General features: G+C 39.1%; 1 protein-coding gene across 2 annotated transcripts; it reads right to left on the bottom strand.

Moving 5' to 3' along the window:
• Window positions 1-22,935: 22,935 nt before the first annotated feature.
• On the bottom strand, window positions 22,936-52,952 carry ANKRD10 (ankyrin repeat domain 10). 2 transcript variants are annotated; one of them, XM_070943142.1, is made up of 7 exons: window positions 52,636-52,952; window positions 47,263-47,415; window positions 43,625-43,716; window positions 28,970-29,193; window positions 27,802-27,897; window positions 25,334-25,403; window positions 24,294-24,374 (listed from the first exon to the last, which is right to left on the bottom strand). In XM_070943142.1, the coding sequence occupies exons 1-6, from the start codon at window positions 52,834-52,836 to the stop codon at window positions 25,348-25,350; spliced, it is 822 nt and encodes a 273-aa protein (XP_070799243.1). In that variant the 5' UTR covers window positions 52,837-52,952; the 3' UTR covers window positions 24,294-24,374; window positions 25,334-25,347. The 2 variants fall into 2 exon arrangements, with proteins under 2 accessions (XP_070799242.1, XP_070799243.1); XM_070943141.1 differs by lacking the exon at window positions 25,334-25,403 and having other exon boundaries at window positions 22,936-24,374.
• Between the last annotated feature and the right edge of the window lie 19,137 nt (window positions 52,953-72,089).

A 72,089-nucleotide genomic window follows, 5' to 3' on the forward strand; every position in this document is an offset into this window, starting at 1 on the left:
TAGTGGCAGGGTATAAGATACAGGCAGGAACAACATACATTGAATGACAACCAAATAGCTGCCATTATATACAGGAACATCTGTATAGTTTATGGGTTATATCCTGCCAAATCCATATGGAAGATTCCACAGAAGGTCATGGAGAATAAGAAGGCTAAAATCCTTTGGGACTTCCAGATCTAGATGAACAGGTAGGTTCTGGCCAATCAACCGGACTTTGTGATAGTAGACAAGGACAGAAGACAGCTGTGGTGACAGATGAAACAGTGACAAATGACAACAACATCCAGAAGGAAGAGTATAAGAAGATAGAGAACTATCAAGGGCTGAAGGAGGAAGTGGAGAGGATGTAGAATGTGAAGATCAAAGTGGTCCCAGTGATGGTTAGAGCACTTGGAGCAGTGATTTTTAAGTAGGGGAATTGCTCCGAAAGATCCCAGGAACAATATCAGAACTCTCTGTCCAAATGAGTGTAGTGCTAGAAACAGTTAAGATATTGCACAGAACCTTCAAACTTCCAGGCCTCTAGTAGAGGACCTGAAATTGAGGAAGACACACATAATTCACAGGGGTAAAAAAGGAATTTTAAAATATTTTTACATCTAACTATCTAGCTATTCTCAAGGCAGTGACTCTTACTCCTGCCTCTTATTTTCCCAACAACAATTCTGTGAAATGTATTCGCTTGAGAATCTGACTGGCCCAAAACCCAGCTAACGTTCACACCTAAGGAAGGCCTAGTTTCCTAGTTTCTAGGCAAGACCTAAACCACCAGACCAAACTGGCTTTTTCATTATTGTATTGTATTATTATTTAAATTCACATGCTGCCTGACTCCCAGTAACTCTGGCAGAAAGTTTGTATCATTCTAGCTTTTAAGATTTTTTTGTGGATTTTATAGGAAAGTGTTTAAAAATAGTTATGTTATGTTTATATTATCAGGCAACAATATAAATTCAATGTGTATTGATTTAAACTTGCACGTTTACTTACAACTGACTCTTAAACAATTTAAAAATGATTAACTACTGTGTTTCCCCGAAAATTAGACATGTCCGGATAATAAGCCCAATTGGGCTTTTCAGCGCATATGATAATATAAGCCACCCCTGCAAAATAAGCCCCCTCCCCCAACTACTTGGGGAGAAGAGATTGCAAGAGGAGCCACGTCTTGTTCCATGCGTCGTGTTGGGCTGCTCAGAGAACAGAGAGGGGCAGCGACGGGGCATCCAGTCCCACGCTCGCTGCCTCCTGCACCCCCAAAATAATAAGACCCCCCAATAATAAGGCCAAGCCCTTATTTGGTGGGGGGAAAGAAAATAAGACCCTGTCTTATTTTGGGGGAAACACGGTATTACATTACAATGTAAATAACATCTCTATCTTAGTAGTTTCCTAGCCATTTGTCTAATAGTTTTAGAAACTTAGTCAATTAGTTGCCTTTTTAGATTTCTTCTAATAACTCATTATTTTATTGATACAATTTTAGTTGTTTTTATTTGAATTGCCTTTCAAATAAATTGATGGTATTATACCATTCTTGTTACTGACCTTAGAAATAAAAGGATTTGACCTCTACAGATATCACCATTAGTCCTATAATCACTGCACTGCAGGTCAAGAGCAATAAACTTAGTGGGTGTTCTCAGCAAACTTTGAGAAAGCCACAGAAACACACAATTGATCATCACAGAAAAAGGCTCTATGGCAAGCATACAGTAGGTTTCACCAGGTTACTATTCTGTGGAGTATGGATTTATTAGAGAGTTTCTAAGAAATGAGTAAACAAGGACACAAGAACATTATCCATACACAAAGAGTAAAAGCCCTATATTAGTAGAGGAGGTGGGGAAGCACACACAGTATTGTATATACTATGCTGACCTGAATCCTGATAACATTTGATCTATGACCAATATGTTTTCTGTATTTTTTTCTGCAACCTCTTCGGCCGAAGAGGTTGTAGGGGAAAAAAGTGGCTTTAAAAGCCTCTGGTGATCCCAGCTGTTTCCTGATCATCAGAGGCTTCTAAAAGCATTTTTTTCTGCAACCTCTTAAGGTTGTAGAAAAAATACTTTTAGAAGTAAAAAAAAAAAAAGTTGGCCACGCCCACCCAGTCACATTACCCTCCACACTCACCACAGAACCGGTAATAATTTTATGGTTGGGGGTCACCAAAACATGAGGAACTGTATTAAAGGGTTGCGGCATTAGGAAGGTTGAGAACCACTGATCTAAGTATTTTGTCTTTTTGTCAAGTGTTTCCACTGTAGCTGTTTTAGCAAAATGCATGCAAGTATAGAAAAGTGCTTTGTAGCATATTTGTACCATCCTCTTATCCATTATTATGCATAGTTTATTTATGAGTGCTAAGGCTTAGCATGTTACTGAAATCTGGACTGACCAATGTATTTTGTATGATGAAATCAAAATATGACACCACCGCTTGATATATAACAGCAACACAACAATGCTCTTGTGAAGCTCTGGGGCCCAGTCTTCCTTTGGTATGTAACCTTCTTCACACTTGGGAGACTTCATGGCTGAATGCAGGGCTCAATAAACAATATCAGATCATCTGACTTGCAATCTGACTTTCATTGGGTGGATTACAAATTCAGCTTCAAGTTAATTTTAAAAATGCTATGTTTCTTTGAGAATGTGAGGTACAGGCACTTAACAATTTATCAAGTGCTGACATGCATAATGCTCTATTTCTCTTTATTAGGGACACATGTAATTGCCCGTTGAAATTTCATGGCAGCAAAAATATGAATTATAGAAGGCAACTTAAAACTGCATCAAACTTTGAGAGGTGTAAATATCAGCTGTATTCAAAACTTACTAGTATGCGTTTAGAACTTTTAACTCAGTACCCTCTTGTAGAAGAAACTCTACAAGCATCTTTACTGAAGTTGTTAGGACATGTTAAGAGGGAAACCAAATAACATGGATCAAAGAAGACACAAAAGCAGACAAGTCCAATCCTTTAATAAATATGACAACTTACTTATGACCTCTGCACTGACCCCTTCCCAGTGGTGGGATTCTAGGCAGTTCGGCCAAACTGCTTGTTAAATTGGTGGCTCGCCCCGCCCCTTGCCAATAAATAGTGGGGGTAGGGCAGGGCGAGGGGTGGGCGAGCCAGTAATTTAACAAACGGTTCGGTGTTTTGTTGTAATTTATTGGCCTCACAGCACACTGAACCGTTTGTTAAATTGCTGGCTCGCCCGCCCCTCGCTCTGCTCCGCCTCCCACCTGGGCGGCGTCAGCCTACCCTAGCCTAGCCCATTCTGGGGAATTCTGGGAGTTGAAGTCCACAAGTCTTAAAGCTGCCAAGTTTGAAGACCTCTGTTTTATATATAATAAGCAGCCCCTCTTCTGATTTACTCTCTTACAGGCACAGCTCTATCATAAACTCATTTCAGCGATCAGGCTTTTAGCTGACATTCTTAAAAGTTTCAACTTAAGTCCAAGAACTTTCACTGGCTATTTCCTGAGAAATGTCTCCCTCCCTTCCTTCCTTCCTATTCCAGAAACCGAGAGGGAATTAATTTCCCGCTGGCTCTGACCAATTTAAAGCGGCCGCTTCCGAGTTGGCCCCTTTTGCGTCGGCGGAGAGTTGTTTTTTTTCCCCTTTCCACACCGTCTTCCCCTTTAAGGCAGGAACGCGTTACTAAGGCGGTCGGAGGAGCGGGCAAACTGAATCCCTCTGGCGGCAACAATCGGGGCGGCCCTTGGGTTTCGCTGCGGCTCTCTCAGGGCGCGATGGCATTCCCTTGCTGACACGGTTGTTAAGAATGCCGCAATGGGCATAAATGTGAGGATGGTCATAAGTGTGAGGACCGGTCAAAAGTGTGAGGATCAGTCATAAATGACTTTTTTCAGGCCTCTGAGTAGTCCCTATGCACATAGCCACGCCTACCCAGTCACATGACCTGCTAGCCACACCCACCTAGTCACATGACCACCAAGCCACACCCCCCGACTAAGCCACGCCCACAGAACCGGTTGTTAAAAAAATTGAATCTCACCACTGCCCCTTCCCCTTTTTTTAGTTCATTGGCAATGTAGCAATTTCTGTTTTTTTCCATAATGGAAAAGGTATGTAATTAAAGTTCATAAGCTCACAGCTAATGTTTTTCTAACCTTGTCTGTATTCCTGAGAACTGCCTCCATTAATCCAGAATCAGCCATCTCATGACACAGAATTGAGGAGCTGTGAGTCTCCTGCTGAAGAACAACTTCCAGCACTTAGCCAGTCTTTGTACTGCCATAAATTACATACCCTGTCCTAAAAGTAGTAGTTCTGGTCCATCAAAAATTTCTTCCTGCAAATGTATGTACTGCAGTAGGGTAGTAGGGAGGGAATGGGGATTTTGCAGTATCCTTCCCCTGGAATAGGATGGGAATGGAGATTTGCAGTATCCTTCCCCTGCCATGCCCACCAAGCCACACTACACCCACAGAACCGATAGTAAAAAAAAATGGGATTTCACCACTGATGTACTGCATCCTATCTGTGGACTTTTCAAAGAAAATGATCTATCGATCGATTGATTATGTGTTACTATGGCAGTGTCAACTTTTAGCAACCACATAAATTTTCTCTGTGACCATCTATCTACCCATGCTCTTTCTGGTTTTTCCAATGGTGCACTTGTTGCCTCTGTAACTAAGTCCATCTATTTTACTGCTGGTCACCCTCTTCTTATCTTTCCTTCTACCTTACTGAGCAATAGAGCCTTAACAGAAAGCTACGTCTTTGCATAATGTCTATGAAGTAGGATAATTTGAGTCTAATCACTTAAGCCTCTAGTGAGAACTGATCTAACTTTATATTCTAGCACTAGAGATTTTTATTAGTAGGGAATATCCTCTAAGGTATCTTGGATATTTACTGTACAGTGTTTCAGTATACTTCTTCCATCTTTGCTTGATCTCCTTTGAATCAGTGACTATTTGTCTGTTGGCCTCCTTTAGCATACCAATTCAAGGTTGGAACCTCTTCAGAGTTCAGAGAACTTTTGAAAGACGTTCCTTGTTCTTCTATGTCTATTTTTAACTTCAACGTTTTTACAGATGTTGTTGTAATATTGCTTCTTGTCTTTTCTAAAAGCTCTCTGAAACTCTTTGTTCAGTTCCTTCCTGAGATTTTTGTTTTTCTTGGCCATGGCTTCTTTTTTTCTTCTTGGCAATTTCCATGGTTTGTTCTGACATTCATTTTCCTTTCTTCTGGATTTATTTATTTATTTATTTATTTTGGTAGTCTCTTTTTACATTCATCCTTCACAATATATTTAAGTCTGCTCTATAATTCCTCTAAATCTGTGTCAATGAGTGTCAGGATTTCAAACCAATTCCCAACGAAAATGGTGTGTATATGCTCAAGACTGTGGGAAATAGCTTTCTTTTTCTTTAACCTAGCTTGGTGTTTCCATATGAACAGTTCCATAGCCAGCAGCTGGTCATATATTTGATGCTATAATTGAACTCCTCCTTTTAGAAATAATATAGTTAATTTGATTTATACTCCATCTGGAGATGTCCACAAACAGAAGCATTGTTTTGGTTGTTTGAAGCCAATGTTAGCTTGAAAAAATAATGGGAATAGCAGCAATTGTTTAGCTGGTCTTCTGTTTCATACAATCCAATTACATTTTCCTCTTTAGTATTTCCAGTTTTGGCATGCCAGTCTCCAAGCACAAGCAGACCATTTTGAGAGCAGTTTTATGAACTTGATCATAATGCTCATAAAACTCCTCTTCTACATTAGTGTTTATAGTTGGAGCATAAACTTGAGTGATTGTTATTTTAAAGGGTTGTCTGTTAAATCTAATTGACAATATTCAGTTATTGAATGCCTTGTAGCCAAGGATTGTTCTTATTATACCTTTTCTAACTATCTCTGAAAGCAATATCATTACTTCTTTGTTTTTCATATCCAGAGTAATGCTAATACTTCCATGTCAGAAGCACTAAAGTGCTTTCATGGTGAAAGGATTTGTGAGTGACAGGACTGATGCTTGGGGGATGCCTAATTAGGGACTCCTTTCACATCCCTGTGAAGTTGGCCATTGAAGTGGTACTCATTTATCTACTCACAGTTCCCTGTTTTCGAACTGCTGGGTTGGCAGGAGCTGGAGCGTGTGATGGGAGTGCTCCCTGCCCCATGGCAGCAATAGCTCCCAAACATGATTAGCAAACATGCTAATTGTCAGTCCAGCGTTCTAACCTCATAAGCCACTGTGCTCCTATATTCTGAGTAATAAACAGTGTGATTTTCTGAATTAAATATACAATCCTAATCATTTCATTTTATATTACACTGTGTTGAGTTTTCCTATGTTCATGCTTATTAGGTTCTGTGTTACCACTGTAGCTCTGTACATTCAGCTTCAGATTTTCCTTTCCTTTTTGGCAACATCAGCAACTACATCATAAACACCCTTAGTGCTCTGAAACATTCTCTGTTCTCCCTTACCAGCATGTTGAACAGCCTGAGGGGCCCATCATTTGGCAATTATTTTATATTTTCCATCCATGTAGGTTTCTTGGTAAAAATATAGGAGTCCTGCTCGATATGAAACCCACTTCTGCAGTGCCATTGTAACTCCAAAGAGTCATTGAATGAGTTGTTATTCAACAGGGACTAACTGTTCCACTTCAACCAGGGATGGGCTTCAAAAACTGTAGTATGGGGTTCTCTGTCCAGTTGCTGAGTGGGCGTGGCCATGGTGGGCAAAGCCTAGTCAGCCTCCTGCACCATAGGGAGGCGTTTTTGCCCTTCCCGGGCTCCAGAGGCTTTCCTCGAGTCTCTGGGAGGGTGAAAATGGCCTCCCCAGGATCTGGAGGCCCGCTGGAGGCCCTCCAAGCTTTAGTAGGCCTGTTTTTTTGCCCTCCCCAAGCGTCTGTGCGCGCCCTGCACTTACCTGCATCCAAAACGGGGGGATGTTGCGTGGGGACTCCTGGGAGGGGTGGGGTAGGCGAGGCCAGCCAGGAGTGGGATTTGGGGGTTCTCTGAACTGCACAGAATCTTAGCTAGAGGTTCTTCCAAACCCCTGCGAACCCTCAGCAGCCCAGCCCTGATTTCAGCATAGTTTAGATTGCTCTCAGACTGTACCGTTTAGAACATGAGCCCCAAATGTAGTAACAGTCCAAGTATTCAAGCAGAGTCTATGAGTGTGGTCATTTGTTGTGACCATTCCTACAAGCTCAGAACTGTGGTGTTTAGAAAGAAACTAGACATTTTGAACACCCTGCAGTGTAATTTTAATACATTTTAGACCACTGAAATATTTGGACTTTCCTGGATCCATCTATTCTCTTTAAAAAATTACTTTGGGACTTGAACAACCTATGAACAAGGTAAGTGAGTAGGCAGGGAGTGTGGATGGGTTTTTCTATGGGCAGAATTCCTATTCCTAAGAGGTCTGTAAGGGGCATGCACAGGGGTTCTAAATTTTTTTACTACCAGTTCTGTGGGCGTGGCTTATTTTGTGGGTGTGGCTTGGAGGTCATGTGACTAGGTGGGCGTGGCTAGCTGGTCAGAGTCATTTCTGGAAGGTCCTCGCACTTACGACCAGTCCTTGCACTTACAACCCGACTCATTTGTTTGCTTTTAACACTGATCAGCTGTAGGACGGCCCTTTGAAGCCCCACAGCAAGAGTTTAAACAGTTTTTTTCCCTCTAGTCATCAGCTGGGACTCAATAGATGAGGCAGCAATAGATTGGGGGTGGGACCAAATAAAAGGTAAGAATAACGTGGGAGGGCGGGGGGGAGAACCGGTTCGGTGACGTCATATCGTCACCGCTACTGGCTCGGCCGAACCAGACCGAACCGGGAGGAACCCACCACTGGCGTGCATAAGAGCACCAGCATGCCTACCGTCCCTGTCCTAATGTTTCCTCTACTTGTATCTATTTTATGTATTCAACTCATGCTTATAATTATATAAATTACCTAATACGTTCTTGACAAATAAATAAATAAAATAAATAAAATAAAAAATAAATATAGATAAAGAAACAGTTCACATTATATGCATCAAGAATGATTACAGCAGGGGTGAAATGCTCCCGGTTCGGACCAGATCACCCGATCCAGTAGCGATGGTGGCGGGTGGTTAGGAGAACCGGTAGCAAAAATCCCTGCACACACAAACACCCATGCCCAGCTGAGTCACGCGATTATCAGAGGCTTTTTTTTCTTTTAAAAGCATTTTTTCTATAACCTCTTCCACCCAAGAGGTTGTAAATAAATGCTTTTAAAAGGCTCTGACGATCCCAGCTGAGCTGTGCAATTGTCAGAGGTTCTTTTTTTTACTTTTAAAAGCAATGCTTTTAAAAGTAAAAAAAAAGATTGCATGCCACAGCTGATCACCCCCCCCTTGCGCACTGTTCTACTTACCGCATGCCTCCTTTTGGCATGTACTGCGTGCGTGCACCTCACATTTGGTGCGTGGTGTGCACTGTACATGTGCAGCCAGCGAACCGGAAGTAAACCAGTTCAGATTTCACCACTAGATTACAGCCCTTTTTAATACTTTAAACTGATCTTGTCAATAACATGCCAAATATGTATAATATTGTTTCTCATCTCTTCAGGACAAATGAAGACTAATCAGGATGCACCATTCCAGTTTTTAAAACCATTTATTCTCTTAGCAACTACTGCTATGAACAGTTTCCTGTGTTCAAAGGAAGAAATAGGTCTATGTGAGTCAGAGCAAGTTGAATTTTTTTTTCTTTAAAAAGCAAATCAAAGAAACAAAACTGCTTTTCCCTGACAAAGGTGTTTCTTCATATTCCTGAATCTCATTCATTACTTGAGTTAAAAGTTTAGCCAGGATTTCCTGGACAGTTTTATAAAGTAGTATATTACATGTGTTAGAGTTAGTGCTTCACTCAGTTTCAGTTTTTTATATTGAATCTTTTTTATCTTGAATCTTCAATTTCCTGGCTTGATAAAGTATTTCTTTTGTCATCCTGTAAATTTTGTGAATAAGATTTTACTCAAACATTTTTCAGTCTTTTTTGTATTCTGTTCTCTATGTAGTTTGGAATGATAACTGACAAATAGTTATGCTACTTTCATTGTGGAAAGATGTTTGGTTCCATCTCATATAGAAGTAATTGTTCTTTGATCTTTTTCCTTGCACAATTGGATAAGCCAGCAATTCTTCTGACATTGCCTTTTTCAAGGAATTTTTGTTTGGTAAAGTTCAAATTCTTATAGATTTTATTCCAGTAAATATATTTGATTCCATATTGGTTTTACCATGAGTATTGTCTAAACCAGTGTTTTTCTTTTTACATGTGGCAATTTTAAGATGTGTGCACTTCAATTCTTAGAATTGCTAACTGGGGAATTCTGGAAGTTGAAGTCTACACAACTTGCATTTGTCAAGTTTGAAAAACACTTGTCTAAACACAATGTTGTGTTCTCATTTCTTTATGTTCATATGAAATCATTGTGTCTTTGTTATCACAACTGTCAACTTTCTAAAGGTTTTGAAGCAAAGGCTAGGCTTTTTATTATATTTTTCCTGACAACCATAATTTAAATGATGATCAAATGTAGTCATTATTATGGGACTTTCATCTTCATTGGTAGTGTGGAAATAAAATCTAAGCTGGTCATTAGATACGAAGTATTATTACTTGTGCTAAATGAGGTATCAAATATGTTTCAATATCAGTATTTTTCTTAGTCTAACAAGCAAGTAAAGGGATGTGGTGGCTCAGTGGCTAAGATGCTGAGCTTGTCGATTGAAAGGTGCTGCGTAATGGGTGAGCTCCTGTTATGTGTCCCAGCTTCTGCCAACCTAGCAGCGCGAAAGCACGTAAAAAATGCAAATAGAAAATAGGTACCACCTTTGGTGGGGAGGTAACAACGTTCCTGGCGTCTTTGGCGTTTAGTCTTGCCGGCCACATGACCATGGAGACGTCTTCGGACAGCACTGGCTCTTCGGCTTTGAAACGGAGATGAGCACGGCCCCCTAGAGTTGGAAATTTATTTATTTATTTATTTATTTATTTATTTATTTATTTATTTATTTATTTATTTATTTATTTGATTTTTATACCGCCCTTCTCCAGCAGGACTTAGGGCAGTGAACAGCCAAGGTAAAACATAACATACAAAATTTAAAAACAGTTTAAAAGATTTTAAATGATTTTGGCCCACAATTTAAAACAGTCCAATTAAAATCAATTACAAATTAAAACCAAAAGGATGCGATCAAGCCAGCCCGGCTAGATGAAATAAATGAGTTTTAAGGGCCCGACAAAAAGTCCGGAGGTCTAGTATCATGCGTATCTCTGGGGGTAGGTTGTTCCAAAGGGCAGGTGCCGCCACAGAGAAGGCTCTCCCCCTGGGGGTCACCAGCTGACATTGTCTGGCCGACGGCACCCTGAAGAGGCTCGCTCTGTACGAGCATACTGGCCGGTGGGAGGCTATTGGCGGCAGAAGGTGGTCTCATAGATATCCCAGCCCTAAACCATGGAGTGCTTTAAAGGTGGTCACCAACACCTTGAAGTGCACCCGGAAGAGCCAGTGCAGCTCGCGCAGGAGAGGTGTCACATGGGAGCGCCCCGTCGCTCCCATAATCCTTTGTGCGTCCGCATTCTGGACCAGTTGGAGCCTCCGGGCGCACCCCAAGGGGAGCCCCATGTAGAGAGCATTGCAGTAGTCCAGGCAGGAAGTGATGAATGCCTGAGTGATTGTGCGTAGGGAGTCCCGATCCAGAAAGGGATGCAACTGGCGGATCAGGCGAACCTGATAAAAAGCCCCTCTGGCCACGGCCGTCATATGCTCTTCTAAAGACAGCCGTGCATCCAGGAGGATGCCCAAGTTGCGAGCCCTCTCCGTGGGGGCCAATGACTCGCCCCCAATAACCAGCGATGCCGCCAGCTGGCTATATTGGGATGCCAGAAGCCATAGCCACTCGGTCTTGGAAGGGTTGAGTTGGAGCCTGTTTCTCCCCATCCAGGCCCGCACGGCCTCTAGGCACCAGGACATCACTTCAAGGGCATCGTTGGGATGGCCTGGGGTGGAGATGTACAGCTGGGTGTCATCAGCATACTGATGGAACTCCACCCCAAAGCCACGGATGATCTCACCCAGCGGCTTTACATAAATGTTGAACAGAAGGGGTGAGAGGACCGACCCTTGCAGCACCCCACAAACAAGGCACCTCGGGGTTGACCGCTGCCCCCCTGCCAACACAGATTGCGACCGGTCAAAGAGATAGGAGGAGAACCACTGCAAAACGGTGCCCCCCACCCCCAACCCCTCCAACCAGCACAATATTATACCATGGTCGATGGTATCAAAAGCCATTGAGAGATCTAACACGACCAGAATAGAGGAGCAACCCCTATCCCAAGCCCTCCAGAGATCGTCCACCAATGCGACCAATGCCGTTTCCATGCTGTGCCCAGACCTGAAGCCAGACTGGAGCGGATCTAGATAGACAGCTTCATCCAGGTACTGTGGAAGCTGCCACGCCACCACACTCTCAATAACCTTCACAATAAAACGAAGGTTGGAGAATGGACGATAATTAGCCAAAACAGCCGGATCCAGAGAGGGCTTCTTGAGGAGGGGCCTCACCACCGCTTCTTTCAAAGCGGCCGGCAGGACACCCTCACTCAAAGAAGCGTTAATAATCCTCTGGAGCCAGCCTCGTGTAACCCCCCAGGAAACCAGCACCAACCAGGAGGGACACGGATCCAATAAACATGTGGTCGCGTTCAGCCGTCCCAGAATCCTGTCCACGTCCTCGGGAGCCACAGGATCAAACTCCTCCCAGATAACACTCTCAAGACCTGCCTCAGTCATCCCGCCCGGACTTACCCAGTCAGAGGCCAGGCCTTCCCGAATCTGAGCGATTTTATCATACAGATACTGCACAAAATCCTCAGCTTGACCCTGCAAGGGATCATCCCGCGCTCTCAGATGGAGGGAGCAGGTCACCCTAAACAGGGCGGCTGGGCGGTTATCTGATGACACAATAAGAGCGGAAAAATAGCTTGATTTTGCCACTTTTATCGCCACTAGGTAGGTCTTAATATGAGACCTCACCAGTGTTCAGTCAGATTCGGAACGGCTGGTCCTCCAACCACTCTCCAGGCGTCTTTTACGGGGCTTCATCTCCCTCAGCTCCTCGGAGAACCAAGGAGCTAGGTGATTTCAGTGCCAGGTCAGAGGCCGCAAAGGCACGACACGGTCCAAAGCCCCAGTGGCCGCACTATCCCAGGCGGCCACCAAGTCTTCAGCCAAGCCATGAGCCAGAGTCTCAGGAAATGGCCCAAGCTCCATCTGGAACCTATCAGGATCCATCAGGCGCCTGAGGCGGAACCACCTAGTTGGTTCTGCCTCCCTGTGGCGGGGTGTAGTGGTTAGAAAGTCGACCACTGACCAGAGATAAAAACTAAGTCCAGAGTGTGCCCGCCCGTGTGAGTAGGGCCATGAATTAACTGAGTCAGCTCCATGGCCGTCATGGAAGCCATGAACTCCCGGGCCACCTCAGACATTTCACCAATGGGTGGCAGGTTGAAATCCCCCATAACCAAAAGTCTGGGGGTATCGACCGCCACCCCAGCTATGACGTTGAGCAGCTCAGGCAGGGCCGTTGCCACATGGCAGGGAGCCAGGTACGTGATCAACAGGCCCATTGCACTCCACGACCCCACTTCACAAGAAGGGACTCACATCCAGCTATCTGTGGAACAATGTTCTCCCTTGGATCAAGACCTTCCTTTATAATAACTGCCACCCCCCCCGCCCCTGCCCTGACCTCTCAGCTGATGGAATGGGCAGAAGCCCGGTGGGCACATATCCATGAGGGGAACTCCCCACTCCTGACCCAACCAGGTCTCCGTAATACCTGCCAGGTCCGCTCCCCCCTCCTGAATAAGATTGCAAATGAGGGGGCTTTATTTACCACGGACCTGGCATTGCACAACAGCAGCCGAAGGCTCGGGCCCTGAGAGTCTGTGCAACCTGGGGAACGAGAAGGGCTATGGGGACCGGGGCGCGCCCCCACCACATGATATGGTCCCCTGCTCCCACCATATCTGCCCCTCCCACTCAGCATATCAATAGAAAAGCCCTCAGCAGAGTGAACTCCAATGCCCCCCTTACTCCCGGAATCCGTACCCCCCATAACCCAACTGGCAGCCGGGCCAGGCCCCTCCCCTGTGGGTTATTCCCCAAACCCACACAACCCTCCCGCCCCCCAGAACCCCTTAAAAATCTGTTGAAAAATTTCCCCAAAAAACCCCTCAATCCCCTTTTTGCGACATGCCAATGACTAGCACATATGTATGGAAATGACTAGCACATATGTGTGGGGGAACCTTTACCTTTTTAACAAGCAAGTTGATGGTTAAATTTGTTGCAGCACACCTAAATAAAAAAAGTATTGTAATAATGAATGGGCCATTGGCTTTAATAAAACTATCTTCACATGCATTCATGCAATATAATCTATCCAACTAGAAATAAGATTAATTGTTGAAACAAAATAATTTATTGAAAACAAAACAAATATTTTTACTGAGCTATTATCTACTCTTTTTCCAATCTCATTATTTGGAAAAGGCACATATGCAGCAGTTACCTGTTCGTTTTCAGAATTATGCAGGATTTCTTGTGTATGTTACCCACTCTCATGTGCAAAAAAAATCTAATAAATCAGTATTAAATAAGATTTCAGGAGATTTAGGATTAAATCTCCAAGCATTGACATACTCAAAAAGTCTTCAGGGTATTTTTAAGAAATATCCATAAAAGTATATTTATTTCTACTATTTCCTGAGATTAAGACAGTCACTTTGTCATAGGCTTGCCTATTTCAGTGCTCACCAACGTGATATATTTCGGCTCCTTCTTTGGCATCTGCAATATTCATTGTTCTGCTTGTTTTCTTTTTTAAAATTATTATTGCCATTAGATTTTAAAGTAGAAGGCCATATTCCGCAAGGATAAACTTAACCCCATCATTTTCTGTTGTGACAGATGAACAATTATGTTTGTCCTCAAATGGAATAACGGAAGCCATTTTATGAGTATGTTCAAGACAAGGCTTTTCAAAACGCCATGTTATACTTAAGATATTCAACAAAGCAGGCAAAAATATTCAATCGGTCACAAAGTTCACTGGGTGATTTAGGGACCAAACACATTCCTAGCCTCTCCTGTATCACAGAATTCTTGTAACAGTTGTTGAAAATGAAAAATAAAATCGGTATGTACACTGCAGTGATGGGATTCAAAATTTTTTACTACCGGTTCTCTGGGCATGGCTTGGTGGGCATGGCTTGGTAGGTGTGGCAGAAGAAGGATAATGTAAAATCTCCATTCCCTCCCCACTCCAGGGGAAAGTTACTGCAAAATCCCCATTTCTTCCCAATCAGCTGGGACTCGGGAGGCAGAGAATAGATGGGGGTGAGGCCCATCAGAGGTGGTATCTGCCGGTTCTCTGAACTACTCAAAATTTCCGCTACTGATTCTCCAGAACTGGTCAGAACCTGCTGAAACCCACCTCTGGTACACTGCCTGCACTATCAGGAGAAAAACAGATATAAACCAATACACTCCCCGTGAAAATAGCAGAGAACCCATGACTTAAAATGTTAGTAAATGTTAAGGTTTAGTAAATCTTAGTAAATTGGAAGATCACAATATTTCAAGCTTACTAAAACTAAGCATTTATGTGGAATCTAGTTACTGTAGATAATTTTCTATGTCCTAAATTCTTCATAGTGAAAGACAGCAAACTATCGCTTGTATTCAGCTGTTAAACTGTTATTTCCTGCCAAATCTGCTATGAATGTGAAATCGCCATAAACTTCATCTCTTTTTTTTCTCCAAGGCAAGTTCTTGCCCTGCATAGCAATAACTCAGACTTGCTTAAATTTAAAAAAATGTTTGGAATGTGGCATTCATTCAGTGCCAGTCTTTATGCTTTTCTATTAGTCAGTTTAAGAATGCTAATTGACTCCAGCATGCTTTTAAGTTTCTCACAATTTTGACAGTATTTTGTCAAATATTGACTTTGACAGTAATAAATACAATGGTGGGCTGGTTTTAAAATGCTTTTCACAAATTTTGATAGTGTCCTCAGTATCTGGACTGAAAATCGTCTTTTTTCCCGTATTAAATTCTATCTATTCTGCTGTATAGAACCCACTGATCCAAGTGGCACACATGGCTCTAATCCATGTTTTTTTAATCATGATTTTAAATAAAATATAATTGGCTTTTTCCAAGACATAAATTATATTACATAGATTAAAATGTCTGATTTGTAGAAATAGTTAAACCCATGAATTGTAGAAATAGTTAAACCATCACTTTATCGTTTACTAGAATGTCTGATAAACCCAGCAAATAATATGTAGTGCTTACCTGCACTGAATCCCATTTGTTTTAACCTCGTTAAAAGGCAAAGGAACATGGGTAGTATGTGAAGTAATGTCATGATCAAAACATGGTTGACTGAATTATTCCAACTTCCTGAAGCATAAATTAATCACATTGGCTGTGTTCATATGGACAGTATTTTATGCAAATTCAGAAGTAACAGAGTTGGAAGGAACCTTGGAGGTCATCTAGTCCAACCCCCTGCTCACGCAGGAGACTTATACTAGGGCAGTGGTTCTCAACCTTCCTAATGCCGCGACCCTTTAATACAGTTCCTCATGTTGTGGTGACCCCCAACCAGGGGTGGCTTGGAGGTCATGTGACCGAGTGGGCGTGGCTAGCTGGTCATGTGACCGGGTGGCCATGGCTATGTGTATAGGGACTACTCAGAAGGCTGAAAAAAAGTCATTTCTGACAGGTCCTCGCACTTTTGACTGGTCCTCACACTTATGACCATCCTCACATTTATGCCTGTGCAGCATTCTTAACAACCATGTCACTCATTTCACAACTGCTTCTCTTCAACATGGTATAAGATAGGGCAAAAAACGTAAAATGTGAGGACAGTCGTAAATTCGAGGACTGGTCAAAAGTGCCAGGACCAGTCAAAAATAACTTTTTCAGCCCTCTGGGTAGTCCCTGTGCACAAAAGGACTACCCAGAGGGCTGAAAAATGTGATTTCTGACAGGTCCTCGCACTTTTGACCGGTCTTCGCACTTATGACTGGTCATCATTTATGCCCATTGTAGCATTCTTAACAACCATGTCACTCATTTCACAACTGCTTCTCTTCACCATGGTGACAAGATAGGGCAAAAACGTAAAATGTGAGGACAGTCGTAAGTTCGAGGACTGGTCAAAAGTGCGAGGACCAGTCAAAAATAACTTTTTCAGCCCTCTGAGTAGTCCATATGCATAAAAGGATACAGCAATAGAGAGGGATGAAGGAAGGGAAGGGAAATTAGAATAGGAGTGAAGGTAAGAGAGGGAGGAAGAGAGGAGGAGAAGGAGAAAGAGGAAGTAGGGAGAAGAAGAAGAGGGGGGGAAGAGAAAGTAAGTAAGAAAGAAAAGACAAAGGTGGTAGGTTTGAGGAGAAAGATTGCTGTACAATAAAAAAGATGAAAGGGAAGAAAGCCAACCCCAAACAAATATAAAGATATTAAGATAAAGAATGAATTGTTAAACTTTAAAGAATAAAAGAGAACAAATAGGAATAAATAGCAATAATTAGAAACACACATACAAACATACAACATATTTTCTTTGAACAGAGTATTTGGCCGGTCCACAAATTTAAACAGTTGTAGGAGGTTAGCAGCCACCCCTTTCCTAGAAGAATGAAATATTTTGGGAAATATTAAAAAGGCAGAATATTATATTTCCCTGGATGAGAAATGGAGAAGCATATTTTACAGACAAAGCAGCTCCCACCTTCCTGCCCCCCACCCTTTGTTAATGGGCCAGAGGCAGAAAGTCAATCCTTTGTCAAAGGACATTTGCAACACAATAGCAACAGAAACTAACACAATGGGCCCCATCAAGCCATGTGATCCTGTCCACTATTAAAACATCTTTCCAAACAGTCTCCATGTTTCCAGTGTCTTTTTCCCCACTTGGAGCAGAACCCAGAAGGATATTTCTTCCAACACAGTATTTAGTCATTTCAATTAAATTTACAATTTCTATATTTCCTTTTTACCATATTTATTCCTCAACTATTTTTTAAAAAAAACAATATTACCCTTCATCCTCATCTCTAATCTTAATCAAATTCAATTTTTCCCTTCTATTCTATATTATACCCCTTTGCATTGTCATCTATTTTTATATCCATCCTCACATTGGTTAATTATGTAATACAGTTGTTTAATACAAATTCAACATTTTAATATAAATCAATTAGTTATATAACTATCTTTTTTGTATATTTATCAATATGAACATGAATATTCCAATTATTTCCATGCAATCCAATTTCTTACAAATCAATTAATTATATTTACCAATAATAATAAACCAAATAATTTCCCCCATATATTCCTCCAAACCACAACGTAACCATTTCTGCTTTCAACACAATATACAATTAATAGTATCTCAATTATTACAATTCCCTAGTTAAATAGAGCTTTTTTTCTTTTGTGTTTTAAAATCTTGAACCTCCTCTTGCCCTAAATTCCCCATTGTCTGCAGTTTTGTACCTACCTTTTTTGGTGAGGAAAAAGAAAAAAAACCTCTCTGCCTCATTTTGTCACGTTGCAGCTAAGACCCTGCTTTCGCTTTCTCTTTCCAGTATAGCTAGGGGGAAAAAAACTTGCTCCAGGAATTTACCTCTTTGCAGCTAGCTCTTTGAAGCCCCGCGGCAAGAATTTAAAGTTTTTTTCCCTCTAGCCATCAGCTGGGACTCCGGAGCAGCAATAGATTGGGAGTGGGCGGGGTAAGCGAACGGCGACCGGGCGATCCAGCAGAGGCAGAGGGTGAGTGAAGGCGGGGGGGGGGAGAGGGCTTTGGCGACCCCTGGGAAATGGCCGTTTGACCCCCAAAGGGGTCGCGACCCCCAGGTTGAGAACCGCTGTACTAGGGATTTGAATTGCCAACGTTTCTGATTGACAAGCTCAGTGTCTTTGCCACTGAGCCACCTAGCCAGGCAACAACATATTAGCCTACTGTAATGTACAGTATGTGAACTGGATCTTTGGAGGAAGTTGAACAAGGTTGACAAAAGTGTATTCCATTTAGTTGTATCCCCATAAAGTCAGGCTTCCTAGAGCAGAATGCACAACTAGCCAGTTAATTGAGGTTGCAATTTCTTAAAGTTCAATTTTGCAAATCAGCTATGGGTCATATTCTATCAATCATCTTCTCCACTTCTTATTCCCAAAGTCCATTTCAAGTGATCTACTCATGAATTTTTCTTTTTTTCCCCCCAAATACCAATAATGTAGTTTTTTTTTTTTAAATTACTTCTAACTTTTGCTCTGAAAAACATACAATTTGGCTAATAAGGGTTATGGATCTTCTGTCTGGAAAGACTCGAGGTTTTGTATCTTATTGCTTTGATCTAAGTTAAGATTTTGTTTAGCCTTTCCTAAAATGCAATATGCATTTCATGAAACTTAAAAAAAAAAAAGAGAGAGAAGCAGTCTTCATGTGTAACACAGATTAGTCACAACCCAAATAGCATCACTATCTTTCATTTACACTGTATATTTCAGTGGCTGTTGTATTAGTAGTTTCTATTTTTTAGAAACGTAGACATTATCTTTTGTAACCTATTTGTGCAAATGAAAATTATTCTTCACAACTGATTCTATTACTAAATGCCTGAAGTCTGCAAAACATTAGTAGGACAGGAGTCACCCATATCTTGGGGAGGGGGAGACCTTGTTCCATAGAAATGCAACAGAGAAACTCTGCAAACAGAGAAGGCATGCTCCTGATAGACTTTCAGAACCTACAGTGTGACAACTCTGCTGGTAGACAGGCACATACTAGGGGGACACAAGGAGTCCCTCAACTAACAAGACCCTATGCCACATAGGGCTTTATAGGTAATGGCCAGCAACTTGAATCACACATGGAAGCACCCAGGCAACCACTGCAGCTCTCAGAGGCATTGCCCATCACTGCCCACATCACTGATTCTGGACCAGTTGTGATCTTCAAAGGCAGCCCAAATAGAGTGCATTGCAATAGTCAAGCCACTAGTTAGGCCTGTGCTTTTAAAGTTAATTTTAAGTGATCTGGAGTTAGGCATGAACAGTGAGTGCCTAGATTTGCTGATGATAACAATTAGTACAGAGTGTTAAATTGAAAAGGATTGTGTAAAACTTCAGAAGATTTTCCACTTGACTGAAAAGTGACAAACGCAGTTCAGCATAAACAAGTTAAAAACGAAGCATGTTAATTCAAAAACCATAAACTCCGTATCTACATTAACAGTGTTTATACTGGTATTGACAGATCACAAAATGTATCCTAGAATCATGGTGAATAATTCATTGAAAATACCAATGCTGTAAGCAACTGTGGAAGGAAGGAAGGAAGGAAGGAAGGAAGGAAGGAAGGAAGGAAGGAAGGAAGCAAGCAAGCAAGCAGGCAGGCAGGCAGGCAGGCAGGCAGGCAGGCAGGCAGGCAGGCAGGCAGGCAGGCAAGCAAGCAAGCAAGCAAGCAAGCAAACAAGCAAAGTCCTGGTAGAAATTATTAGAAAAGGAACTGAAGATAAAATTTATTTATTTATTTATTTATTTATTTATTTATTTATTTATTTATTTATTTATTTATTATTTATTTATTGGTTCGATTTATATGCCACCCTTCTCCAGAGATTCAGGGCAGCTTACAATGCGTTAAGCAATAGCCTTCATACTTTTGCATATACCTGCTTTCGGGCCCCCCTAAGTGGTGTTCTTTTTTATACAAAGTCAGCTTATTGCCCCCACAATCCGAATCCTCATTTTACATACCTCGAAAGGATGGAAGGCTGAGTCAACCTTGAGCCTGGTGAGATTTGAACTTGCAGTAATTGCAGGCAGCTGGTGTTACTTTTAACAGCACTTAGTCAGCTGCACCACCAAGGCTCTTAATAAATAGTAAGGCTCCCATACAAGTCAACATCATAGCTACCATGTTCTGCCCCAACAAATAGCTTCTAGTTAATCTTCAAAGCTCATGCAGAGTAGATTGCAATAGTCCACATGTGGCATAGTTAGGACCTCTTGCACCAGGTAGGGCCACAATTTGCTCATCAGTCAACTGGGCAGAAGCTTCACTGGTGTTGCTTCCAGCTGCTCCTCTTGTAGCAGTTGAGAATCCAGGAAAATCTCAAAGTCTTGGAATTGCTCTCTTCCAGGCGGTGCCATTCCAAAGACAGACAATAACAGAGCTGCCTGAGTATTTCAATGAACAAAATGGTTCATCTAGTTTGGGTTCAGCATGTTTTATCTCTTCCAAGCCCCAATAGCCTTCATACACTGTCACAATCATGTTTTTTTCACTTAGTAATAGTAACCACTTTTATTATCAACCAAATTGCTAGAAACAATTTAGTTACTAAACAAGGGTTACTTGTAGTTTGCATAACATTATTTAAGGTGTTTTAATAAACTTGACCATGTGGAAAATCTTTGTGCTAGATCAAGAAAAGAATGAACTCTCCAGATACTGTTGAACTTCATTTCCCATCAGTTAGCAAGAATGATGGTTTGTAACCCAATATCCTGAGACCGTCCTCATTATATGTTTATATGTACATAGAAGAAAACTAGCTTACATTTTTCTCTTCATTTCCACTAGAGGGGAGTGTAGAGTAAGGAAGTTGCTTTCCTTTTATGAAATATATTAGAACGTTTCTCATAACTACTATAATTGTTATAATTTTATTACGCTCTTCCTTTCACTGTGTTTTAGGGTCATTCCAGGTCACGTGGTCTGAGGCTCCCAGGTCAACAATCACAGATTTTGATGACATTTGGTGTGAACATGCACACAGGTCCCCAATGAACATTGATAAAGTGTTATGTTTGCCAATGCAATACTTGCAGAGATATAGTCATTTGTATGACCCCATACCGCAGCCTTCGACAGTATGACTCTGGGATTTCAGCAATTTTGAGACATAATATCTCCGGCAATATTTTGTTGAGAGAAACAAAACCTGGCCATCTTGTACAACTTGTTATGCTCTATTAAACAAAATAATAAAAACATTCTCTCTCTCTTTTTTTTTCCTAATTTCAGTTTTTTAAATTTTAAAAAAAAAAATTAAAAAAATAAAAAAAACATTCTCATGAGCGATCTCTATCTAGATAATTGGGAGCAAAATTGGCTGAAAATTACCTCGGCGCAAAAAAAGGGTAAAGTTTGGCTTCTTAGATCTCTGGAAGGAAAGGTATGAGAAATGGGAAATAACTTAACACAAAGTTCTTGAATATAAAATTTCATTCTCCTACTGCTTTCCAATAGTTCACAAATTGAGTGTAAAGTTGACGGTTTTTGTAAAAATGCCAAAAATAAGGTATTTTCAGCTCTCTTACAAAAAGACCTTCTGGAAACTCTGTTAAATCATTCTCATTAGAATGAGCATGCTTCAAAACCCCTAAAAAAGTAGAGTTCATGTTTCATTGCTGACATATAAAGCTCTAAAAATAAGGACAAAGTGGAGGACGATGTATGGCAACGTCACATACATTCTATTATTGTTTCATCTTGTTTTATATAGACATTACTACTATTATATTGCCTTGGTCCATGGTGACATTGTCACTACCAGATCAGGCACTTGACCCAGCAACCCCATCGCCATAGGGGGTACACCTGATAGCCATGCAATACCAGCCACGGGTGGACTTCTTGGTTCAGGATCCCAAGCCTGTAGTTTGGTTTCTTCCTCGAGGTTCCAAAGCCTTGTGTGGTTATCTGTCTGGTTCCCAAGCCAAGGTTCCCAAGCCTAAAGTGGATATCTTATATGGTTCCCAAACCAAAGTCCATACTTGTTTGTATGAACTACCAAATTGCAATGATCGCTTATTTATTATTGAAGTTACACGCCATGTTCTTTAGCGTCGCTTCTGGAAATTGATAGTCGACCTGATGATGTAACTGAAGGCGCTGGAAGCACGCAAATAAGATATGGTTCTGGAACCCAACAAACATCTTGTCTTTCAGGCCAATAAAATGAATGAGCAGGGCTTCGCGGATGCATGAATGTTACCAACACATCATTTTGTTTGATCAAAATTTACATGACGTTGCCTACCCACCATTTTTTGTCATAAATGCAGGCAACGTAACGTTCCTATCACCATCTCCTCCCACTTATGACTGTTACTGATGTCCTTAAGGTTTATATTGACTGTTTCCCTATGACTATCATTAAGTGTACCTTATGATTCTTGATGGATGTATCTCTATTCTATTCTATTCTATTCTATTCTATTCTATTCTATTCTATTCATATCCCAGGAATAGAATGGTTACTTTAATGGAAGCTGTGGACACTGTTAGTCTTGTATCTATTGCTTTTGCTGAGAACATTAGGGTTTTTTTTTTAGTCATGATAATGTGCCTACCATTGATTAGCTGAGCAACCCTAATTATTAGATAGCATGCACAAAAGGTTATGACATTGCTTTAGTGATTCAGCTTTGAGTAGCAGTCGTTAATCCAAAAGGCTTGAATAATTGATTTAGAAGAGGGGAGAGAAGACTGCAATCCAATGCACAATATATCTTTCATCACAGCAGTCTCCAACTTATTTCTGTCTAGATTAGGTGAGCTTCAGCTCAGTGTCACAACCAAGGATAAGGTAGAGCTTTATTTTATATTAATAGATGGCGATTTTTCCTTTTGAAAGGAAATTATAAGGTGCACTTCAAAATATAATTAGGTAGCAGACAAAAAACAAATACTGCTACTGTACAAAAATATAGTGCAATGTGTTTATTTTCTAATTCAATTTGTAAAGGTCCCTTTAGAAACAGAAAAACACAGACATATCAGTTTGTTTTTAAACACTTCATTCATCTTAATTTTATGCAAATCACAATTGTTACAAAGCTTTTGAAGTATACATGTAGATAGAATTTATACAATTAACTTTTTCAAATTCAATCAATATATGATACTGAATTTGCTGAAAAATGAAATAAATGGCCACTACTTTTAATTGGAAATGCAATATTTTAAAGTTACAAAGCAATGTTGTTTTAAAAAGTAAATCCATGCATTTAATAAAATAAAGCTGAAAGCTACTGACTCGACATTTTAACTATTTTTATATTTTATAGTGTCAAAATGCTATTCTGTGAACTATGGTAAGATGTTTACTTGCAGTGAGCAAAAAGTATTTCAAATTTATTCTGTTAATTGTAGAATATGACCCTATTTCCCCCCTCTTATAATACAAAAGGTTAACATTTAACAAAAAGTAGGGCAAGCTGATGTCAGCTTTGACATTATGAATTAAAACATGTAAAGCCTCATCTTTGCTTCAGTTTAAGCAGTTATTAACCTGATCCAAGAAAATTCACTTCCTTTTGAAAACTGAGCAAATACACAAAATCATTTTTGCTGCCACCACCAACTCCTTGCATAGTCGAAACTGGCACCAATATTGCTTACCATAGTCTCAACAGAAAATGTTAAATCAAAACACCGTAGTTTGCTAATATCAAAATGAACTAATCTACAGTTTAGTTTTTAGAAAGGTTTGATGAAAGTGAAAACATTCTAAAAGTTCTTATAGCAAATAAAAAAATATAAAACTAGACCTTGTCATAAAAAACAAACATTCTATTGTAAAATTAGCTATTAATATAACTAATGAACCTGACACATGCAAAATTAGAAGCATAAGGCTGTTGTGTCAAATGCTTTTAGTAATATGTAACAAAAAAAAAAAATCCTGCATTTTCAGGTGTTACCATCCCAAACCCATTACTATTTCAAAGTATATTAACATCCAGAAAATGTGTCTTTAATCATTCAGGAACCATGATAAAGATACATTGTACCTAAAACAGTATTATCGTACTTTTCTGCAACTTTAATCAAACTGGAATGCTCAATAACACTGTTAAGTTCAGGAATACTTTCAGCTGTATCCCCAAAACCATGGTAGTGTCCATAGTGCAATGTATCTCCAAGGTCATCCAACCATGGGGGCCTATTTGAAACAAGGCTACTTGGGCTCCCATTCAGATGTAAAGAACCACACATATCAGAAGCATTTAGAACTTTTGCTGGTTCCTCAACACAATGGTCATCACTGATTATACGGTTATGATCAGAGATTAGTGCATTAGGTACTATCAATGTTAGGCATTCTTCACGCCTGGAACTCAATCCATTGAGCTGAGGTGGGGAAGTGAAGTCCAATTGTCCATTGATGATATTTCCATTTGCCAATGCTTTCAATATGGAGTTACTGCAATTCATATCTGTATTAAGAAATAGACCCGTCAAGCACAAATTGACTCAAAATAAAAACCACCTTCTCTATACTCTTTTAAAAAATCTATAAATTGGACATCTCTTAGGTGTCCAAACTTATATTTTAGATCTTAACCAGTTTCTTTATATATTGGGACACGTGTATCTGAGGAATCTTTGAAAACTATATAGCTACTTAGTTTTTCTGATAAAAGAAAATAATCTAATCCAGGCATAATGCAATACATACTTGCTTAAGAGTAGGCTCCATCAAACACAATGGGTTTATCCCAAAGGTGCTTTTCCAAAAGGCAACTGGACCTTCTTGGTTTTTTTTTTTTTTTTTTTGAAATGTTTCACTTCTCATCGAAGTAGCTTCTTCAGTTCTTCAGAAGAAATGAAGAGCCTTCTTAGATGAGAAGTGAAATGTTTTCAAAGAAAAAAAAGAAGTCCAATTGCCTTTTGGAAAAAGCACCTTTGGGACAAGCATGACACAGATGATTAAGAATCTCCATAGACACAGTGAGTTTATGTTAAGTAACTGTGCCTAGGGTAAACTGTATGCATATTTCCAACAGTTATTGTTAGTATGTACTACATCATACAAAGCTGCAAGATGTATTTGGGGATAAAGGACATAGATACAGGTAGCCCTGGATTTAGGACTAGTTTAATGAATGTTTGAAGTTATGATGAACTGAAAAAGGGAACCTACGATTCAGATTTGAAGTTCTGACTTGGGTCCCCTCTGTGGTTGTGACCAAACTCCACAAGCTTGGCAAGATGGAACCATTTACTGTTGTTTGCACCATCTCGAGGTTATGTGACCATGTTTTAACAGTTTTTACAAAACCCAGAACTTTCTTTTTGGAAAGGGGGGGGGGGAACTGCACTCATAGTGAACCACAGGTTTACTTAATGACTGCTGCAAAAAAGGTCATAAAATCAGGTTGGTCATGTGACTGACCTGTTTTACAATCATCACGACACAGGACTGTAATGGACAGACTCCATTACTGTTGTATGTCGAGGACTACCTGTAATGTTAAGTGCAATTTTAAATGCTATAAAATCTTTGTTTTATAAGGTTTAAGAGATACTAAACTTGTAAATAGTATGGTTATTTTAAGTTCAGGCTACAATATGCATATAGTAAACAATAGTTATGAAAATTCTTGGATTCCTACAATTGTGAAAAGTGTTGTAAAAATTCAAGAATGGTTATGCAGTGTGTTATCAGCAATTTTATTTAAAATAAAAAGCAAAATGAAACCATCTTTAGAATACAATCTGTACAATATTCCAATGTGTCATTTATATACTACGCCAATAAATCAATCATGAATGCAATAATTGTATCACAGACATAATGTACTTTAAATTGGACATTTGATGTGACTAATTAATAAACAGGGTATGAAAATATTAATGTAGTCCTAGAAAACCTCCTTGCAAGAAATAATAAAATGTACAGAAAAAGTAGTGCTGTTTGTTAAGTCACTATTTTAAAAAAATTGTCTTGTTCTATTTATGAAGGATATTTTTTGTTTAGCAGAATTTGGATTTATTTTTTGCAAAGTGCTTAACTTTTATTAATACTCTCAGCTTCAGTACTGCAAGTGCACAAGTAATTTGTGATATCAACATTTCACCTGAATGGGACCATTTAATGTCACTGGCCACAATTTATTCAGCTGTCTACTGCTTTGGTTTCTCCTGTTAGATAACCTTGTTATGCCATTAAAGGTAGCTTTTATGACTCATGATTGCCAATTCTGTTTTGAGTTACAAATCAGTTTTTAATGGATCGGTAAGCTGGTTCACTCACTTATCTACTAATAGGCAGATAAGTAGCATTTAATATATTGGATATTTAAGTTGTAAGAAATTTTAAATGCTGTAGGAAAGGTATTCAACAGGCAAAATATGCTAGTAGTTTTTCCTCAACATTTATATAAAATTCTTGCTTAACATAAAGGCATTTCAAGTGAGAACAATTATTATACTGAAATTACTTTAAAACAGTAGAAATCTTAATTTCTATTTTAAAAAATCTGTAATATAGTTCTCTCTGCCTGAATGGTTTAGCTGAGCCCGGATTACTTCTAAGTAATCGCATATGAGTTTCTAACTCAGCTATCATTCAAATAATCTCTTCAATTATATACCAAAATGACTTAATTATCCAAGTTGCATAATGGTCTTATACTATAAAAATTGGGAAAATGGTTATCAGTAAATACAAATATTAAAATTTACAGATAAAAATCATACACCACCATGAGTCCTGTTAAAATGTTAACTACCACCATTTTAATAGTTATTCAGAATCCTGTGTTTAATATAGATTCAGAATCTTATGTTTAGCATAGCAGCTATACTTCATTAACTCCATCAAGGTGTGCAATATTCTCCATGGATCCCAAAGAGGAAAAAAGTTTATAAACAGTTTTCACACATATTAAATTGTTTTTTTCCCAATGGTGTGGTTGAAAAACAAGATACTGCGCAATTTGCAGCCATATCAGAATACTTTTTGATGAATTTAATCGTGGATACTTTCCCCTCCCCTCCCAATTTCCATTTTTCTGGCCAAAAAACTGGTGGGGAGATCGGACTACACATGGCATATTCCCAATGAAAATACTATCACCTATTTGTACCTAGAATTAATTAAAAATAAATCCCAAATATATGATCACAACCCATAGTTGACTCATTTAGCTTGGCTTGACTGAACTCTTTTGAACTGAGAATATTCTGAATGTAAGTACCACCCTTGAAAAGTAAAAGTAAATATTAATTACAAATGAAATTGACTTGGATGGCATTTTCCTTTGTTTTCAAATAGAAATTTTGGACTATTGATGACTGAAATTAATTCAGTTAACATTAGCAGGAAGCTAAAAGGAAGTATGTTTTAATGCATATGGAATAACTTGGGAACAAAACTGGTAGCACTTGTAGAGCTTTATTTGAGATACTAAATCTTGTCATATGATTATGTAGGCAGTGCAATTAGCTTTTTATTTAATCATAATAAATAACTCTTGTGTTAATCAAGCTATGAAGGTTCTTTTTAAAAAAGCAATACTCTGTAATCAAGGCACACGGCATGCATGTTTAACTCAACACTGGCAATATTTTACACCTGAAACCAACACTTTCAAAATCTTACAAACACCTTCTACAAATATTCATGCTAATTAGGAAGCTTTAAGGTACTTTAGCATTAAAATAGCTTAAGAGTTTGGACATACTCAATAAGATAAAGCTATAGATAAAATGCATACTGATTCTTGCAACAACAAGGGGTTTGCATTGTGGAAACGGTATAAATTTCAATCTCTTTGGATTCAACAGAATCATTCTTCTGTTTTTTTTCTTCAACCATGTGAATGATCTTGTGGTTAACAGGAAATTCTTGTCTCCCACCTGATATAAGAGCAAACTCTCTATCAACATGCATATTGTTAACATCCTCTTCATGTCCTCCATTTGTCATTGGTATTAGGCCATCAAAACTTTGATCTGTTTAAGAAAAAACATTCAGAACAGTACATAATTTATTAATCCAAAATAAAAAAAAATACACCTCTATAAAAACAGGGCAACACCAATGTTTTGGGCAGGTGATGCTTGATGTTTTGTGATACGAAAGTCTTGAGGGTCAATCTCGAATCTTGCTTCTACTAGTCTGTCTCCCAAGCCATTACAAATCTTGAACTCTACCTACCTCAGCATATTTATTTGCTATGTCAAGGTTTGTAAACAATTACTATTTTACATATCATGTTTTGCTCAAGTCTGGTCACCTGAATGTACTGACTGTATTGATAATTTCAGAATGAGAGATACTTCACAATAGCGCATTTTTCAGATTTGCTGTAAATATTATTTACAGCAATAATAATTTCTATAGCCACCTCTCAACCAAGTGTCTCTGGGAGGTTTTCAGTTCTAAAATTATAGAACTATTAAAACAATGTAAAATAAAAATAAAAATATCCATAATATATCGCTTCCCCCAAAATAAGACATCCCATGATAATAAGCCCAATCAGGCTATTGAGCGCATGGCAATAAGGCCAAGTGCAGCCAGTGCACCTCACAGAGTAGTGTTGTTACATGTATTGTGTAGCTGGCACCATTTATTACCTGTACAGCCACATTTTCCAGCAATTGAAGTTTCTGAATGCAAGAGCGTGTTACAGTAATCTATGTGGGAGGCTACAAGGTCATAGGTGAAAGTAAGCAGGGACTCCCAGTCCCGGAATGGACACAACTGAGCTGTGAAACTAGGAGGACACCCCACCCCCCCCCCCCCCGCACTGGATCTGTCTGAGATAGTGTCAACCCATCCAGAACTAGAGATGGAAGAACCTTATCTCTGGAAGGTCCAAATACCCATAGCTATTGAGCCTGTTGTTTCCATACAGACCCAAACAGCCTCCAGACATCGACAGCATCACTCAAGGGGTCTGGAGTAGAGATATAAAGCTGAAAATCATTCACATATTGATATCTCACCCCAAACTGAAGGATTACCTCACCTATTATTGCCATTTTTCAACTGGAATGAAACAGATCTCCAAAGTCTCACCTTCAGTTCTAGCTTTCTTCATTCCAAAATTGTTCATGTCTTCAAAAGATCGCTTTCGACTAGGCCCTCTTTGACTAGTATTTGGGTGAACCCCATTTAAGGTGCCATTGCTATAGAAATGGTTCAATGGGTAGTTCTGAAGATTGAAGAGCAACTGAGCACATTCTTGGAAGCCCTGGGTATGAGCAAGATCTGCTGCTGTCAGGCCACTGGCATTTCGTAAGCTGTACAATACAAATATATTGAATTATACCCCATAATAAAAATATTATGGTGACTGCTGCTGATTTTACTAATTTTGAAGATGAGTTTTTTTTTTTTTTTTAATTTCCCCAGTAAGGGAATTTAAGCTATCCAGTTTAAAATTATATCATTAATCTTTTGAGCACATAACTGCATTCTAAGCAAAATTTGGGAAGCAGTACAATTAAGAATCATTATGTGCCATAAAAATTCCTAATTAAGTGCCTGAAATTGCTAAAATGTCTTGCCTGCAGCCTGAAGCATCTCACCTTTACACAAACTTCAGACATTTGATCCAACTCCTGTCTTATATCATCTCATTTTATTAAAAGGAATTATCTGTAAATAAATATTCAAAATAATTGTTATAAGAGTCCGCAGCATTCTAGAATTTCATACTACAAAAATATTTCAGTTCTTCTTAACAATAAAAAGTAGGAATGCAGGTGTATATCTTGCCAATGTTTATGTTTTGTACTAAGCTGGCAGCTTATAACAAAGTTTGTGACATCATAAGTGGTAGAATATTATTCAGTTCTTTGAAGCATTATTGTAGAAGATATATTAAGATTTTGAGCTTTAAAACAGAAATTATTCAGGCACGTTATCTGAACAATTCAATACTTGTTGAAAACGTGACAGAACAGACACATACCGTATATATAGGTAAAACAAAGAATAGCACAGAGAACAATTAATTTTTTCTCAATTACAAAATCCTGTGCCTTGTATATCTCTTATATAAATCATGTAGCATAAGCAACACAGTATATTATTAGAATGAGAAAACAGACTGTTGAGGTTATTTACAAAATAAGAGAAGCAAATGTCTGGAATAAAGTATTAATACATGCTTAATTCAAAGTGCAAAGAGATTTAGAAAGAATTCTGAGATGGGAATGTTTCAAGCCAAGTAGTTATTATTAATGAAAGTTACTTCAATTTTTTGTTGGCAATCTGCAAGGTCTATATATCTATGAGCTGAACTATAGATGTAATGCATTAAGAATTAACATCTGATGCAAGTGGGAATTGGTCAAGAAACCCACAAATTTATCAAATTCAGGCCGGCAAACCTCTCTAATCTCAAGAGATTGTAAGAAGGAAGCTGTAAATGAAAGCGAAGACCATCAGCTCTCTAATAAAAGTCAGCTGAAACGTCTACTCTAATTCTGAAAAAATTCCAAGACCAGTCTATATAGTTAATGAGCAAGGCTAAGGAAGCCATTAGAGAAGATGGAGAATTATTCATAATTCTCTTGCTCAATGGAGAACCGAAATTTTCAAGAAATGGTAAGAAATACAACAAAGGAGTCTGAGGAGCACACTATTAATAGACTTATTAAAAATTATTTATAGCAGCAGCAAGAATCTTGTAATGGAAGGCTGTGGAACTGTTAAAACAATTAAAAGACATGTTAAAAGTTGATCAAAATATTGAGAAACTGCTCTGAACGAATTCTTTGTATATTTTTGCATATACAGAGCAGATACTAGTGCCTGGATTAATCTTTTCAAGAAGGAAGCAGATAGACCAAGACAATAATCATGATAGATGGGATTATGAAATCTGTAGAAAACAAAACTCATTTGAGCGCTAGCGTAATTGATGTGGATGACATCAATAATGTTGTGGCCTGATGGCGGCCAGCAGAGCTGGCAGCAAAGTCAGACAGTGAGGAGGTTGGGGAGGAACTTGGGCCAGTCCTGGGGGCTGGGGAAAGAGAGGGGGCCAAGGCCATCTGATAGTTATGTGCAGCCTCCGGAGCCTGACATCAGCAAGGCAGAAGAACAACGGGAGCCTGTTCCCAGTGTGAGCATGCGCAGATGTGCCAGACGACAAGAACAATTAAGAAAACAGGGTCGACTTGGGAGTAAGGCCTGGAGATGATTGGTCCCTCCCATATGACATAAAAAAAGAGCGAATGAGACATGAGTTTTTGCAGGAAGCAATTAGTTCATTTGGCCGATTCAAGATTTGCAAGTGACTCTATGCCAAATTTGGCCTTGCCCTGCATCTGAAAATTAGCTCTCTTGGCAGCGTTCCATATGAGATAGGTGAGTGTTGATAACCTTCCTCTGAAAGACTGTTTATCAAGCTTTGGGGACTGTAAATGAAAGTAATTTACAGTCGTATAAATAAAAGAGGTTTTGTGGGACTAAGACTTTGCTTCATGCTTTCTAAGGAAGCCTAGATCAGAACAAATAAATACAGCACCAAAAATCTTTCAAAATGGGAGAGAATGAGCTCTAAAATGTTAAATACCACTGACATAAGAAAGAGTAAAACTATTCCTACTTTCTGTCAGAGACTAGTTTTGATCTGGGAAGGAATTATGGACTGATGCTGCATAATGAAAATTATCAATTCAGCAGGCAGCTGCAATGAAAAATACAACTGCCAATACTGCAGTATTTTCACACCTAGATAAAGCAATTTATCTATTCTGGTCAGTTCTTCAAAACAACTGCAAAGCAAAAATCAAGATACCAGTGACCAGCAAAATGATCAACAGAATGGAGCTACTTTCTATGAGGAAAGGAACAACTGCAACGTAAAACTTGGTGGAAAAGAAGTGGGAGGGGTGGATATGATAGAAGTATGTATACTCAGTGAAAAGAAAGCAGATGGATGGTTTTTGTTTTCAAACAGAGGAGTCCACTGAAATGAATGATAGGAAGTGTTACAAGTCAGAGCAAAAGGAATTCATCATACAGTGCAGTAATCCATTTCCGAAAGAGATGATAACCATTATTGTGAATGGTTTAGAAAAGGGGATAAATTAGTGCAATAGAAGATTATGAAGTAGCCATATAGTTTACCTATAGCTTCTAAAGATAGAGCCAGCTTGGTACAGTAGTTAAGGCACCAGGCAAAAAATGGGAGACTGTGAATTTTAATCCCATTTTAGGAACAAAACCCAGCTGGGAGACCTTGGTCAGCCACCCTCAGTCCTAGGAAGAGAAGGCAATGGCAAATCACTTCTGAAATCTTGCCAAGGAGACTGCAGAGATTTGATCAGGCAGTTGCTTGGAATCAATATTAACTTGAAAACACCAAAAAAAAAAAAAAAAAAAAAAAACAGCTTTCTGAAGTTAGAGTAGATCTCCTAGGTAGATCTGATAGGGAATCCGAAATAAGATTGTTTCGAAGTTGTATTAAGAGTGAAATTTATTTCAGAAAATGAAATTCAAAAATAACCAAGCTCCCTGCCAAAGATCAACAATGAGGAAGTAGTTTTTCTTTTATACAATTTCCCTTACTTCTAACAGTAAAGAAAAGAAAGTGTCTTAACAGTGAAAATTAAAGAGTTTGAAAGTAGTAGTAACCAGGAATGACAAAGGTTTTTGATAGCAAGCAAGAATCTGCGATAGGCTTTTTCTCCCTATTGAACAGGAAGACAGTTTTTATACGAAGGTACATAGAAGAGATGACAAGTGAATGAAATTAGTATACTATAAATAAATATTAATTCGATCCAAATTCAGAACTGAACGATAAGCTTAGACAAGAAAGACAAACATCCATATCATAATATAAATCTATCTACACACACACACACACACCTCTCCTGGCAATCCATTTATCTCATCTTGTTAGTATAAAAGGTAGATTAATACAAAACAGGCCTTAAAGGCAGAATAACTGGTTTTTGTTCATTAAGCTTTACCCCCACAAAAAAGGTTAAATCTGGCAAAAGTTTCTTGAACACAATTCTTCTCATTCAAACTTAGGTTTCTTCAAAAATGAGGACTTTTGATATGGACTAGACATACCTTATTATAACATTTAACACAGATTTAACAAAAAATAGCTTTTAGGTAGGAATAGAAAATTTTTAAAAATTTGGTAGCATGGAGTTTATCTAAAACTGGCTTAAGAGAACAGCGTATTAAAGAAACACAGTATATATAGGTAGTCCTCAATTTACAACCATTCAAAATTGCAACAGCATTGGAAAGTGACATGTCAGTTCTTTGCACTTAGTCATTGCAATATCCCCATGGTCACATGATGAAAATTCTGGCACTTGGCAACTGGCATGTATTTGTAACAGTTGCAGTGTTTCAGGTCATGCGATCACTATTTATAACCTTCCCATCTGGCTTCTGACAAAAAAAGTCAATGGAGGAAGCCAGACCTACTTAATGACCATGTGATTCATTTAACAATTGCAGTGATTTGTTTAACAATTGTGGCAAAGAAAGTTGTAAAATTGTGGCAAAGAAAGTAGTAAAATTCCCAATTGCTTAGCATTGGGAATTCTGGTCCCAATTGTGGTAGTAAGTTGAGGACTATCTGTATCAAAATTCAGTACTCAGGGGGTTGAACTACCCATTTGGAAGTGGCACAATACTTAAATTTGTTAATCCAAAGAATTACTCTCGTATTTGTACCACTGTACAGTATTATATCCTGTGCTATAGAGGAAATACTGCAGGTAAATTAGGCTGTTGTGAGCACAGATTGTCGACAGTAACTATTAAACAGCAGCAGCTTACAAAAAGATTTTCTTATGTTTTGGGGGGAAAAAATTAGGTAACAAGGTAGAGGAAGAAAAGAGAAAAATCTGCACTTTTCAAATGGAAAAGGGCCAACTGGAGGAAAGAACAAAATCTAGTTACTCAAATATGTTGAATAGGTAACTGTGATACATGATAAAAAAAATTTCATCTGATTTAAAATGTCTATTCTTCTGATCTTTAGCAGTGATGTGCATGTATACCTTGGTTTCCAGTACTAAGGGCAACTTTGATAGCGACTTCTCCCCGTTTGCCTCATCCACATTCCTCGTGGTAATGTGCTGCTCCCAGAGGCTTCATGTCTATGGTTATTCTTGCCAAGAGATCTTCTCATCTGTGGTCTCACTCTTCTTCTGTTTTGGGTTTCCACTTAGCTATGTCCCCATGACATCCATTCTAAGGTCATGATTCATTTGAGACTGTTATAATATTATAAACCAGCTATTAAAGGATGGCAGTGATGAAGCATATAGTATTTAGAACATAAAATGTGCAATGCTCTCAGCTAAAAACAGATTCATCAGCAGTTCCAATTTCTATTAAAATTATCAACAGACATCCTTTGACTATATTAGAAACTTTATCTTAAATGTAGATGTTTGATGTTAACTTCACAATTTCAATTGTTAACAAGTTGCTGTTTATTATATATGAATACTGTTACCTTTCAATAATGAAAGAATTAAAAGTTGTATATGAAGCCAGTCTATTTCTAACAGCCTATAATGAATTCTCTTTCTAAAACTAAGATTGCAGAGCACAAATTACTTTGATTAGGAACAGTAACTCTGACATTGAAAAATTGCTACTTTGCTAATTATAATTATAAGAACATGACTGCAATTTCAAAGCCAACATGTTATAGTGGTGAAGGTGCTGAATTGGGGAAACACAGGTTCATGTCCACTCTCAGCCATGAAGTTCACGGAGTGGTTTTGGGCCAGTCCCTCTCTTAGGTCAATACACCTCATAATATTGTTGTGAGGAAGAAAAAACTGAAATAATGCATTGCACGCAGTCTTGAGTTCCTGGAGGAAAGGCAGGATATAAATCCAATAAATTGTAGGTATCCTGAAGACAGTTGTAGACAAAAAAATGTGGTAACAAATATTATTTTGCCAGAGTTTTTGGTAGTTCTCTAATGGTTTACTAGAGAAGGAGAAAGGAAAATTCATTTCACTCATACAGGTCAGCTAAAAAATTATCCACTTATAATGTCACATACTTTGAACAAAACATATCTAAAATGTTTGTCAAAAAAGGGGATGTTGAGGTTATATGAAGACTAGCCTCCAAGAATAATTTATGCAACTGCCAGAGTTCCTGCAGCTTAAAGTATTTCTTCATTAATGTCATGAGACAATTTAAGAAAACAAAATCTCCATTCTTAATATGCTTATTTAAAAATATTCAAACTTATATTGTTAGTTTATAAATTATAAAAAGAGATACTGTAATTAGGCTAAGCAAAAGCATGCAAATCTATATATTCTATTATCTGAATTCCTAGATTAGCATTAAAACCAATCACCGCAACAAATACCTCAACAGTATGCCTTGTGTGCAGAAAGGAAGCGATACTGAACATTCAATGCCACAACTGTAAGGTTTTCGGAGAAGCACCTGTGGCAGTTTCAGCAGTTTCTATATGGAAAGCTCCCCCTTTCTAGGATTACTTGAAAAAATCAAGTCAATTCGAATTACGTAGCTGTAAAACATTGACATGTGTAGTTTTTATAGTTTCAGAATCTTCTCTTTGATTTAAAAAACGGGCAATGGTGCATTAAACAGGAAACTTACATCATAAGGGATCACATATTTTGCAGGCAACATTTAGACTAAAGTTATACTAACATACATAAAGTGCAGTGGCACATAATTCATTATCATTAAGCCAACATCATGTGACCACCTTAACCATGAGACAATGCGCCTGACTCAAGGACGGACTCTCAAGCACGGATTTTCATCCTGAAGCCCAATGTAATTCTGTCAGTTCTCTGAAATGTAAACATGATATGTACTAGAAACAAATCGTCAACTCATGGCTTCTGTTACTTTAAAATTTGGCAAACTGCAAATAAAAGTGAATTCTTAACTATGCCTACATTAAAAAATAGCCAATACATGGGATTAAGCAGAACTCTTGCTACTGAAGTATTTCTTCCACAGGTTCCTCATATACTAGCATAGGGGCACTAAACAAAATCAATCAATCAATCAATCAATTAATCAATCTAAGAAACTCTAAGCTGAAAGTTTTAACCCTTTGGCATCCAAAAATAGAGAACACAACAAAGTGATCTTGAGATTATTTTAACTGTTTAAAAGACAGATTGGGAAAATCTCTCCAGAGTTGTTGCAGAAATAAACTGCACATACACAGATATTATGGTGCCATGTTTTCATTTCATATTGACAATGTCCTTTAAACTTATTCACTACTTTAACAGTAAATGGGCTACAATATGTCTACTTCTCTACTTCACAATATGAATACTTACAAAACAGCCAAACAACTGTTAGATGTTTTTTCAAAAGGATTTTTATTTTCTCCAAGACTTTTATATAAATTATATAAATTAATTTTAGATGCAAGCTTGCAAAGGTTTACACAGTCCCTTTACACCCGACACCACAAGTAGAATTTAAATCTGCACCTTAGGGAAAAAAATTCTAGCAGAAAAAGCAAATTAGTTTTTTGCTCTAATACATATATATCTATGATTAATTATCCAAACTGTTATCTCTAAGAGAATATCATTTATAATCCCTATAGCAAGCCCCCCCACAAAAGGGAATGGAAGAAATCAGGAATGTTGATTCTAAGGATTTTAGCAGCAAATGCTAATGATTGAAATAGTTTTCACATAATTTTGGAATGTAGAAAAAAGAACCATTATTTCTGTAACTACACAGATAAGTCTATGAAAGTAGTGGGGCTTGCCCACAGCAAGAATCAGATGAAGTTGGATTGAAGGCTTCTTTAGCCAAAACTGAATTTGTATCTTCGCTACCAGAGATACCTGAACAAATGGCCAAATACACATATTCAGATTAAACTCCCAACTCCAGATTAGGAACCATCATGTAAAACTAAATGAACGTAAAGAGATGAGATAAAAATTCCTTCATAAATATCCTTCAGGAAAATATATATAATATCCTTTTTGAAGATATGTCAACTAGCTTTTATAAAGAAATGCCACTGAATAAGAAATAGTAACATTTTAGTTAGATGAAAAGCTACTGCAGACCAGAATACTGAATAAAGAGCGAAAAATGCAGGAATACCCACAATGGAGGAGTACACTGTGAAGATGGTAGAACTTTCTGAAATGGCTAAATTGACTTGTCTGATTAGGGAAGGAACAACAGCTACTTTTATAAAAGACTGGAAAACCCTTTATGGACATTTGATAAAAATGCGACAAAAATTAATCAGTGATACCAGGCTCTGCAGATTAAAAAGGGTTGTTTGTGGAAAGAAGGGAACCTAGATACGTAACTTGGGAAGGTGGCAAATGGTAATAATCAGGCCAGTAAGTACTGCAAAGATCAGAAGTCATTTCATTAGGTACATTTCCCTTTTTGACTTAATTTCTCACTTTTTCTTTTCTCTACTTATACAAGCAAAGAAGGATATCAAAGATATTTTTTATTTGTACTGAGCTATGAATGAACAAATATCTTTTATGAGAATTCAGTGAGCCAAAATTGGAAGTGTTGGATACTAAGAAACAAAATAAATACATTTCCCATGTATTCTTTCTCTATACTCAAAAAATAAGAAAAAAATAGATTTACTGTCTTTTACCAATAAATATATTAGAGTATACAAAAACTCTATTTTTAATGCTATGCATAAGAACAATACTGTAAAAAGAGAGTATGGATAGTCTTAAAAGTTGGAAAGGCCAGAGAAGAGCAATGATTTTTCAAGATGATACCTAGTGTTAGGATAGCTCACTAGGAGAATTTTGCTGATCTATATATGATGGAATATTCTGCAAATCTTCTCATTGCAATCTGTGCTATGATTCATAATATTTGCAATTGGAAAAAATTGCAAAAAGTAGCTCTTCCGGTTGACGTCGCGGCGATACAGACACAGGGAACGGGTCTCCGCGTTCCCTGTGCTAACTTCTCCATGTTCGTGGGCTCCAAGAGGAGCCAAAGCTATCTTGTAGGGTCGGTCAAGCAAAGAGGGGCACCCTGAGAGGTCGAGGAGAGTCGCAGCTCTCCTAACAGCCCCAGGTTCTTTCTCCCTCTCAACCATGCCAAGAAGAAGAGGCAGCCTAAAGATGGCCACCACAAAGCTGGGACAGCTGATGAACATCTAAGACTGGTGCTGGAGAGAAGTAGGTGAGCAATGAATGGAACTGGGGGAGAGGATTTTTTTTAAAAAATTTAACCCCAAGGAACAATTCAGAACTATCTGCTCAGAATTATCTGTTAAAGCAGTATCTAGGCATTCTGAGAAACCACCAGATCACCAAACTGGAAGTGAAGAAGAGAAAATAATAAACTTTGAAATTTTGAAATATATAGAAAATTGGACTCCTAAACTGGGAAGACGTGGTACTGGGAAGGCATTTTAAAATGCTAGAATCGTCTATTTACAAAACTTATTCTGCTTTTATAATTCTTCTATAACTAGAAGAATGCTGGAAATGTGATATTGAAATTTAAACTGAGTGCGCCATCTGCTGACAAAAGGGAAAATTACAAGTTTGGAAATATCTATATGAAGGTATGTGAAAATATCTATTTGATTACTTTTAACCACCCTATGACTACTGGAGACCCAAGTATAAAAATAAGAAAGTTTTCTAACTAAAGAGACCCCTGATTATTATACTAGAAGACTGAATTAGTAAAGGAGATGCAAAGAAGCTTTTGATAACCCCTGAGATTATCTGAATGGAACTGACTGTCAACATATGGGATATAAAGAACTGGGACTAGTGTACTTTTTGAAGAGCAATTCAAGGACTATAAATAGTTTTTTGGACTGCTGAACAAAAGTTGAATTTAAAAAAAAAAAGTAAGATGCATTTTAAGGAAGAAATGAGTGAAATTTTGAAGGAGATGGCTTTACTGTTTCAAAATACAAAAGACATCATAGATAAAGGAGATCATGGAAAAAATGGGGAAAAGCCATACGAGGGATGATGAGTAAAGATAAAGACGTCCAGGAAAGGGAGGAGTCAACAGAAGAAATGAAGGAAGAAGAAGATAAAGAGGCGACAACAATGAAAATAACAGTGATTGATGAATCACTGGGGGTAAATTGATGAACCTGGGGGTAAAGGTATTAAGAGAGTTGGAAGATACATCTGGAAGGGAGATAGGGGCTTGGGCAGAAATCCTGGAAATTAGGCAGTGGAAGAGGATAGAGGTGGGAGAAATACCCAGACTGAATAGTCAAGAAGCAGTTACAGATAAAGATTTTAGAGGGGGGGGGGGAGAGAGGCAAATAAAAAAAAACAAAGCAATCAAAGTATTGAAGCGGGCAAGAGATGATGGAAAAATTATTTCTTTTCTTTCTGTTGTTGTTCTGATTTGCTTTCCCTTTTCTCCCTCTCCTTTCTTTTCTTTTTTCTTACTTTGTTTCAGGTAGGTGACACAAATAGAAGCCAGGTAGAATAGGAAGAAAATATTTTTCAGTAAAAGGTGATCTGATTAAAAGTTAGAAAAAGTGATAGAAATAAGAGAAAGGGAAATGTTAGCGTAGACAGTTTTATATCATAAAATAAAGTAGCAATAAGAGAAAACGTGGAATAATTGAACAATGACAAATTGCAACTTATAATTGTGTATCATTTTTAGAAATATATAAATTGATTAGAAGTAATAACTATGATTAATTTTATTAGCTTTATTTGTATTAGAGTGTACGACACTAAGGTGCCACACTGTTCACGCATTAATTTGATGTTTGTAAAAAAAATAAAAAATAAACTTTTTTTAAAAAAAGAAAATTTGCAAAAAGTAGAATGATTGGAAATCGATATTGCAAATTTTTTTTTGCTTTAAATCAAAAGATGTTGGGATATTTAAAAATGATTACTGTTCACGATAAGAGTTGCTAGCATAAAGACTATAATGCTGAAGAATACTATTTGAATACTAAATTTCATTCATATTATTTCTATAGGATGCCTTGCTGGAAAGTAGTAATTAGTGCCTTAACTAACATGTTATGTATAACTATTGTTTTGCCTTCAAAGACTGAAGCAATATATGGGAATGAATATAAATAGCCAGTTGCCAAGATGAGGAAAACAGGAAAGCTGCTTAATCTAGCAAAGTTTTTTTTTCCTTTCTTTTTTAATACAAAGGCTTCCTTCAATAGTTTAAGACTGGAGTTATTCTGGAATGAAGAAAACATATTGGGCTGTGTTATTTGTAATTTTGTTTAATCTTAAAATTCAATGGACTACATTAAAGTTGTCTCCCAGAAAGGAAGGAATATCATTCACTTTCTCCTTAAGTCCTGCAATTCTGAAACCAGCCTAAATACTTATAAGCCATAAGATGCAAAAAAGCTGCAAGAACATGGGTAGATACTGTAAGGAAAATTTTAACTGAAGACTCCTAAAATAGGTATTTGTTCATCTTCATTTATTTGTTCATAAGAAACTACATATCCCCTTTCCATTTAATACTACAAGTTCATGTATTATTGTATAGCTTAATAGCAGGTTTTTTAAAAAAGTAAGTTTATGATTATGTATTTTATACTGCAGAGAATGTTATAAAATAAATGTATCTTCATATTACTATCATGCTAAAGAGGCAAAAGAAAACATGGCACCAAAACTTGTACATGTACAATTCAAATATTTGTTATGCAATTTTCATTTTCATCAAACTTCACTAATATGGATAATAAATATATCTGTCCACATTAAAAAGTTACACCTCAAACCTTTACTGATATGAGGACATTGGGACCACCTGCTTCCCCTCTTCACGTGTCCATGAATACAGAATCAAGTTAATGGAGCAACCATGTTTATGTCTGTTGGGCATAGTGTCACAGAATATGCTCCAGCTAAAATGAGAAATACCACAAACATATCAAAATACTTTCCACTGTGGTTTATTTAACATTGCTTTCTATTAAAGTATAAACAACTTTGAATTTCAACTTTATTAGGGCAAACAAAGCATTTTGACTTACATTATTTTTCTTTGCTTTATTTCAGAACTGCAAGTTCATCCTTTTTACAGGAATAAATTAAAAATATAAAGGAAGGTACCAAAAATAAAGAGCCTTCCATTTCAGTTAAGTGGTAATAATGATTTAAATACTAAACTGTATTAGCATTATATGTTACCAAATGTTCACGTTAAACATTTTTCATGTCTAAACATGAAAAGTATCTTTAGTTTTAAGCGTAAAGTTTTAGATACATGTTCCTTGAAAGTATTCAAGGTAACGTATATATGGATTATCTCATTTTTTTCAACGATCCCAATGTACCAGATTTATATAACATGAAGAATTGGAAATGCACCTTGTCACTTTTTTTATTTTTAAAAGCCAGCATTTTTGCTCTTTGGCAAAACAATAAAAGCCAGTACCATAGTAAGTCAAGGTCAAACAGAATGCAGGGGTTCAATTAGCATAGCAATATTTCTGTACTGTTGACTCTTACTGACTTTACTGAATGCTTTCTGGTAAGTACCACCAGATTTTTAAAAAGCATGGGATTTGTACTTTGTATTGTCAACGTGTTTTATTCTTCATATTTGCTTACCATCTTGTATAATGTGACAAACTTATTATCTTCTAGTTTTCAAAATAGATGCCTAAATTGTCATTTCCACATGAGGATATTACTATCTGAATTTGAAAGCTAGAACAATCCAACCCTTACATAGTATCCTGCAATTATTAGTTATGACTACCAATTCTCAAGTTTTAAGTAAAATTACACAAGAGTAACAAAATTTATTTGCAAGTCAGACAATCTTCTATGATATACACTAGTGCCATTTATATAACTCCTATATTATCATGATAATTACTTAAAATTTATTAGCCACCCAAGTCTAGTGGGTTCTTGTTGTTTTGAACAGCAGTGTGTAAAATATTTCAAATTTGAAACTGGGGAGACAGAATTGAAAACTCTAAAATCAGAACATTTAATACTTTGAAAGACATATTTTCAGACGTCATATTTTAAAGCATTTTTAATTTGAAATGTGTCCATGCTTGCAACACACATGTAGCTGCTTACCAGATGTTCTAGGTAAATAAGAGGTATTGTTATTTATCTATATAGCACACAATATAAGAAATCTAAACTGCTTGGTTTCCAAAATAATGTCAGTGACCAGAGCCCAGAAGGAATGCATACAGAAGATACAAATTTTGAACTCCATGATTAAAACTTTTGAGTACAATTAGAATAAATAAATCTCCTGACTTAGGTTCTTCTGCATATTCAGGATTAGTGCTTTTCTACTTCCAACAATATTCTTTTATGACACCTGTTATGTAATGTAATTGTTATTTACAAGACTTGCAAATACCTTGATATGTGAGGCAAGTAATATTAATTACTGGCGGGTTTCTACTAAATAGCAAACTTTAAAAATATGTGGCCATATTCCAATAAAAAATGCTTCAAAAAGCAATTTTGTAAAATGAACCCGAGTGCAGCATCCCTCTTATCTGTTTCCCAGCAATTAGTTTTGAGAAGGATATTGCCTCCTCTGACCTTTTATCTTCAAGCAAACAAATCAAGTGGAAAGCAAAAGGAAAAACCATTGAAAAGTTAAATATGTTAAGCTGGTGCAGCCAATGAGCTTCCTAGTAATATTATACTAATAAGTGATATCTGAAAGATTCAACAGCTACTGTGCAAAATGTCCTGTTTGTTTTTATGTAAAGTAACTACTCTTCATAGTTAATTTTCATATCTTTGTAACATTTCTCTTGTTCTAAAGCTTTTAGTTTAAGACAGTATATCCTCAAAATAAATGATGGCTTAAATTTTAGGCATTCAGTTTTGAAAACATAAATGTCTTATTCTTAAAATATACAGGCACAGGGAAAAGAAGTTTCAAATAAACAAAGGGCAATATTTTTATGGCAATAAATAAAAGCGAAATATTTTTACCAAGACCATTTGTTGAAAAGTTTAAAAAAGATGCACAGGAAGATTCATGTATCTCTGTGTTGAGTTTCAATATTAGCAGATTAATTAAAATGGAAACCAAAGGGTTAAAGAAGCAGTGAATTCTCTTGCACTAAACTGAATTTATTCTTCAGATTAAATTATAACACACTATTTAATATAACTAGCTTCAAAAGAAAATGCTAATGTCATTTATATTATAAGCCATATAGCTTATACTCAACAGTTCTAGTGAACACTGCATCCATTTTGTCCAAGCAGTATGTTGTCACTGTGAGATTTTCTGAGTATTTTGCAGGGCATAACACCTTTAAAGAAAAAGTTAAAGAACAAAACTACAAAAAACTACTAAACATGCATGCCTGAAATTCCATCTTGGCAAATATCTAGATGGTCTGTCTTTTTTACAGTTATAGGCTATTAAAATTATTCATCTAAAATGCAATTAACTGTATTAACTTATATATTATACATACAATGTTTTCTATATGACAGACAGTTATCACTTTACGCACACTTACACAGGAATTCTAATTACCTCAATGAGTAAATGTGCAGTGCAAGAGCTAAAGGATGTATAAATATGTAGCGCTTGCATAGTTCAACATGTGTTAACTGAAATAATTTCTATGTTGTCTACTGTTCTGGATTTCTTTGTTAATACTTGAATTCACTGTTCTATGTTAGTTAACTAGACTCACAACTACTGAAAACATCCCCCAACCTTACTTACTCTGTTTGAGCTCCATAAGCCACAAGGGCATGTATGCATTCCATACTACCAGATCGGGCTGCTTTGTGAATAGGAGTTTCACCAACATAATCCTGTAGCAAAAACATAGCAAATTAATTTATGTATGACTTCAATGAACGATTCTTCGACTAAAGATAATAGAAATGTCATCTGAATAATACCACCTAACAAAGAGAAACATTCACAATTAATTTACTATGGTACAAAGTTGCATATAATTATCTGCTAAAAAAAAGCAGAATCGAGATGAACTGCCAGATTTGCTAATATGTCCCATTAATTTATATTCTGCCTTACTAATTAATTAACATTGAAGGCAGTTAAAAACTTAAGGGCAAAAATACAAAATAAAAGTAATGTTTAAATTATACATACTAAAACTATTAATATTTAAAGGTCTGATTAAAGGTATTATTTTTATATTAAAAATCCTGGAAGCTTCCAGATACTTTTCATGGATAGTCCTATGTTAAGTTCTTCTGGATCAAGAAAATACTTTTTGTAATTACCAACTTGTAATTGTTTCCTTTGAAAAGGAGACATGTCCCACTGACATGGAAACACTGATTATTTCCCTTAATCATATAATCAGATAGAACCAGTTGACTTGACTAACCAAGAGACAACTCAACATTATCATTATTATCATTAACAAATAGAAACAGAAAAGTTCCCCAGGGTATTTTGACATACAAAGCACTTGTAGCATATAGGCACACAATTTAATCAATTCATATCTGAAACAACACAGAGTAATCTATCTGTCGCAATGTGTTACATAGGATACAAGGTCTAGAATATGTCTTGCTCTTTAGGCGAGATGTGGTGGCAGGTATAAAATCACAATCTCAATGTAGAAATGAAATTTTCTAGGACAAGAAGTCTAGAATAACTCAACAGCACATTATTGTCCTAGCTAATGCAGAAAGCAAGTTTATTAAGAAGAAAGACAGATAATACATGAAAAATCCTTATGGGATGCCAACTATGATAACTTTCAAAATTGACTAATGGATATTGAATCAAAACAACAAAATGAGAATCATTTAATCTGCCATAATTCCTCTTCTTTACCTTCTAGATCATAGTTACAGCTGGAAACAAAATCTCTACAACACCTGCTAAATAGGTATGTATATTCAGAATTGTTTTGCATGACAGATGTTCTAACAGTAGGATCTTGGCGGACCACATTCATTGCCACATACATTACTGGTTAAGATAGCAATGTGAAAGGGAATAACAATCATCCTGTTTTCCTCTCCTTAAATCTCTTATCGCTGCTATTTACAGATAGTCCTTGATTTACCGTGGGCCAGAATGAATACTTTTATGGCCTTTGTAAAATGTCATGTCACACACACAAAATTATGTACCACATTTTGGATGCTTGGCAACTGCTTACAACTTTATGACTGGATGCAGTATCCCGAAGTCACATGACCACAACATGCAATTTTTTTTTTACTACTTTCAGGTAATAAAAAGTCCATTTGGAAGAATAGGTTTGCCCTTATTTAGCTTAATGATGACCACAAAAAATGTCATAAAACTGGATTCAGTTACATGGGTTTGTCAATTTATAACAGGAAATCTGATCCCAACTGCAGTTTTAGTCTATGACTAACTGTATCACTTGAAAGATATTTCCCAAATCATTGCATCTCATAATACCTTAAATTTTGGATTTTGGCTATGACTTGAAGCCTCATCATGATTTGCCAAGGCCATTCCATCTGTGTTGAACTGAAGTAACCTTAAAACTGAGAAGAACACAGCTGCAAAACTCCAAAACCCTTTAAAAATCAGGCAGTTTAACTGGATTTGCATTCCATTATAATTTTAGCTAGATTTCAAAAACTTTATTGTAATTCAGCAGCAGGTCTATCAAATAATTCTGTTAGACCTTCATAGAGATGGACCCAAGAACTGGGGATCATTTAGATGCCCACAAGGAAGGGATGAATATTGTTACAGCTATGTTTCAACATATCTGGGAGTCTATTTCCATGGATCATCATTCTTCATTATTCAGCATCCCCGTTTATTTTTTGTATTTTCTTCCTCGATGACATTGCCTAGAACAGGGGTGTCAAACTCAATCCCATCGCAGGCCACATCAGGAGTTTGTTTGCATTGGGGAGCCGGTGTGGCCGTTGCCTGGTCATCACAGCCAACTGGATGGGCATGGCCAGACCCGGGGCAGCAGGGGTTGGTCCCTCATTGTCTCTGAGATAGCCCTGTGGACCAACTACACAGCCTATTGCGGGCCAGATCTGACCCGTGGGCCACATGTTTGACACATCTGGCCTAATCTTCCAGCAGATGAAAAAATAATCAACAAATCACATAAAATACCATCTAATATAAGCTGTAATTCTAAGAAGCTTCAGGGCCTACTTTGGTTAAACTGTAGTGTTTAAATACTATGATTACCATATTTTTTGGAGTATAAGATGCACCTTTTTCCCCCCTAAAAGGGGGTGAAAATTTAGGTGCGTCTGATACACCGAATGTAGCCCAACCACTGGCCCCCACTCTTTGGCCTCTACCTCGCAGCAGTTACCTCCTTGCAAGCAAACAGCAAGAAAAAACAGCTCATTTCAGTTTCAGCACAGGCTAATTAGCACAAGTTGATTGGATCAGCCTCCCGACTCTCAGCTGATTTGCTCTCAGCTGTTTTGCGCAGGGCTCTGCTGCTTGCTGCAAAGGTAAATTGCTGGAGCACATTTTTTTTTCCTTGTGCTAAACAAGCTATGCTGAAAACGAAAATGAAAGTAAAGCAGGCTGTTTGCTGCAATGAGGCAAAATTGCTCAGAGGAAGAGGGAGATTTCTTTTTCTTCTTTTCCTCACCAAAAAAGGTAGGTGCGTCTTATATTCCAGTGCATCTTATACTCCAAAAAATACGGTACCTTCAGTGATACATTTGAGAGTTCTGGGTTTGAAATGGAAGCATCTTTCTGTATAATGCAGCAGACTACTGTCTATTTCAGATGCATGAAATGATTTGATAAATACAGTAAAATTAAGAAAAGTCGATTAAATCAGTACATCTGTTCAACTAAGCCTTTTATTGCTTACAATAGAATATGTTCCAATTTTAAGATTTAGTTTTATTCTGAACTAACTGTAGTTTTGTTTTTAGCTAATTTTTTCAAATATATTCAGGGTTTTAAGAAGACTTACATTCAATGTATATTAAAATAAAATATTTTTCTTCAGAATGTAAAGTTGAAAATGTTTGCATGTTCTGCATCTTCACTTGTGAACTGTGCTAAAAGAAGCTTCCACTCATGTTTCATAGAACGCAAATACAATAATCCTTTTGTTCACTGACCTATATGATGATTAATCAGCAGAGACTACATTCTAATTCAATATAGTTAGTAACTTCCATAAAGCACTGTAAGTCTAGATGTGCAGGTCTTGTTCCAAAACTGAGAACATGCAAGAGGGACACAGAACACAAATCCTCATCTCCAACATGCCTCAGAATCTGCAAACATGCAATGATTGCATGAAAAGAACTATATCCAAAAGCAATAATAGAACTTCTTGAATTAGCATTGGATCACAATTTTAGAATAGCATTTAGAACGTGAAAAAATGGTGTTACCTGCTTGTTTATGTTGGCCCCTGATTGAATTAACCAGTTGAGACACTGAGGATGTCCTCCAAAAGAAGCAATATGGGCTGGTGTTTGCGCAAAACGTGTTGTACATGCATTTACAGTCGCTCCAGCTCTCACTAACTGAATTAGACATTCCAGCTAAAAAACAAAGGGAAAAAATTATGTTTCAGCATATGTTAGTGACTTCATATCACATATCAGTATTAGCTGTTACATTCTACAACCAACACCTATACACAAAGCCTTTCTATATGACATTTGGATAAAACAAGTCACTTTCTTTTTGTCCCTTTGAGTCAGGATTGACTCCTGGAAATGGTTTGCCACTGCCTCCTTCCTAGGGCAGATAGAGAACAACTAGCCCAATGTCACCCAGCTGGTTTCTTGTCCAAGGGAGAATTAGAACTCAAGTCTTCAATTTCTAACCTCATGCCATGATCACTATACCAAACTGGTGTTTTACAACAGTACGACTCTGGTTTTTATAGCTCTTGTTTCAGGGATGGGTTTCACTTACCTTTACCATTGGTTTGCCCCGCACGCCTGCTGTCCACGCATCTGCCTGGCCTTCCACGCATGCGCATTGCTCACTCACGTGCCTTCCGCGCATGTGCCTGGCCTTGAAAATGTGCCTAAATAGCATGACTTGGAGTCAGGGCAGGTGGGCGGGCCCACCCGCGATCGCCGCTACCAGTTCGCCTGAATCAAGAGTGAACCGGCAGAATACCACCTCTGTCTGGCTTCCTAGATGTTCTATAGTTTATAGATTTTATCTTACCCAAAATAATGTGACCATATTTGAGATAAAACTGGGTTTTCCTGACACTTGTGACATACTGGCCATTGTATATAAAAAGCATAATACATGAATATGATTAGTCTGTAACTACTGTGTCTTTGTAAAAGGCACTATATGAAAATATTGATCAAAGCTATGATAATCATGGAAGTTATTATCTGTGGACATTCTGGTAATGTCCACTATCATACGAAAGCTAGTCAGACCCTACATAAACTTATTATACATTAGAATGAAGACCCTTTAAGCAGCTATATGTCAACATCAGAATACAATTCCCTCTTATACCCATTATTTTCTTTTCTAGGTCTCTCCCACATTTTAAAAATTACCATATTTTGCACTTCTAAGACTTAACTGGAGGGAACACCTGAATTCTAAAGCAATTAGCGTTTTCACTCTGGTAACCTCTAACATGGTTAGACAGGATTATAACCCCCAAAGGAACAAGCTTGTGATTCAGGAATGCTCCTGGACTTGTAACTCCCATCTGAAATGGAGGCCATGACCTGAGGGACCTTGGCCCAACTTCGGACACAATTATGATCACCTGAAAGTATCCCTTTGGTGACCCATATTCTCATGATCATGCAACTGGACTAAACCCAACATGTTCTAACGAAAAGGACACAGAAACTATAAATGTCACAGAATGTAAAAGCCGGACTACTGGATGGTGGACTCCATAGCTATTGGGAAAGCCCAGATTGTGGGAAGGAAATATTTTAAAAACACTTTGTCTTTATCTAAGAAATCAATCTGACAATTTTCAACATTATTTTTGATGTTGACTAGTTTTAGATACCTTCCTGAGATGTGGCTTTTGCAGAAACACAGGCCTGTATTATTACTGTAGAATATCTATTTTACAATCACATTATCTTTCAAACTTCTGAACCCATTTTAGATCTGATCATTATCTACAAAGATCTAGCTAATATGCCACTGAATTATTTTAGGGCCAAGCATGTTGAAAACGATCCTGCACAGCCAGTAAAACAAATGATTTGTTTAAGCATCCACTTCCTCTCCCCCATCCCCAATTATGAAAGAATGTGGGTCAGAGGATAGTCTTCTTGCTGGTAAACCTCTTATTGTGGAACATGCTGCCTGGCTACTTATGCCTGGTTTTTAAAAAATCACCCAAGACGTTCCTTCCTTTTAACTAGGCGTTTGATGATTTTGAAAAACACTTAGACAGATGTTAATTATATTTATACAAGCAAAAAATCCTGTATATCATAATTTCCTAAAATAACTTTGCCTGAGATGCTAATTAATATATATTCTACTAAAACAAAGATAATCCAAGATGCACTGTTGACATCGAGACTAATCTCCTTACCCAATTAAATCAATTAAGCATTTCATTCTATTGTTTGGTGAAATGGATGAGATTCTAAAAAAATGGGTTACTGATCAAAGATTTCCTTAATTTTATCAAAGTTACTAATAATGCATTTTTAGATTGTAGGTAGGAATAATAAACTTAAAAAATATATGGTAGCAGAACTGTATTTGACAGTTCTGTTGACTAGACAGTAAACAAAAAGAAATTAAAGAGTTAAGTGCATTTATAAATCTATAATTTTTAAATATTTAATGAAATGTAAATCAATTTAGAACTTCTTTAGGTAATTACATTTTGAAATAAAACTCTTCGTTATGCATTTAGGGTAAAGAACAAAAATATAATTAAAATATAATGAACTATTAATACATATGCAAAAGTTCATTAATGGTAACTCAAGATAAACTTCACCCAATACCTGGTGCCCTACCAAAAACAAACATTGAGACATGCAGGGATGAAGAATAAGTGCTTCTGGAACATTCTTAACCTCCTTCAGCATTTGCTTCTCCAACTTACATATAGGTTAAAAAAACTATCTGGCAAAGAGCAAATAAATATTTTATTCTTTTGGGCAAATAAAAAGAAATATGGGTTGGTTATAGTTCTGAATGTAAAATCAAATTCAGTACATCTGATTCCAGGAAAGGAAGCTAGAATTCAATAGGGCATGATTTGGGGATGGTTTTTTTTTTAGTGGGGGCTTTGGGTGAACATTGACTTCTACCAACTGCCTGTGGAAAAGTCCCTGCAGTATTTTTCTGGCAAAATTTTCAGAAATGATTTGCCCTTGCAAACCCTTGAGAGAATGAATGGCTCCAAATCACCCAGCTGGCTTTGTGCCTAAAATGGGAGATCTCAGAGACTCCCCGTTTCCAAACTGGCTCTCTTATAACTCAACAGTATCACCAGGAGAAGTTGCTTTACAGATAGTCCTCGACTTAGCATCACAATTGAGCCCAAAATTTCATTTGTTAAGTAAGACATTTGTTAAGTGAGTTTTCCCCCTTTTTCCAATCTTTCTTGCCAGAGTTATTAAGTTAGTAAGAAGGCTGTTAATGAATCTGGCTTCCACATTGACTTTGCTTGTCTGAAGGTCGCAAAAGGATGTGACCCCGGGACACTGCCACTGTCATAAATATGAACCATTTGCCAAATAACTGAATTTTGATCATGTGTCCAGGGGATGCTGCAACTGTCATATGAAAAAACAGTCGTAAGTCATTGTAACTAAATGAACTGCCGTAAATCGAGGACTGCCTGTATATCTCCCTCATCCAGGTGCATATGCCCTCATGCAAAACTCCCTAAAGACTACCAAATAAACAATTCATGTAAAAGATCTTTGAGGTACTGCAGAAGACTGTATCTCACGAGGCAACCTCTGAAAATAAAAGAGAAAGCTTAACAGTAAGAGGGGTGGAGTGCCCTAGCCCCACCCTCAAAGCACTTCTTGACTTTTATGACCTGTTTACATTGGCTATCTTTGAGAAAGTCAGCAAAGGTGGGGAACAAGAAATACTGTTGAACACAAAAGTCAGTCAACTAGTAGCAAAAGGTCACGTTTGGAGACGGTGAGATCGGAAAAGGTGGTAGGCTTCATCCTATATATAACCAGGGGTGTTCTTGAAGGGAGTTTGGGGACACTCCTCTCTCCGTTGTACTTATCATTTTTATATTTTGCTTTTTTAATGTTTTACTGCTTTTATCATAATTTTTTGATCTTGTAAACTGCCCAGAATTGTTGAGAGTCAAGTAGCAGGAAGTTTAATCCATTACTAGACAATCTGTGCCCCGCTAGGTCATTTCAAAGGTATTTTCCTTGCCAGATTCCTCAATGTCTTCAACAATGACAGAGCTTCTAATGTAATGCCTTCACTGGAAAAGTTGGGGTACATCTAGAGATGTATCTGCTTTGAAAGTAATTAATGTTAAACTGTATAGCACAGTCAAACATGAGCACAAGAAATGGTTTATGACATTTCGTATGTCACAAATTGGTTTTGTATGTCATGAAATGTTCTATAAAATTTGCCAAATTTTAATTCCATGTGGGTCCAAGATTCTGAATTCTAAATTCGCCAATTTGAGGTACCTTGGTTCAAAAAAGGTTGCCCTGTGGTGTACTGTTTCACCCAGCTAATTGGAATCAGAATTTTAGTAGGTTATAGATTATTCTATGTTCCCCATCTCAATATATAGCAAGCTGGGGTGTCACTTTTCAGCCATCCTGGTCACAAGACTGGGAAAAGGAGACAATGTTGAAGTCTAGGAACCACAGATGATCTGGTCCTGATATTAAGTGGTGAATTATTCAGTTTTACATTTGTCAGTCAAGGAGCTTCCACAACCAAATGTATGCCCAAAACTTTTGAGACCTGACAGCTCAAACAACTTCTACAAATACTGGGCATATTGTACAGGTAATCATAACTACCAAAGATAATCACTGTCTGGAGAGGAAAATCTGAAGAGTTGAAAGGCACAACACTCTTAACAAGCAGACCATGTGGGAATGCGCCTATGGGAGACTACCAAATGAGGCAACCCATATGTGCAATATTTATATTTGTATGTTAGTCCCTTCAAAATAATAAAAAATTAAGAAAAAGGGCAGGACCTGCTTAACGTCTTAAGTGTAAAGAAACCGTCAGAAAATCAAATTCATAGATTAATTCCTCATTCAGCCTTGAATTACACTTCGTTCCGTTTCTGCGATGTTCCTCCCAAAATAACCCTCTTGTGAAAAGTGAGCCTCCACATGATCTTTATTCTTAACTCTCCAAATCCGAACACAGGTATATTAAGGGGAAAAGATGGGGGCATTTGCAACATGCGCCCAGCAAAGCGAATGTTCCCCTTCACCACTGGATCTGCTCTCTTGCTCCGAGAGTGCAATTTTGCACCTGGAGAATTAAGATGCCTTTATTTCGTCCCGCCGTTGGTAGTTGCCGACAACAATTGCAAACAGATCTCAGGCAAGATGCGTGCATAGTATGGCGGCTCTACTCGGCCGTTTCTTCACCGACCACACCGGGGCGAGCAAGGCGGGAGAAACCCTTTAAGATGGCGGCGGCGGCGGCGGCGCGCTTTCGCCCCCGCTGCTTTCGGAAAGCCCCGGAGAAAACCGCAGACTACCTTCCCCCCGAACCATCCCTGGACGCCGGATTGCTTCGAACGCGACCCCTTCGGGCTCTCGTTCTCTCACCTTTCCGAAATGCGCGGCCCAGTGGATGGGCGTCCACCCGTAGAAGGAGTCCTCGACTGCTAGGCTTTCCCGGGGCGCGCTCTGAAGCAGGGCGCACAAGGCGGGCAAGTCTCCGTCGCGGCAGGCACGGTGCAACGGAAAGCGGAGAGCGAGCAGCTCCTCGCTGGAGAAACCCGCGTCCGGGCTGGATCCCAGCGACATGGCGATCTCAAGCAACGCGCAGGCGAAGAATCAAGGCACGGCCGGCACTCGGCAGCTGGGGCTTTTAGCTGTGGAAGAAACCACCCTCCGCAGCGGAGCTAAGAAACCCTCGCCGCTTCCACACCGGCCCAGCAGCCGAACACAAAGAAATCGAGGCGGGCTTGCAGGAACCCCGCCCCGGCGAGAGGCGGGACCTGCACTGGGCCTAAATTCCGAGCGCGACTCGGTGGGAGGAAGCGGGGGTGGCATTCAAGCTTTAAGAACAGCTGCCTCCGACTGCTTTGCTTTCATATCCCTAATTCCGGCTTTAAAACAAACTCCTCGCTCTCAGAAGACAAGGATGAATCATAATCGGCTTCGAAACTGGGACTGCAACCTGGCTAAAGGGAAGCGGCTGGAAATTCGAGCGCCTTCTTTCTTTTTAGGCGGGGCTTCCCCATCTGGGCTGCAAAATATAGCAGACCAGCAGAGGTTGGTCTGGCTGCTGTTTAAGTGGCCTTCCTAATCGCTGCACCTCGGATCCTGTCGGCGTACTTTTCGTAAATTGATGGTTGGATATATTGTTATTGCCTCAATAGCTGGGCCAGAAAGATTGTCTATGCAATCGGATATTTTTTTCTTCAAGTCCTTATTTTGTCTGAAATAATCAAATCAAAGTTACATTAACTGGAATTTTCCATGAGTCCGTGAGATATAATACACTGTAATAAATAGATTTGCCTAAATGGCTGCAAGACTTTTGCTGCAGAAGTCTGTCAGGGTTAGTCCTTGGAAACTGTCCTTAGAAGTAATTCGCATAGCTAGATTTTATACATCCCATGACATAGGATAATTTATTTTGTTTTAAATAAGCCATAGACAAATTGTAACTTGGCTTTCATGCATACAGCAATTGTGGTTTGCAAATCATTGTTCATAACCTATGTTGTCTACATCTTGATATATACTCCAATTCAGGGGTGAAATCCAACAGGTTCTGACAGGTTCTGGAGAACCAGTAGCAGAAATTTTGAGCAGTTCGGAAAACCGGTAGTGGAAATTTTAAGTAGTTTGGAGAACCGGCAAATACCACCTCTGGCTGGCTCCAGAGTGGGGTGGGAATGGGGATTTTGCAGTATCCTTCCCCTGCCACGGCCACCAAGCCACACCCACAGAGCAGGTAGTAAAACATTTGGATTTCACCACTGCTCCAATTGTATTTAGAATGGGCACATAGCCATTTTTATGAATAAAGCTAATTAAGGTTTTAAGGACTATCGCCTGTTATCAGATGGTTAAGACTGAAAGCATATGGATGCTTTCTGTAGAGTATACCCCTACTCAAAATATTGAGATTTGTTTCTGAGTCAGTGTGGAAAAGATTGGAGCTAAGTGCCCAGCATTTCTCTGTTTTCTATCAGTGCAGCAGACACTTGAAATACAATAGTGTTTAATGCAACCCATGATGTTGCTCATTTGCCCCACCTACATATACACTCATGACAACATCATTTTAAATAAGCTAGAGGTAAGTCTTAAGGTTACATGAGAGTTCCAGAATCCTCCCAAAGGCATCAAGTTGTATTTCATGCTATTAAATGATTAAATATAAAAACAAGCAATTTTAGTCATGTGAATTTTGTTGTACTTTGATGAACTGAAAATATCATTAAATAATGACTTCTTGTCTTGACTCCACTTCCTATTTTGGCTAATAGGGCCTTGCAAGTCCCTCAGAGGTAACCTGAATACTATACTTATGGTATAGATAGAAGATAGACAATGCAATGTAAGTACTTCCAGACATATCCTTATTTTCTTGACACTGCTTGCAACATTTCTTAAATGGACAACGCTAATGGCTGTTGAAAGAATTATGGAGTTAATTAACATGAAGTACTTTTGATTCATAAAACAACATGGCCTTCAAAAATCTCAAAGTCTGATGTGTATTTACTGAAAAGCAATTTATTAGATGTTTATCCCACCTTAATTACTTTATAGTTTAAGTAACTCAGTGGCAAATGTACATAATAATTCCTCCTCCTATTTTCTTCACTTGTGAGGTATGTTGGGCTGAGACTAACTCGCCCAAGGTCATCCAGCTGGTTTTTATGCCTGAGGTGGGACTAGAACTCTCGCTTTCCTTGTTTCTAGGCCAGCTCTTTAACCACTAAAATGGCGCTCTGTATGCCATTTTCCTCTAGGAAATTTGTGCTTCGGTGTAATATCCTTCTGCCCCTTAGCAAGTCAAAAGCATGCTAATGCGAGAGGATTAAATAGGAATCACTTTTGTGGGAAACAGCAGCATTTTGTGTGGCTGCTCAAACCCCTGCCCATGGTAGACCTGCCAGAATGTGACATCTGACTACAAGACAACATTAATGGTGAAAGAAGACCCTGGATTCTGCTACTTGTCTTTCTAGTGCAGAGCTGCCGGTAGTTCATCCCTTGTGGTTCACCATGGATAAGCATGAGTGTGAACTAAACGCACAAGCACTCTTTGGCAACTAAACAACTACTATGTACTAATGTTGTAGTCTCCTGGATAATTGTAACATTGCCATACCCTGAATCAGGGGTGTCAAACTCGATTTCACTGAGGGTCACATCAGGGTTGTTTGACCTCGGGGGCCGGGAAGGGGCCAACTCCATATCATTCATGTCGGGGACGCCTGTGGTGGCCCGAGTGCTCTGCCAGTGAAAACGGAGCTTGGGAGGGCCGTGTGCGGCCCTTGGTCTGACTCAGCTCTCCAAACACAACAAACCCTCTGAAGTTAACTCAAAGATTCCTTTATTGGGAGCACCAACAGCCCCGGCAAAAAGTTTCTCTCTCACTGCAGGCTAACAAGTCTGTCCAGCAGGGAGATGAATAGTTGTCTGCCACTTCTATTCATCTCCGATCCCTGCCTTTTATGCCCAGAGTTAGGGTGGGGCTTCGCTTGCAGCAGTGGCCCTTCCTTCCCAAGGATCAGCCCATGGATTTCCATTTCTCTCCTCCCCTCTGTCTTCTGTGCATTCATGCATCAGGCACTGGACCCAGCTGTTCCTGTTCCTCATCAGCCACCTCCGGACATGGAGGCTGTTGACTCTCCATCTGAGGGCTGACGGACGGCTCAGACTGAGGCTCCACCTCTCTCTCTCTCTCTCCCTCTCTCTCTCTCTGCCAGTTCCATTCCCTCTTCCCCCTTGGAGCTCTTAGGTTACCTTGATGATGACCCTAACTCCCATGTCGCCGCCTCATCTGCTTTGGCTGCTGGAGAGGCCTGTGGTTGACAGGCCACAACAGCCCTCTTGAGGTCCATTTTCACTGGCAGAGGGTTGCAAGAGGCTGTTGCAGCTGAAAATGGAGCTTGGGAGGGCCTCACACAGCTCTTCTGACCTCCATTTTCGCTGGCAGAGGCACCGCAGGCTGGTTGTTCGCTGTTTCTAGGGAAGCCCCGTGGGCTGAATTCGGCCCGTGGGCCTTGACTTTGATATCCCTGCCCTAAATGAATAATATGTAATAATTTAATATAAATTAAATAATTTGTATAATTTTTAGGAAGAATAATAAGGTAATACTTTGTACTTCCATCTCTCTAACATATTTCTGTGGAAAAAATGGAAAAATAGATAGAATTAGAGGATTTCAAATAGTAAACATCAATATTTTCTAACTCCATTCCCAGGATATTTTCTGAATAAGCAAAAAGGTTCCACATGAAAAACCTTATTCAATAGCACTTAGAACATAAGTGGATTTGCAAACAAATATTTGAGACTATCTTTTTTATAATCTGGGTTTGTGACTTGTTGGTTTTTACTTTTATGCCTAGTATATGCTGGGAATGTTTTAAATTAAAATGGAAATTATTAATATCTTTCCGGGAATAAGTTGCCAAATTTCAAACTTTAAGATTTGGAAGAAGTCTTTTTTTTTTTTAAATGTTGCCATAATCCTTTTTCAGAAGTGATTCACATGGAGCATTTGACAGAGTATTTTCTTCTAGTGCATCGTTCTCTTTCTTCAATAGAAGAATATGCTGATAGAACATATTGAAATTGGATTTTTTTCTGCATAAATACATGTGGAAATAATTCTGTCTTCCTAATAGTAATTACCACCTTTTCTTTGACTTCCTTCAAATATTTTCAGAATAGGTGGAGTAAATGTGGAACACATCTTCACAGAGGAGACTGCTTGTAGGTTCATCGCTTTGCCTTATTCTTATAAAGTTTGAGCCTATAGGATGAGAGCTCTTAATGGCCAAACACAACAGCCAGAATTAAAAGAGCTAGTTTAAAGTACATCCCAAAGTAAGAGTTTTCTCCCTCATTGAACACCAGAGGCTCGTTTCTTGACCATAAATTGTGCATTGATGGTACACTTTGCTCTGCAACTTTGTAGGCTCCTATTTGAGAAACATAATTCCAAAGTGGTCTGAGATGTGGGTTTAGCTGATGTGAATCAATATTTTTAGATTTAAGTAGGCAGTTTACGTCTCTGTTTACAATGTTTGTGATAATCTGGAGGCCCAAAATTTTCCAACCTTTCAAAATGATGAAAGAGTGAAGGATGATATTTTTGCAGCTCATTCTGGTATTTTGAATGTGAGTCGTGCATACTGTAACCATACACAAGACTTTAAGTCTGCCTTTTCTTGGGTAAAAGCCAAAGTTCTTAGGGTTTCACCAGCTGGATCTTTCCATCAAGGCACTCCAAATAGAACTGGAGAAGCTACTGTTCCTGTATAATAGAAAAGTGTCAAATGTCTGATAGTCTTAATGCTGAGATTATCCTAAGGCAGACAGATCTGTAATTTTCCATTGAAATTTGCAGAAAGTACCTGAGGTTAAATCTTTTAGCCTTGTTCAACATAAAACATTTGTCCTGCAAAGAAAATAAGTAAAAGAAAGTGGAAAGAAAGTTATTTATACAGTATAAGAGAATCCTGCAATGATCTCTAGGTTCTAATTTTACAGTGTTCATTTTTGGAATATATGAAAAGAGAATGGTCCATATGAATAGGTTTGCCATGAAGTAACCACAACAAATTCGTATACTAACACAAGGTAATTTTAAGATTCCAGTTTGGCATAAAGGAAAATCTGAACCTTGAGTTTTTATAATCAAAGTTTGAAATAAGGGCATTTCAGAGTTTGTCCCAATGGCAGCTAAATTATGCTTTATGCAACAAGACAAGAAAATTTTATATATTTCTAGTCACAAAATGTCACAAATGTCACAAAATGGTAAGGTAACTATATATCCTTAAAATAAGTGGTGAAATCCAATTATTTTTACTACCGGTTCTGTGGGCGTAGCTTGGTGGGCGTGGCAGGGGAAGGATACTGCAAAATACCCATTCCCTCCCCACTCCTGGGGGAAGGATATTGCAAAATTCCATTCCCACCCCACTCTGGGGCCAGCCAGAGGTGGTATTTGCCGGTTCTCCGAACTACTCAAAATTTCCGCTGCCGGTTCTCCAGAACTGTCAGAACCTGCTGGATTTCACCCCTGCTTAAAATAGATGGGAGCTTACAATGGACACCTGTGAAGACATTGAGGACTACAAGTTTAATGCACATCCATTAAAATTTGGAAATGTACAGGTAACAAGCACATTGAACCCAAAATTTCTGTTATGAAGCAAGACAGTTGTTAAGTGAGTTTTGCCCCATTTTATGACCTTTCTTGCCATAGTTGCTAAGTGAATCACTGCAGTTGTTAAGTTAGTAACATGGTTGCTAAGTGAAACCTGGCTTTCCCATTAACTTTGCTTATCAGAGAATTGCAAATGGTGATCATATGATCCTGGGACATTGCAACCGTAATAAATACATGTCAGTTGTAAAGCGCCTGAATTCTGAGGATTGGAGATACTACAACAGTTATAAGTGTGAAAATTGTCATAAATCAGTTTTTTTCAGTGCTGTTGTAACTTTGAATGTTCACCAAATGAATGGTTGTAAGTCAAGGACTACTTGTACTCTGTTTTACAGTGTATAGTATTGTAAATAAAAACACCATTTGTGAAATTGTTTTAAAGAATAAAATCTATCTAAAAATAAGTCTAATACCTGAAAATAAATTAACTTTGTATAGTCTAGATTTGTATCCTGAGTATACAGAGATACGTAAATAATATAAATCCACAATATCAATATCAATAATGTAAATCCACAATATCAATTATAACATTCCTGCTACCATCACTTTTTAAATGCTGGCAAATTAGAAAATTCAACAAAAATGGCAGAGCTCATATCACCCATATTGTTCCTATCACCCATCTCCTCCCACTTATGACTGTATGACTGTAACTTGTTGCTGTATCCTTATGATTTATATTTATTGTTTCCTGGTATGATTTGATTGCTTATTTGTACCCTATGACTATCATTAAGTGTTGCACCTTATGATTCTTGATGAATGTATATTTTCTTTTATGTATACTGAGAGCATATGCATCAAAGACAAATTCCAAGTGTCCAATCACACTTGGCCAATAAAAAATTCTATCTATCTATATAGCTCGTCCTCCTGAAAGAGGAGATGAGCAAGGAATCTTACCTAATTATGATACAGAAATGCAAGAATCAGGAGGTGAAGAGCAAGCAGAAAGGTAGCCAGTATCTTAAGTGTTAAACATTTCCACCGTGATGATTACATATAACTATTATATGTTGTGAGAGAATCCTGGCTATCAATTTTAACCATTTAAGTGAACTGGAAATAGATTAAGATGACTCAACTCTATTGGCTTTGGTAAAGCCTTGGAGACTTGGTTATGTACCATGCCTGAGATTCTGAGTGTGTTAAGGGACTATTTTTCTAGCCATAACTCTACTGTTATGATTTTTCTCAACTGCAGTATTTATTTTTGTATTGTTTTTATTTGGTTTGCATTTTATGATCGTTTGCTGCTCAGAGTCACTTGATTAAGATGGGGAGCTATAGAAACTGAACGAATAAACAAATAACCTAAGGACTTATCTTTAAGTTTTTAAAAAGTTTGTTTATGACTGCTCTAGGAAAAATAAAGAAATACTAGAGAACTTTTGTATTACGTTAATAGGAGGTCAATGGTGCTTGTTATAGAAAAAGAATAATAATGAACTAAAAGATAGAGAGCTAACATGGGAATATATAGCAGAAAAGATGAAATGAGACCAGCAATATGACTTATTTATTTATTTATTTATTTATTGCGATTTATATGCCGCCTTTCTCCCTAGGGACTCAAGGCGGCTTACAAAATGACAGCTTCAATACAAATCACAATACAATACCAAATTAAAATCAGTAACCCAATTAAAAATGATTTAAAATTATACCAGTGTACCCCCAAACGGATCAGTTTAATTGGCGGAAGAGCCACGTCTTCAGCTCGCGACGGAAGGAAAGAAGGTCGGGGGCTGTCCTGAGCTCAGTGGGCAATCCATTCCAGAGGGTCGGGGCTCCCACAGAGAACGCCCTCCCCCTGGGGGTCGTCAGCCGACATTGTTTGGCCGACGGCACCCTGAGGAGGCCGACTCTGTGAGAGCGCACAGGACGATGGGAGAACGGCTGGAGATGGTCCTGCAAGTACCCCGGGCCTAAGCCATGAAGGGCTTTATAGGTGAGCACCAGCACCTTGAAATGTATCCGGAGTGCCACCGGCAGCCAGTGCAGCTCACGCAGGAGAGGTGTTACACGGGAGTATCTAGACGCCCCCGTAACTACCCGCGCGGCTGCATTTTGGACTAGCTGAAGCCTCCGGACACATCCCAAGGGCAGCCCCATGTAGAGGGTGTTACAGTAGTCCAACCTAGAGGTAACAAGGGCGTGAGTGACCGTGGCGAGGGCATCCCGGTCTAGGAACGGGCGCAACTGGCGCACAAGACGGACCTGTGCGAAGGCCCCCCTGGTTACGGCCGTCAGATGGTCATCTAAAGACAGCCGAGAATCCAGGAGGACACCCAAGTTGCGGACCCTGTCGGAGGGAGCAAGGATTTCACCTCCGATCATTAAGGATGGAACCTCCAGATCCCGGGATGCCGGCATCCACAGCCACTCAGTCTTGGAAGGGTTGAGTCTAAGCCTGTTCCTCCCCATCCAAACCCGCACCGCTTCCAGGCAGTGGGACATCACGGAAAGGGCATCCCTAGGGTGGTCAGGGGTGGAGATGTAAAGCTGGGTATCATCAGCATATTGATGATACCTCACCCCAAAACCACGGATGATCTCACCCAGCGGTTTCATATAGATATTAAAGAGCAGAGGGGAGAGAACCGATCCCTGAGGCACCCCACAAGTGAGAGGCCTCTGGGAGGATCCCTGACCCCCCGCCCAAACAGACTGCAGACGGCCCGAGAGATAGGAGGAGAACCACTGTAAAACAGTGCCTCCTAACCCCATCCCCCTGAGCCGCTGCAGCAGGATACCATGGTCGATGGTATCGAATGCCGCTGAGAGGTCAAGAAGGACCAGGATGGAGGAGCAACCCCCATCCCTGGCCCGCCAGAGATCATTTACTAGGGCAACCAATGCCGTTTCCGTGCTGTGGCCACGCCTGAAACCAGATTGGTAAGGATCCAGGTAGTCAGTTTCCTCCAGGAATTGAGGGAATTGCTGTGCCACCACGGACTCAACAACCTTCGCTAAAAAGCGAAGGTTGGAGACTGGACGGTAGTTGTTAAGTACGTCAGGATCCAGGTTAGGCTTCTTAAGGAGGGGTCGAACCACCGCCTCTTTAAGCGCAGCGGGAAAGACCCCTTCCTTTAGTGAAGCGTTGACAATAGCCTGGATCCAGTCTCCAGTCACCTCCCTGGCTGCCGAAACAAGCCAGGAGGGACAAGGGTCCAGTAAACATGTGGAAGACCCCAACCTACCCATAATCCTGTCCACGTCATCCAATGAAACAGGCTCAAACTCAACCCAGATGTCTCCACCGAGACTAGGCCCTGTCACCTCAACGGACTCTGTCCAGTCGGAGTCCAACCCGGTCCGAATCTGAGTGATTTTATCTTGTAGAAACTGTGCAAAATCCTCAGCACGGCCCTGTAAAGGGTCCTCCCTCGCTCCCTGATTAAGGAGGGAGCGGGTCACTCTAAACAGGGCTGCTGGGCGATTTTCTGCAGATGCAATGAGAGTGGCGAAATAGTTACGTTTCGCCACTTCCATCGCCACAAGATAAGACCTAATATGGGTTCTTAGTTGTGTTCGGTCGGACTCGGATCGGGAGGATCTCCAACCACCCTCCAGGCGTCTTTTCCGACGCTTCATTTCCCTGAGCTCCACGGTAAACCAAGGAGCCGCCCGGGATCTGCATCGGATCAGAGGCCGCAAAGGCGCGATTCGATCCAAGGCCCCCACCGCAGCCTGTTCCCAGGCCGCGACAAGGGACTCAGATGAATCGTGGGCTAAGGAGGCGGGAAATGACCCAAGCTCCATCAGGAAACTTTCAGGTTCCATCAGGCGCCTGGGGCGGAACCATCTTACTGGTTCCACACCCCTGCGACGGGGGGTGGCGGAGGAAAAGTCGAGTCTAAGGAGGGAATGATCGGTCCATGACAGAGGGTCAATAGATAGAGTCCCCTCCCCACGATCATTTATCCACTGTCCAGAGAGAAAAATAAGGTCGAGTGTGTGTCCTCCAATATGAGTTGGGCCCTGTACAATCTGAGTCAGGTCCATGGCCGTCATGGAGGTCATGAACTCCCGCACCAACTCAGATGACTCACCGGCCGATGGCAGATTGAAATCTCCCACAACCAAAAGGTTGGGAAGTTCCACCGTCAATTCGGCTAAGACATCTAGTAGTGCGGGCAGGGCTGAGGCCACGCAGCTGGGGGAGAGGTACATGATCAACAGCCCAGACTGAACTCCAGGGTCCCATTTCAAAAGGAGGGATTCACACCCGCCAACCTGAGGAACAGTGACCTCCCTAGGCCTAAGACTTTCCTTAATAACTACCGCCACTCCTCCGCCCCTCCCCTGGAGTCGTGGCTGGTGTAGTATCCGGAAACCTGGGGGACACAAATCCACGAGAGGGACACCGCCCTCCGGCCCCAGCCAGGTCTCAGTGATACAAGCCAGGTCCGCGTCCTCCTCGTCTATCAGATCTCGGACGAGGAGTGTCTTGTTCACCACGGACCTGGCATTTAAGTACACCAGTCGGAGTCCAGGGCTCCGCACTCTGTTGCCGTCGGGGGAGCAGGATGAGCTGAGGGGGCAGGAGGGCACCACCGCTTGAACGAAGCGGCGGCGCCCTCCTAGCCCCCCCCTCTCCCGACCTCTGCGTCTCCCAACTGTCACAAGGATTGGAAGACCCTCTCTCCGCTGAGCCTCTTTGTTCCCTCCTCCTCCCTCCCTCCCCCCACAACCATCCAACGGGCCCAATTGCTGAACCGTAGGAGCCGCCCCCGGCTCAACCCTTACCACCCGCCTCCCGGGTCCCCTTAAAATTTGATTAAAAACATTAATTAAAAAACCCCTCAAACCACGCTTAGAAGCATGCCACCACTCGGGGTTCCAAAACCCGTCCTTGAGGTAGGCCTTCGATAAATTCGAAGGCCATGTCTGCGAGAGGGGGGCATCTCGCAGAGCAAGGAGGGTCGCCGAAGTGTAAGCCATAATAAATATGAGAAGTGGACTTACCTCAAGCAAATGGCAAAACCATATTAGTGTAACAGACCATCACTTCTACCGTATTAGTTTTATCAGAGAATGAATATGAGCAGCATTTTAGAGATGCTATGCGTAGTTAAAAACTTGATTGGAGAAAAAAATAATTTCCACTTAAGTAATTGTAAAATTCAATAACTAACACAATATGCTGGGTTTTTTTTCTAAAGACCCTTTTTGGGCTACTTCCAGTCAACATGTTTAATTAACTTCCTGGAGATCTAAGAAGAACTAAAATAAAAATAATCCGTTAAACCCTTTGCCTTGGAGCCTATTGCCCGAAAGAAGAAAAGACAACACAAAGGCTTTTCCATCGATTTCTATTCAGTTTGCTGATACTGAGACTGAGTGACACAAAGCTCATATCTTTGGAGGCAGCAATATGGGAAGATGGTTCCACCATTCTGAGGGTTGTACAGATTTATTGTCCCAAAGGCTTAACATAGAAATTAATTGTTCCCCAAAAGTCTAAAGAGCAGGCATCTCTTCTCTGAGGAGCCTAAAATGATCCTGAACTCAAAGTATACATAGGATAGATCTGTGATGGCGAACCTATGGCACGCGTGCCACAGGTGGCACATGTAGCCATATCAGTGGGCATGCCAGCTCAGCTCTGGTGTGCATGTGCGCACCGGCCAGCTAATTTTGGGCCTTCTGGGCCCACCAGAAGTAGGGAAACAGGCTGTTTCCTGCCTCCGGACGGCCGAGGAGGGGGGGAGGCCCGTTTTTCTTTCTTACCTGGCTCCAGATCCTCTCTATGCATCTACAGAGGGCAAAACAGCCTTTCCCATTCCCTCGGAGGCCCTCCGGAGGCCTGAAAGGGCCCATTTTCCAATTCCCGGTGGGACAGGAAGTGACGTTTTTTGCTATCTCCAGCCTTTAGAGACTCCTGTCCCACCAGGAGTTGGAAAATGGGCCCTTTCGGGCCTCCAGAGGGCCTCTGAGGGAGTGGGAAAGGTTGTTTTTGCCCTTCCCAGATGCATAGAGAGGATCTGGAGCCAGGTAAGAAAGAAAAATGGGCCTACCAGGCCATCGCATGCCAGGAGCGGGGGGGGGGGATGTTGCGTGCGCATGCATGGTGGGGCGCATAGAATTATGGATGTGGGCACATGCATGCACGAACCCGCCACCCCTCTCCTCGCACGTGATGGCAAAAAGGTTAGCCATCACTGGGATAGATGTTTCATGCTACCATTTTTTTGTTTTTCTATTTGGTATAAGTTATTATCAAAAGGAACATCAATACTGTGTCACTAGCTGTAATTTCCACCATCTTAGGGTGGAGGAGCTTTCTGATTTTGTGGCTTATTATTATCTTTAATAGACCTGTGTAAAGCAGTATTATGCTGCTTCATGGAGCAACATCAAAAGGGTACTTAGCTTGAGATTTTGATTGAAATGAAGCATTTATTCAAGGCTTCAAACAGCCTGAATCCTTATCCACCACAGTATAACATTCATGGTTATCTGAAAGTCTCTTTTCTTTCTAACTCTGTCCATGAATTCCAGTTGCCAGTATGGAGTCTGAATGGAAAGTTCCATTAACTAGAAACTAGAAAGTTCCAGAATAGGCATTGTGGCTTAGTCCCTGGTCTGTTGTCACAATTCTAGATAGATTCTTCAACTCTAATATATATTGCCTTGCCAGTACTGGCTTCTAAGACCCCCCCATATTAAGAAGACCCCACTAAGGGTTTAGTGTTATAGAAGTACTCCTACTTCCAAAATAGAGAATTGATTGGGGTGCTGGGTTTCTGGTATCAACAAGCAACTTTGGATCCATTTCTGTCTTCTACAAGTGCTGAAGATTGGGAAACTGATTTGTATCTTTATGTTTAGAATCATGCCTTTGGTTATGTGATATTCTCAAGCAAAGAGAAGGACCAAAACAAGGAAATTGGGGAGTCAGAGCACATGGATCCCAACTCTAGTAACAATTATTAGTACCATCAGAATCTGTCATTTTTGACACTGACCTTACGACCTTAAAACCAGTCTTACCCAGTTAGCATATATAATTTCTTCCATCATCATACCGAATCAGCAGAGAAATGGAGCGGTGGTACAGTGAGATCTTCTTGGGACAGTACAAGCATTAACATTCTGTATTTTAGATCACTTTTGAGTATAGGCTGGCAGTGGAACAACTCTTGATAACAGTGCAACCTTGTATACCGTATGATTTTACTTTAAATTTTACTGTAAAATATGATACAGCTAGCTTCTTTTTTGTCTGATGCTTTCTTAGAAATGTTAATACTTTAATACAACCTTGACACTGATGAAAATATTAGTTTGTCATTTGATAACTAGGAGAAACTTTATTCCCTTTGAATGTGATATTTACCTTTGCAAGTTGAATTTATGACCCTTAAACTGCTGGTTAACTGACTCTGACCTGATGATGCAAGACATTGAGAGATAGTCATTGTGCATCCTGATAGGTGTGATTAGAAAAACAGTGCTGAATAATTACCCTGTATAGTCTACAATCTTTGAAATGCACAATCCACAGTAGTATAGACTCTAGCTTTAGCCTATGTTTTTGAATCTGTACCAACATTTTCTGTGGAAGAATTCTGATTCTCCTCTCCCAGAGGACAAGACGGCAGTAGCCACTATGTTCATTCCTAAGGCATTCTGATTCAGGAACTAACAAGTCATTACAGATAAACATCTCCATTATTATATCAGAATTGTTCTTCAACAAGCTTAATTATGCTATTTCAATCTTGCCCAGATTGCTTGAGTTTGTGTAAGATCTTCAGTTGATAGCGAAAGCTGGTTAGTAAAAACAGTTCCTGTTGTGAATCAGCTATGTCTCAGTTCTGTTCTTGGACAACAAGCTTGAAAGATTTGTCATTTTCCAGAAATATCCATTCTAATCAGTTCAGTAAGCAGTTGGCTCCAAATTCAGCATATAATGTCGCTTTAATACTTTCAAATTCTGCTCTACTTTTTGGAAAAAAAACCCTCAAGGAACAAGAACAGATGTTGCCTTTCACTTTGGAATATCTGCCAGTTTTCTTGTTTTGTGCATCTTGTGCATCTTGCGGTTAATATTTCATCTTGGGAGGCAATTTAACAGAACTGTGAGTACTTACTATCATCCATTTTGAGTTTGCTACATTCCTTGCTATATTTGTGGGATGTTATTATTCTCAGTATTATTACCCTTGCTGGATGAGCTAAGGAATTTGTTGTGGAAAGGAGCCACAGAGCTTGTAATCAACCACTGTTTTCTAATCTTAGTACAGATTAAAGGGAGCCATGTTTATAATATTTGTAGTATGAAACTGAAATTGTTGTCCACACCAGAATCCTTTTTTTCCTGCAGAACACTGATTTTTTTTTAGTTTATGTAGATCCCAAGGACTCTTGTTTCATTTCTCCATTAGTCCCCCAGTATAGATAGTTCCTGTAAATTGTTCAGGGATATGTCATTTTGGCTTGTTAGAAATTCCTGTCTAACTATATTTAGATAACTATCTTCTAATGCCTAAGTTCTGATGAGAATTGCTCCGTAACATATTTATTTACAAGAACTGAACTACCCTTTTCTGAATGAATTACGACTTTGTTTTGGCTGTCTTAAGCATGCTAATTATGACGATAGAATTAATTTATAATTTGTGTAATCTGCTATGGTAGTTTGATGCTTTCCTACTAACAAAATGTCACATTTCAGATAAAAAGTTAATGTTTACAACATTGAGGCACAAGTGTTTCTTTTTTGTTGTTTATGATTCAGGACACTCTAATGTTCTGTATATATTGGAAAGTACACGGCAGTGATTCATACAGAAATTACGTATGTGATAATGAAACATATTTCGTATATTGCATGAAATCAGACATGCTTTAAATGACAATTCTTGTTACATCTAGAAAAATATGCTATTGGAATGAAAAAAAATCTTTTCTTTTACAGGAATGTGAGCCAGCCAATAGTCACATAATCTCTATGACAGTGATTTTTAATCTTTTCTTCACCATGGACACCCTTTAAAAACTTTTTGTGGCTACCGACCCCCAAGACTTAACTCAAGATTTAAATCATAATATTTTTTCAAGCCTTCATGGATCCCCTGTAATGACATTGCAGCCCCCTCAGGGTCCACAGTCCACAGGTTAAGAATCACTGCTCTATGATATTCTATTCCATTTCTCTCCAGTCCTATCACTGACAACATTCTGGGGTTATTAAGCCTACTCAGCCTTAGATGGATTATTTCTAAGTCATTAGGGTGTTCTTACTCAAATCTTCAGGATAATTAGAGTTTATTATTACTTTTATTCCATAATTATACAATTCCTTGAGCATCCTAGGAATTTTTTGTTTCCCATTCCCCTGTTTGGGTGCATTGAATCTGTCTATCTGTCTGATATAGCCATCCATTTACCCAAGGAACTCTGGGCTGCAAACAGAAATAAATATAGACCAGCAAGACAGATCCATTAAAAGTAAACTTGGTCACAGCCCCTAAAATGGAAATTATCAGTTCATAAAACAGACTACATCCACACGGAGCTCCATTAAAATCCTGGCCCCAGTGCTTAAGAAAAGAGCCAAGTTTTCAGAAGGGAGGCTTCCACAAGAAAGGCACCATGACAGAAAAGATATTCTTCCTGGGGCTAACCAGGGGACACTGCTTCACTGATGGAACTCTGCCAGATCTAATGGGATGGACCAAAACCAATGCAGGTAGGTGATCTTGCAAGTCTCTCATGCCATGTGGGACTTTACAGATGACAACTAGCATCTTGAACTGCGCTCAGAAACCCATTGGAAGCCAGTGCAGCTCATACTGTGGTATGACCAATACTGCATGTGCTACTGAATTTTGGACCAGCTGAAGCTTATGAATGTTCTTCAAATGCAACCCCATGTAGAGTGCATTGTAATAATGCAATCAGAAAGTGACTAGCCATGAGTGACCAAGAGCATTGCCTCTCAATCTAGGAATAGGCACAACTGATGCATAAGATGCAATTATGGAAAGTTCCTTCTGGCTCTAGCTGCCAACTGTTCCTTGCGCAAGAGCCATGAGTTCAGAAGAGTCACAGGATGCACACTAACTCTGGGGGAATGTTACCTCATCCAAAATTAATGATGGAAAATCACTAGATACCTTAAAACTCACAACCTCTTAGTTGTGTCAGAGTTGAGCTGAATCTTTTCTTTCCCATCCAGACCTGCACAGATTCCAGGCACTGAGAAAAGCACTTAATGGCATTACTTGGCTGGTTTGAGGCAGAAATATATAACTGAATTTTATCAGCACACTGATGACACTCTTGTGCCAACAGATGACCTCACCCAGCAGTTTCATATAAATAGAAGCAGAGAGAGAGTTGAGGTCTAGGACTAGATGTTCTCTCCTCCCCCCATTCTTGCCCAGCACTCATTGAAACCAACATAAGAGAAAGGAAGAGAACCACTGAAGAGTTGTGTGTCCCACTCCCAATCCCCTCAGCTGGTCAAGAAGAATACAATTATCAATGTGTCAAAAACCTCTTGAGAGATAAGGGAAAGCTAACATGAATACACTACTTCCATTCTAGTCCTCCCCAAAATCATTCACAAGTTCTATCTTGGTACTACATCCTGGTCTGAGCCTCGACTTCAATGGATCCAGATAATCTACTCCAGAATCCTTTGAAGTTGCAGATTTGCCACCTTCTTAGTTATTTTTCCGAAACAGAGAAGGTGAGAGATTAGATGAAAAGTATTCAGTACTGATGGCCTCTTAAGGAGAGGGCAGACCACTGTTTCCTTTAGAGCAGGTAGAAGTGCTCCCTCTTGCAAGGAAGCATTCACTTCATGGACCAAGCTGCACATCATCCCTCTGGAGACTATGAGAGCCAGAAAGGATATGAGTCTCAGGTGGCAGGGTCACTGACTGAACTTAGCTCTGATAACTGGACAAGACCAAGCCCCATCTCCAGCACTACCAAAGATCAGGTTTAAGTCAATCTAAGAGATCTTATCTCATAGATGCTTGGCATAATTGTCACAGTAGCCCTGAAAGCATTCCATCTACCCCTCCTTATGCAGAAAGACTGAGCCACCTGAAACGGGTCACCAGGTAGCTCCCTATAGGTACAAGTAGTCTAAATTGGGCCCAGAATCTCAGTCACTGAACAAAGTAGTTGCTAAATGATATATCTCACGACTGCTTCTTTCAGCAAGCACAACTCCGATTTTTCCAGTTGTGGCCATTAAGCAACCACAGAGGTGATTAAGCAGTGTGCCAGGGAGAGGCCAGTACAACACAGCAGTCTTTTGGGATCAACACATTCACAAATAAAAATAACTTGTCATTATGTATTTTCCTATAAAATATCATTTCAGAACTCAGTAGCAAGCTGAGATTTTACTCTCAATCCATCTTTTCCATGTTCTTTTTGAATTGCTCTGTTTATTCTTGCCATTTTAGTATTTAGATATATTACTAAAACACTGCAAATAAAAAATTGATGGGAGGATGCCTTCCAATAAATTGATTACATTATCTATTGCATACAAGGAACTACTGATGATTCACAATGATCAAGAAATACTAAGCTGTTGCTGTCAACCCTTCTATTACTTTCCACAAAGGGTATAATGTTGTTAACATGGACATCTGTATTTTATTTTAGGAGTATGACAAGTTGCTTCTGGAAGAGAAACTGGACTGACTTCCGTTCATGAGCATATTTTAAGCAAGCTTCAATAAACAGTACAGTATGCACTACAGGAAATGCCATGTTTAGTTAATATTTGCTGAGAATTTTCTCTCTCACCTACCCCCACCCCCCCTTTGTAGAACAAACTTGATTTCCCCACGGTCTTTACAAAAAAACTTTAAGTATCTTGCAAAGTCTGTCATTGTTACCAGACTTCTATATTCCCAAAGTTTATTAAGATTCCAATCAATTTTTTTTTATTAGTAAGTCGCTAAGTTGCTGAGTATAGTTCTTTTTATAATTTCATTTGCTACATACAGTAGTTTATACACTGCTCAAACAACTAAAGGGAACACAAAACTACTGTATGTAACGAATAAAGTATTTAATAAGGCTATTTCATTCATTCAGATCTCGGATGTCTTCTGCTTGTGTTCCCTTTATTTTTTTGAGCAGTATATAAAAATACAGAATAGTGTTATTATGACAAGACAGCATTGGAAAAACATCCAAAAAACTGAGAATTCACTTATTTTCTTTCTAGCCTCTTTCATTAGCTATATATTAGAAAGATATTGATCAGTTAGCTTATTAATTTTTCCACTGCTTTCTACATTATTTATTCTTACTTATTTTTCAGTCTTCCTTTCTTTATTTTTCTTCAACGAATAGCAACAATTCAACTGTTTTACAAAAAATAGATAGAACACTGAGGAGTGTTGATTAGCAGAGTAACAAGCCATTACTTTTAAGAATGGGTACATTACAATAGTACAAAAGAGCAATACCCCCATCCCTTTTGCTCACAGAAACCACCAAGATACACATTGGAAATCTCAACACACCACCTGGTGGTAATACTTGGTGCCTGGTGGTAATAGCAATCTCATCTGTTATAACTAAAAATACTGAAAAGGAAGTAGAAAGTATCATATTCAGCACTGTCAGAACTTCTTGCTCTATCTGACCTACCAAAGCAAACCTGAGGCCAGGAAGAATAGAATTGGGGATTTGTATCTCCATTGACATTAGGGTTGCCAGGTCTGCTTCCAAAAAATAGCGGACAAGCGGGGGGGGGGGGGGGGTGTTAAGTAGTAAAAAAATAAAACAAATTTTTACAATTAAATTATATATTTTCTTACAAAAAAGAAAGTCTTTTGACCACTTTAAACAAACTTAACCAACGTGTTGGAACATGGCGCAAAACTTCATGGAATTCTGACTCGCAAAATTTACGTACCATTTCATCATAAAGCTTTTGAATAAAAAAAATGTCCACTATTTTGTGAAAAAAATAGTGAACATAATGTGAAAAAAACGGACTGTCCGCTCAAATAGTGGACACCTGGCAACCCTAATTGACATTATTGGAGTAACTGCCAAATGCAGCCCATGTGATCTTTTGAAAATGTGGTTAATTGCAACCTGAGACTAATCATGAAATGATTGCATATTAACAATACCAGAGCACAATTTTTAGGCAGAAAATATTCTGGTCTAGTCCTTTTCACCTTGCTGTATGTTGGATCCTTGATGGTCTCCTGTTTTAAGCTTGTGGACTAAATGAAGTGTCCTGTAACAGATTCAATCCAGTAGTGGGTTTCAATTTAGTTTGCTACCTGTTCGCTTGTGCATGTGTGCACTGCTTCTGCACATGTGCAAAAGTGTCTGGGTGGGTGGGCGGAGCCTCCCACCACTACCGGTTTGCCCGATCTGGGGCGAACCGGTAGCAACCCACCGATTCAATCTGAATCTGTTGTGGTCCCCAGCAGCCTGCGGACCTGGCAGCGGAGTCGGACAGTGAGGAGGCTGGGGAGGACAATGGGCCAGTCCTGTAGTCAGGAAGGCACAGATGGGGCCAGGGCCAGCTGGGAGCGATGCGCGGACTCCAGGGCCTCCAGAGGCAGATAGCAGAGAGGCAGAGGAACAGGAGGAGCCTGTTCCTAGTGCA

Source organism: Pituophis catenifer, unplaced genomic scaffold (assembly GCF_029215685.1).
Source record: "Pituophis catenifer annectens isolate HBS135680 unplaced genomic scaffold, rPitCat1.0.hap2 SCAF_4, whole genome shotgun sequence".
NCBI classification, from domain to species: Eukaryota; Metazoa; Chordata; class Lepidosauria; order Squamata; family Colubridae; genus Pituophis; species Pituophis catenifer.

Bases quoted from the DNA above. Each gene is read 5' to 3' on its own strand.
- ANKRD10 (XM_070943141.1), bottom strand. From the start codon at position 52,836: ATGTCGCTGGGATCCAGCCCGGACGCGGGTTTCTCCAGCGAGGAGCTG. The intron at 43,717-47,262 runs GTAACACCATTT...TTTTTGCTACAG, and splicing joins GGGCCAACATAAACAAGCAG to GATTATGTTGGTGAAACTCC. The intron at 24,375-27,801 runs GTGGGAGACAAG...TTCTTAATACAG, and splicing joins AGAGTTTGCTCTTATATCAG to ATATGAATTGCAGTAACTCC.